The sequence below is a fragment of the Notechis scutatus genome, chromosome 2 (assembly GCF_049901735.1).
Source record: "Notechis scutatus isolate UNSWTSFEM ecotype Mainland chromosome 2, rNotScu1.2, whole genome shotgun sequence".
Lineage (NCBI taxonomy): Eukaryota > Metazoa > Chordata > Lepidosauria > Squamata > Elapidae > Notechis > Notechis scutatus.
In genome coordinates this window covers 104,907,673-104,979,761 of record NC_142010.1, presented here as the reverse complement: position 1 = coordinate 104,979,761, position 72,089 = coordinate 104,907,673, and the positions used below count along the sequence as shown (strand labels likewise).

At 38.1% G+C, this 72,089-nt stretch overlaps 1 long non-coding RNA gene and 1 pseudogene across 2 annotated transcripts; both read left to right on the top strand.

Moving 5' to 3' along the window:
* Positions 1 to 28,189: 28,189 nt before the first annotated feature.
* LOC148132157 (uncharacterized) lies at positions 28,190 to 51,556 on the top strand. 2 transcript variants are annotated; one of them, XR_015747641.1, is made up of 4 exons: positions 28,190 to 28,624; positions 41,038 to 41,125; positions 47,785 to 48,116; positions 49,390 to 51,549. It is a non-coding gene; the product is annotated as an uncharacterized LOC148132157 (long non-coding RNA). The 2 variants fall into 2 exon arrangements; XR_015747642.1 differs by lacking the exon at positions 41,038 to 41,125 and having other exon boundaries at positions 28,193 to 28,624; positions 49,390 to 51,556.
* A 7,772-nt stretch (positions 51,557 to 59,328) lies between these two features.
* On the top strand, positions 59,329 to 63,992 carry LOC148132156 (uncharacterized; annotated as a pseudogene).
* The last annotated feature ends 8,097 nt before the right edge of the window (positions 63,993 to 72,089 follow it).

Sequence of the window (72,089 nt, the reverse complement as noted above, 5' to 3'; positions counted from 1 at the left end):
AGCTGCTTGAGCAACCCAACCCTTTTAAAAAGACTTTAATAACATTAACCTGTTTGCCAATCTTTTAGCATCTTCTGTATTTCAACTCATATATGGGCTCAGGAGAGGGAATTTAACACAATTGAAAAGATTGGCATTTCATGTCATGTGGAAGAAGGATCAAAGCATCAGGACTGGGATGGGCTATGAGATATGGATCAGCAAGTAAGTTTGCTGTCATTTCTTGCCTGAATCACTCTAAATGCAAACAAAATTTATTCAGAAATGGGTCTCTTAGAACAAAATTGCCTGGACTGATGTTTGAAGTCAGAGCACTGGAGCAGTACCATGTGATTAAGCAGCCTTCATTAATCTCACCATACCTTAAATAGTCTTCTAAAATTAAACCCTTGTGTTTCATTTCCAAATATTCATTTCTGAATATTGCCATTAAGTTTTTCCAATGACCTAAATCTGGTGATTATTTTTTTAAAGGAATCCTGTGAATAAATGGAAAAAAATATTTATGTTTTATTCATTGCAGCCTCTATCCCTGGCTAATTTACTTACATTATTTACAGAATTGTATTAGTAGTTAGGGCAACATCCCTTGTCCTATTAAATGTTAATTTCAAGCTATATCATTGCCTAAAATCTTTACTGCATCTTGAGGCAGGCAGCAGGTCATTCCCATTTTCCATCAGTTGTTAATGATTCCCTGTCTAAATGAAATAACCTCTCTCCATTCACTTCTTCTTTAGCCAGCTCAGTTTGGTATGCTATTCACTATCTTTGGTGCAATGTGTTTCATTTTTGATCTAGCATGTAACTTTCTAACTGCTATAAGTCACTGGTTGTCAGTTCTCTTTTTAGCTTATAACAACTTTTTTTCTTCTTCTATTTTTCTTACTGGGGTTATAAATAGAGCAATTAATTCTTGTAAGGCTCTCCTTTAGTTCCATGGGACAAACCAAATGAATTCCCCTTGCATCAATAAATATTTTCTTGTCCAGAGGAGACATTGCCCACAGTTTCTTCCTACTGTATAATCATTTAGCCATTTAGATAGGAGTGTACATGCCTACATAATATAATATTATGTATGGAACCTTTTCTTAGATAACAGTGTTCTACTGGAGCTTTAGAAATGAATCAGAGATTACAGAACAATAACAATGAAATGAATGCAGTAAGAAATACAGAAACAAGAATGCAGGGGTTCCATATGCCTTGTCATCAATAGTAATATTCTGCAATCTATTAATCTAGCTACTCTACTGTCACACACGGGATCAGGATAAACCGATCTGCTCTTGCTCTTCATTCATCAGGAGTTGGCTTTCTGAAATGCTTTTGGATCTGTTGGGAATGAGCATATGGATCCTTTGTCCAGGTAATATGAGAATAGAGACTACCCAGTAAAAAACAAACAAACCCATCACTCTATTTCTATTGAAATTATGGTATTTTATAGCTTCTCATCTGTCAGTATTTTTCTTCCATGCAGATTCCTTTACATTTCTTATGGACAAAGCTTATGTGATAAAATATTACATAAAAATGTTTTAAAGGAAGCAGAAATGCTTTGGTTTCCTTTAAGCTTCTCTTCATAAAAGAGCCTGCCAGGAATTGTACCTGTCAGGATGATACTGCCTATATGCTGTATATGATTAAGAGATGCTGGCTTACTGGCAAGTTTAATTTCAGTCTTCATAGCCACATGGATGAGTTTCTCTTTTTATTGTAAACACATGGTTTGTCTGATTGCTTTCTAGTTTTTGGATCATAAACAGCTTTTTCATTAATTAGAATGTAGAGCCTTGGCATATTTTTCTGTGTTTAGTATCTTGGCAGTGGAGGCCTTGTCTACATGGAGGACTTCAATAACCATCAGAATGTCTCCCTGAAAATATCTACTAAAGGAGTATAACTATTATGAGTTAGTAGATCAGAGATCACAATCAGAAACATTGTGTATGTTTATGTTTGCCATGTTTGGAGTAAAGGACTTCAGAAGAATTTAGTGAGAATTTACCCTTTGATTTACCCCCATTAGAAGACCATTGCACCAATGAAAAGAGGTTCCTTCTATTCATATAAGGGCTGATTGCCCTCTTCTCTGTTATATTTTAAGAGCAGCCTTATGTATATAAATTATAAATGTCTCCAGAAAACTTGAGTAGCCAGAGTTTCCAGCTCTAGTTGCCAGGTTTAAAGACACCAAAAAGATCACTACAGAAAGAAGGCCAACCAATGATAGAAAAATCTCTTTTGTTATGAATTGCAGAGAACAAGACAGATTGCTCAGAACTTGATGTTTTCCTTATGTGTTTCTCTTACGTTAATAGAGTACTATGTGAACTGTGAAACAAAGTGGTCTAGTGGCTACAGCATGTGAACATTTTGAAGCTTGGTATATTTACAAGAGAGCCAGTTTAGTGTAATGGTGAAGGCATCAGGCTAGAAACTGGGAGATTGGGTGATCTCGGGCCAGTCACTCTCTCTCAGCTCTAGGAAAGAGACAAGGGCAAACCACTTCTGAAAAACCTTGCCAAGAAAATTGCGTGGATTTGCCCAGACAGTGTCTGAAAATCAGGCATGATTGAATGGAAGAAAAAAAAATATCCATCCCTCCATGTAAATTTGTTTTCAGAAGAGAGGTAAACACAAATGTATATGATGGATCACCCACTAAGAAAGAGTATACCCCCATTCTGGAAGGGAGTGGTAACCTAGAAGAATGTGATTGTGCAATGTGTCAATTTGAAATGGAGGAAATGGGATAACATATACCCAAAAACTGAATAGGAAGTCACAAGGCTTAGCAACAGTGGTAGAATACCCACATATGGATCAATTGAAGAAACTCCAAGTAAGGGCAAAAGGACATTTGGATTAAAACAAGGTATAACTCCATAAAAAGTAATAGCTTTGTGAAATTTTTATTTCTCTATTTCTGGTATCTGGTATTGTATAAAAGATCATGCTTTGCTATTGTTCAGGGTCTCAGCTCCTTTTTATGGCTGGGACCCTTTTGCTAAAGCACTTCAATAAAAGTTTTGTGAAAGTCCATCGCTCATGTCTGGGTCTGAATGGCTTCTGTGTCAGGCTGACCCATTTTTTGGACAACATAAATATTCGTCTTGAGGAATCATTCCAATAAGGTAAACAGGTCAGACTTCTGAATCTTTTCCTTTCTCTTTTTGTATAAAAAGGCAAAAGTTTCAAGTGCTTAAAAATGCCAGTTTTTTAAGAATAGAATAATAGAATACTTTATTGGCCGAGTGTGATTGGACACACAAGGAATTTGTCTTGGTGTAAATACTCTCAGTATACAGAAAGGAAAAGATACATTAGTCAAGAGTCGAGAATCATAAGGTATGACACTTAATGATAGTCACAGGGTACAATACGCAATCAAATCATACTAGGAAACAGTCAATATAAATCGTAAGGATACAAGCGACAAAGTTACAGTCATACAGTCACAAGTGGGAGGGGATGGGTGATAAGGAGTGATGGGAAGATTAATAGTAATAGTAGTGCAGATTTTGTAAATAGTTGGACAGTGTTGAGGGAATTATTTGTTTAGCAGAGTGATGGCTTTTGGGAAAAAACTGTTCTTGTGTCTAGTTGTTCTGGTGTGCAGTGCTCTATAGCGTTGTTTTGAGGGAAAGAGTTGAAACAGTTTATGTTCGAGGTATGAGGGGTCTGTAAATATTTTCAGAGCCCTCTTTTTGACTTGTGCAGTATACAGGTCCTCGATGGAAGGCAGGTTGGTAATAATTGTTTTTTCTGCAGTCCTAATTATCCTCTGAAGTCTGTGTCTGTCCTGTTGGGTTACAGAACCAAACCAGACAGTTACAGCGGTGCAGATGACAGACTCAATAGTTCCTCTGTAGAACTGTATCAGCAGCTCCTTGGGCAGTTTGAGCTTTCTGAGTTGGCGCAGAAAGAACATTCTTTGTTGTGTTTTTTTGATGACGTTTTTGATGTTAGGTGTCCATTTTGGGTCATGTGATATAGTAGAAACTAGAAATTTGAAGGTCTCTACTGTGGATACCGTGTTGTCTAGTATTGTAAGAGGTTGTAGTATGGGAGGGTTTCTTCTAAAGTCTACCACCATTTCTACGGTTTTGAGTGTGTTCTACTCTGCTGGTCCCCAAATCTATTATCTTTCCTGAACAAGGTGTTTCACCCGTACCAGTTATCAGAACACATTTTAGAAGAAAAGAAAATACCTGGCAGGCTTGTTTGGGGCCATCACTGGCCTAATGATTATGATGTGCAGTACACCTACCCAAAACCTCACATGTGTTCATAGAACATGGAGGCATTCACCTGAGAGCCCCAATAGAGAAGGATAGGCATTTTATTTCATTATTGGTGAGAATAAGCAATGGCTGTAACAGTTCTCTAACACCAAATTGGCAGAATACACATGAAATGGATATGCAAGAGGTAGAGCCACATATCAGTGGGAAAAGGGAAGAGCAATACCAGAGTATCTGAATAGACAAGAACCCACCTGGAATCCTCACAGTGTTTCTGTGCACTGGCTCTCAGCTGGCTTGGAAACTCAGTGTTGTACATCATTCCAGCTTTTCTGAAAAAAATAATTCTAGGACATGGTTTAAAAAAACACCCTCTTTTATTGCACACACAGGTGTGCTGCAAGATTAAGTTATTTTTGTGGCACAAGCATGCTGAGTATTTGCTTTTTCAAGATCATCCAGGAAAGCATAAAGCAAACGGAATAATTCATCCATATCCAATATGGTCAGAGATTGCTCATCTCCTCTCAGCCTCCAACTTTAATTACAAACTCATGCATCAGGAGCTATAAAGGAGACTGTAGAAAATCTACACACCATCCAGGACTGTGTTAGCCACTAACCACAAGTAAGCCCATAATATATTCCAAGTTTAAATCTGCCATCACATCATTCCAATTGCCCTTGCAGAATTTTATTGTGCTTCCACAATGTAATTTACTTCAGCAAAATTGTCATTTTTATTCCTAAATAGTAAGCTGCCACAGAGCTAAAAACAACGCTTCACAGGGTGACCCTGAGGTTCACACATCATTACTGAGGTCCTGTTTGAATTGTGCAAGAACACGGGGGCTGCATAATAAAATCTTGATTGCCCGCCGAAGAGAGCCATAGAGAGACAAGCAATTTCTTATTGCGCTTCTGGAGTGCTGCATTTTGATTGCCTTGCCATTGATGGCAGAACTGGGAATCTTTTCTTCAGGTGGATAGTACCTTTGTGCTGCAGCCCAATCCAAACACTCTGCAGCCTAGCTGTGCTTTGTCAGAAAGTGTACATCTGCAGTGCGGGTGTAAATCCTTCCTCCTTCTGAGTCTAGTCCTGGTACACTCATCTCTGGCTTGCTTACTCTGGCTGATGCAGAGGTGGTATTCAGCAGGTTCTGACCAGTTCTGGAGGACTGGTAGCAGAAATTTTGAGTAGTTCAGAGAACCAACAAATACCACCTCTTACTGGCCCCGCTCCCATCTATTCTCTGCCTCCTGAGTCCCAGCTGATCGACTGGGTCTTCTTTTGTTGCCCTGCACAGGAGAACAGAGCTGGAAAGCAGGTCAGTGGGGTGGGGAGGGAATTGGGATTTTGCAGTATATCCTTCCCCTGCCATGCACCAAGCCATGCCCACTGAGCCAAGCCACACCCACCAAGCCAAGCCATGCCCATCAAGCCACACCCACAGAACCAGGAGTAAAAATTTTGAATCCCACTACTGGGCTGATGGCATTATTTTGACTGTGTTGGTTAATTATACCCTTAATGAGCTCATTTGGCTGATGCAAGTGATGGATCTGCCACAGTTCTATTTTTTTATTTATTTATTTATTTGATTTGCCAATTGTTTACAAGATAATAAGTATAAGCGTATACATAGTTGTGAATACATGAAATGGGTACATATAAGAAAAATAAAAGAAACAATAGGACAGGGATGGTAGGCACGTTGGTGCGCTTATGCACGCCCCCTACAGACCTCTTAGGAAGGGGGTGAGGTCAATAGTAGACAGTCTAAGGTTAAAGTTTTTGGGGTTCGGGGAAGAGACTACAGAGTCGGGTAGAGTATTCCAGACGTTGACCACTCTGTTGCTGAAGTCGTATTTCCTGCAATCAAGTTTGGTGCGGTTTACTTTGAGTTTGTATCTATTGTGTGCTCTTGTGTTGCTATGGTTGAAGCTGAAGTATTCATTGACAGGTAGGACATTGCAATGTATGATTTTATATACCATGCTTAAGTCAGACTGAAGACGGCGTAATTCAAGGTTTTCTAGTTCTAGAATTTCAAGTCTGGTGGCATAAGGTATTCTACAACGAGTAGAAGAGTGGAGAACTCTCCTTGTGAAATATTTCTGGACTTTCTCAATTGTGCTAATATCAGATACGTAATGAGGGTTCCAGACTGATGAACTGTATTCGAGTATTGGTCTAGCAAATGTTTTGTATGCTCTGGTTAGTAGTGTGATATTACCAGAGAAAAAGCTACGTAGGATTAGGTTAACAACTCTTAATGCCTTTTTGGCTATGTAGTTGCAGTGGGCTCTAGCACTTAGATCATTAGAGGTGAGTATTCCAAGGTCCTTTACAGAGCTTGGGTCATCAACAAGTTCTTGACTATTCAGCTTGTATTTTATTTTCTGATTTTTTTTGCCAATATGTAAGACAGAGCATTTATTTGTTGAGATTTGAAGTTGCCATTTGTTTGACCATTCGGATACATAGTCGAGATCTTTTTGAAGGGTAGCAGTATTGTCTGTGGTATTGAACAGCTTTACATCATCAGCGAAAAGAACGCAATTGCTCTTAATATGATCGCAGAGGTCATTTATGTAGAGTATGAAGAGAGTTGGTCCTAGAACACTGCCCTGGGGGACACCACTATTGACAGATACTGGATTTGATAGGACGCTCCTGATTTTGACCATTTGTTGTCTGTTTGACAGGAATGCTTCTATCCAGTTATTCAGTTGTCCAGAGATACCATAGGATTTTATTTTTAGGAGTAGTTTGTCGTGTACCACTGAATCAAAGGCTTTACAGAAGTCTATGTAGATTGCATCTATTGCTTTGCCCTGGTCGAGTTGTGTCGTCCATATGTTTTTGCAGTGTAAGAGTTGCAGATTACAGGATAGTTTTTTTCTGAAACCAAATTGTTTATTGGAGAGTAGGTTGTTTGTCTCTAAGTGGAGGATAATGGATTGGTTAATAATTGATTCCATGACTTTACAGGTGATTATTATTTATTTCTCTAAAGGTATTTATTATTATAAAAGTATTATTTATTTCTCTAAAGGTAGCATATATCTCCTTCCTGTTAATCTGATAGCCTTCATTTACACTCTCAACCCCAGGCATTTATGGTCTTCAGGAAAGCCCTGCTGTCCAAGGCATGACTTGTGAATTGTGACTTGGCAAAAGAACACAGTTAAGCTTTCTTTGTGATGATATCTGTCCTTTGGAATGATCTGCCCTTGCTGTATAAAAATCCCAATATCTGGATGTTTTAGAGATTCTGTAAACACTTTTCACTCTTAGGTTGGTCTACTTCAGTCCATCATTCCCCATTAGAAAATTCCCATTAGTACTGGTCTCTTTAATAGTTTGTTTTTACCATCTGGCATTTAAGGCTATTTTAAAATTCATGTATGTGAATGTGGTTCCCCTCCCCCCCAATTAATAAAAGAGACATCCTTATTAAAAAAAAACATATGCAGGAGGCAGTAGCAAAGAGATGAAACATCTTCTTGGTAATTCCAAAACAAATGTTACATATTATTCTATGCATATGTGACATTCCCATTTGCCTATTTACTTGACGCATGATCATGCAATAGGCATCCAAGGAAATCATGCAATAGGCATCAAAGGAAATGTAATACACAATGGTTTATTGATGTAATATCTGAGAAGATAGCCCTGTATGCAGATGATGTAGTAATTTTGTCTATCTCCCAGGTGGGAATAAGAAACGCATTGAGAGCATTGGCTTCCTATTGCTTAAAAGAACAACATGTTGTAAATTATTAAGAAAACTAAAGTACTGGTCTTTGCACAACACAACAATAGAATACATAAATGGCAAATTAATAGGCCCCCAGTAGATTACGTACATTTTTATGACTATCTTGGGGTGCAGCTCCAGGCTTCCTTATCTTGAAGCATACATTTCACTTTTGGGACAAATGTTGTCCAGTGTAGCTCCATGGGTATCTTAGGATTCTTCCATTCCAAGGAGGCACATTTTATTTCTGGGGTTTTTTTTTTCTGTAAAGGTTGTTTCTCAGTTTCTTTATTGTGTTCGGGTTGTTTTTTTTCTCACAGACTTAAATACCCTGGAAGCTGTCTGTTCTAAATGAGTAAGAGCTCTCCTTGTAGTTGCAAGATGCATCAAGAATACCACGTTACAGTTAGAGATAGCTTTGGTTTTGCCACAGCTTGATTTTATCTCCTTAATTTATGGTTAAATTTTTTTTTCCTCCTGTAGGTCTGGTTCCACTGGTTTTCCCGATACTATTTTAAATCAACTTGGTTAACTAAAATTCATAGCAAATTTCAGTCCTTAGGACTTTTTTTTGCCCATTGAGATTTGAAAATGCCAGGACTTCCATGTTAAGCAAAAGCCAGTTTGGTGTAGTAGTTAAGGTATCAGGCTAGAAACCAGGAGACCAAGTTCTAGTCCCATCTTGGAAAGAAAGCCAGCTAAAATATGACAGTGGACCAATCATTTTCTCTCAGCTCTAGGAGGCACCTTTGAAAGACAAGTCCAAGCAGTCACCAGGAGTTAAAAACTGATTTGAAATTATACATGTGTGTGTGCGTGTGTGAGTGCGTGTTGTCCCTCAAATGAATGTATACCGTTGTCTTATCTCTCCTCAGTTCTAATTTTGAAATTTTTTCAGGTCTTCACCTTGGCTAGGTTAAATGTACAACTCAGAGTCCATGGGGGGCAGTATAAAAACATTTCCCTTTAGCAGCATTTATGCCCCTGTGGAGATGGCTCTGTGGAATCCCTAAGCCACCTGCTGCTTTGTAGTTCTCTTTATGGGGAATCCCAGAAGACGTATCTCTATCCTATTTTAAAGAACTACCTTGCCATAAAAATCTTTAAGTTATCAGCCAATTCTTCTTTGTGACTGGGACTCTGATAGATCTTTCCAGATTTTCCACCACTATTTCTTCTAGCTATCCTATATAAACTGCCTCTTTGGAGCCACTGTGCAAAGAAGTGTGTGACATGGCTTTAAAAACGTTTTTAAAAACTCTTCAGCATAGAAGTAACCTTACAATCCTCTCCTTGACTTTTGGGATGATGTCATCACATTGCTGCTTGCCCCTTGCAGGGTCAAGCCACAGCCACTCAAAGAGTCACAGAAAGTTAGCCCCCCCCCCACTATTTTCTAGACATCAGGTTTATCACAGAAGACAAAGGCCAACTAGCCAAAGAAAATATGCATTGCTGAATGAAGATAGAGAACCAGCAACTTGGAATCATTCAGTACTCAATGTAATAACTCACTGCCTCTGTTTAAAGGAGATTTGGATTTTCCTCCTATAGATGAACAATAGTAGCCTTGATCTTCCAGGCTCTTGGCAGTACAGTCAAAAGCTCCACAGGTTCTGCTTCTAATTATGTTCAATTTCTCTTAAAATTGCAAATGAAGCCCCAATAAATTGCAAATGAAGCCCCAATAAGCTATCACAAATCAGGAAGAAAGGGAGATTCCCCCCAGAGCCAGACTGAAGAGAAGTTGGAAGCTAAATAGATAGTTTTGCCAAGAATGATTTGAGAGTCATTTTGTGGCACATATTCCTGCCATATGTAAGCATATCCTGAAGGCTTGGCTTTACCAGTGAAATGGAAGCTGTGCATTCTAGTCAGCTGAATCCTAGCTTAGTGCAAAGTTTTATTCCTTCGCCCTGTGAACTGGATAGTTTAGAACAAGTCAAGTGTTCTGTTTCTATTTAATAGTTAACCCTTATTCATTAAAAAAAAAACCTTTGCAATGTAAAATATGGGATTTTTCTTTGTTATATTAGGAAGAAGCCAGTTCTCTACAAGCCAGATTTAAAAACATAGAACTTAAATGTTGTTTTTTTTTCATTTCAAAATGTCACTTTGGAGTAGAATATATACATTTTGGGTTGATTATAATATGAAAAGACTTTTTGGTGGAATAGTTCTGAGGAGCATTACAGATGCCTTCACAAGAATCCTCTGTCATCCCTAACAATGCAAGAGGGTCAAGCAATACTTTTTTATTACTGGGAATGACATCTTCCTTTGCTCAGATCTACAAGCACAACTAATTAAAGAGTCATCTTTTTTCATCATACTAATGGATGGGTAACATCCCTGACTATACACAAATGTCTGACCCCCAGGATCTCATTGGCACTCACTCCTTATGACAGTTGTTCCTTGTTATCTGTTCCAAAAATACAGCGAATATGGGAACTACAAGGGCAGCTGAACAGACTGCCTCTCTGCCTGCTTTTTCATTCAGAAGCTCATGCCGCCTGGCATGTATTCGGAGAAGGTGACCTAGGCAAGCCAGACAATCCAGGGCAGTGGTAAACAAATACTGCCAGATCAAGGGCACAGAAGGTAAGAATGGTAAGTAGGTAGGTTGTTTGCATCTCTGCATTTGCAGAGGGATGCTACACTTGTCCCTCTTCCCCAATATCTTTCACCTGAAATGGCTACTTCATTTTTTTTACTCCTTTTTTGGTCAGTAGAACCAAGTGCATATAAAGCACAACTGGTGTATAATTCTGTCTTCTGAAAGTTGTGGTAGAATGATGGCTGTAGACATATTGGGAACCTATGAAGTGTTAACCGCAGGGGTGAATAATGAGAATCCATACTTCTATTGGGATGATTTCTCCATCATATTTGATTGTGGGTCATTGGAGGGCAGCCTCAAAGGCACCAGGGTGCAGTTCTGTCATCTTTGAAGGTGATTCAGAAATAGAATCAACTGCAGCTATTTACTCTCTTTGGTTTACTAAATGGTTCAACCCAACAGATAGCAATATGCTCAAGTAAGCATGGGCCACCCTTCTTTCACATGTTTGTGTAATACAATCCCTTATCAGTCTTGCATTAGAAGAATATTCTCATCAGATCTTGGTGGTGCAATGCATAGAATACAGTATTGCAGGCTAATTCTTCTCACAGCCTGGAGTTCAATCCTGACAGTTGACTCAGCCTTCCATCTTTCCAAGGTTGGTAAAATAAGGACCCAGATTGTTGAGGTCAACATGCAAATAATGCTTCTGCATTGTAAACCACCCAGAGAGTGCCGTAAAATTCTATGGGGCAACATATAAGCCTAAATTGTATTGCTATTGCTATCTCTGCATCCCTATTTTCTTTCTTTCCCTTCCAAGTCCCTTCTTCAGCAAGAAACCCATTCCCAAACTGGTATGATTGCTCAGATCTCTGGTTTTCAGATCATATTCTACATAATCATCCACCCTGAAAATAAATACAAACTGGCTATCAAAAAAGTTTGGGATTTTCTGACAGAGAAGATAGGGGACCTGTTGCTTTCTGAATCCTGCAAATAAAACCCTAGGTGCAGGGTAGTATTTCTGCATCCACCCCTCCACTTCTTTTTTGTAGTTTATAGCCTGCCCAGAATTGGCAGAACCAAAGACATCTGACCTCGCAAATCATTGAACTGAGAAGTTACTAAATAACTGCAGAGCACCCCCCTTCATCCCAGCTCGGAGCCTGTAAATTTTGCTGAAATAGAGGCTTTGCAACAGGCCAGAAACAACACGGCAGGCTCCAAATGATTTCTGGTTTAACTTGATCTACTGAAAATACTTTATCCCAAGAAATGCCAGTTTTTTACCAGTAGTCACAAAAGGCTCTTCTTAATGAGAAAGATGAGGGCTTCTATATACTGTATCTTGTAACTTAACTTTTACTTAGAAGTAAATCTCATTGGATATCCTATGCTTTGTCACCATGTACATCCTGAGACCCTTGTATATACTTGTCCTTATTATAACAGACTTCATTATTTTCTTATTTGTTATACTTCGAATCCAACAAGACCAATCACTCTTTGTGTAAATCTCAAAAAAGCATAAAAGGCAATGAAATAAAAATATATAAAGCTGAATAAATTCAACAGGGTTTCAATAGAAGAAATGAATATACAATCTGGAACTATGTTCCTAAGACTCACGCCTGCACATGGCAGCCATAATTGTTTCTTGGTAAATGCTTTACTGTGCAAAGGTGATGACACTCTATCCCTCACTGAGGCATTTTGCTCCACTCTGCCCACATCTTCTCGCACATTCTATAGCAGAAAGAGGTTTCTGCACTTGGAAGTGTCTGAGAAAGTCATCAAAGTGACATGAAGCAAGCTAGTGCATCAATTTCACTTTGTTTCAGAAGATGTGTGTGTATTGATTCCCTAGGCCCGTTTAAAGTGATACTTCATGTTGTAGTAAAGAATCATTGAAGAGAAGCCCCTCCCCCTTTGAAGCTCTGTCCAGGCTTACAAAAATCCTATGTAGTACATGAAGTACATATAAAAAAAGACAGTTTCATTTTCATATCTTTCTTTTCCCTTTTAAATATACATATGCAGTAGGAGCAAAGCCAAATAAATCACCATCACGCTTCCATTTGGTTGTTTATTATTGTTAGGCAGAGTTATGGAGAGAAAAGGAGAATAAGATAAGCAATAGCAGCTTTGCAAGTCTGCTGGTCCAAAAGAGTCCACAAAGTATATACGAAGTGGAAGGGTTGAAACAAAAATACCAGTTTTGGTGCAGTATCTAATAAAACTGAGTGGCATCAGAAACTGATCTGTTCCCCAAAACAAATGATGACAAGAGATCAATCAGGTTTGATGCTGGTTCTAAAACATGGGTATGTGAATGCCCTCAGAGCTCACAAGGTTATTACCAGAATCAAATAGAGAACAAAGGTTAGAGAGAAAGCCTGTAGAGACTTTGGTGGCCAGAAGAAGTTACAGAAACACACTCTCTCATTTGTCTTCAACATTCCAGATGAAAATGAGAACCTTGATTTCGACATGAAAAAGTGAGGCCACTTTAGGACTCATGGAGGTTTTCGGAAAGTATGAACATGGCCTCAAGAACTTTGCAAAGACGTTGCCAAAAATTGTCCTAGCATTTTCATGCCTTTAAAGATATATGAAGATGTTAAAATAGAAGATTTTTTTTTTTAAAAAGCATGACACATAGTAACAGTACTTGCTGAAGTACTTACCTGTTGTTGTTTTTTTCAAGTTCATAGATGTAGCCTAATATGTAATATCAAAAAGGAGGATGACAACAAATAGATGTTTAAGCCCACCAATAAATTATATTTCATTCTAGAAAGTTGGTTTTATTTTATGCTTATCTGCATTGCTTTTTGAAAAAATGGATTACCAATAATCAGCATAAACAACATTCCATAATGCCAAACCATGACATAATGGGAGCAAGGTTTTCAAGGATGCATTTATGACAAAATTTAGTCCCACAAATTTTCATTTTAGGACTGAAACAGTGGTTCACTGACTACACATTGGCCAGTCTGAATATCTTTCCTCCCATTGCTGGTTTTTAAATTGTTCTGTGAACATGAAAATTGGTTTCTTTGAATCATGCATCCAAAATGCAACCAGAAATTTTGCATGCTGTTTGTTTTGCAGTTCTCCAAAGAAGCCCAATTACATTCCTTGCAATTGGGATGTTTTAAAATTAGACATATCCCTTTCTAATTACAGATTTGAGAATACTAGGCAGCTTCTGCTTTTAGGCTGCAGCTTGTTTCGTTGATAAAGCTGACGTCAATATATAAAGTGAGGTCCAATAAATCTAATTTTGTATCTGTCTCGTCCAATGTAATGTGTATATTTTTAACATCTTCTTTCGATGTTAACTCTGTTTTGCTAATACTTTTTAATTTTTAATTTATCTCTTGTAGCACATCATGTAACTTGGAAAACTTTTTCTCAAATACTTCCATAAGGAGTTTAGCATTAAATTCTTCTGATTCCCATCTTTCTTTTAACTCTCTCTTCGGAGAAATTATATAAATATATGCAATTTCCCTCTTATAGCCAGTTGTTGACCCCCTCAACTTCCTAATTTAGCTTACTGCCTTGGGACTTCCAAGTGTTCCCCCATCAAAGTACTAGCATAGTTTTGTTAGATTAGAAAGGCATTTTCAGACAGACATTAAACCCCTGCCCCCACCGCGCTATCTTTTACAGCACTCTGCTAGCTTGCTAATCTGAACATCAAGTGGTCATTATACTATTAAAGTCAGCTTGAACTTCTGGTGACTGTAAGGATAAATCCTTCCCACCTTGTTCTGTTTGTGGTAATAACTCGTAGGCCTTGGATTTCCACCAACCATTTCTTTCTTTTCCTCATTATATTGGACAGGCTGACAGAGGGTGGATGGAACTTACTGAGATAGACTACAAAGCTAGTCTCTGAGGCCCTTGAGTGTGGCTGGTTCTCATATTTTTGGAAAGGAGAAATCATTTTTTCTGCAGGCACATTAGTTGGCAGGTGGCCCTCTTTGGAGTGACTCTTTGCATTTGATTAGGCATACCCGGAGGAAGACTTCTGGTACTCTAAACAATGCCATCGTGATTTGAAGCGGCTTGCTGTGGAGGCTTGTGGGATATTGCCCTATTTTTAGTGGAAGCCAACCAAATTGCTTGGCTGGCTGGCTATTAGTATGAGGGCAGTTTTGCCATTTGCTATGGAAATCCCTAACAAGACAGGAACTCTGGACTGTTGCCAGTGCATTGCCCTTCTTGGCTGGTCTCCCATTTGGTCATGCTAAATGAGTAGGCAAATAAGCCTTTTCATGAAATCCAACACCCACCCCCGCTACCCTCCTCTGCTATCCCCTTTCCACTTCCTTCAAGCTGAGAGAGCTAATCAGTTGTTTTGACATTACCAAAATCCAGATTTGACAGGGAAACACCTCCAAAGTTCAAATCCAAGGACAGGATTAATGAGGACTTCAAAGAAATGTATTACAAGCCAATTTTACTAATTCAGTACACCTGATGCTGGCAACCAGTGAGCTAATTGGAAAAGATATTCTTTGGGGGCCATTATGTTTCAGTCTTTAATATTCACAAAATGGCAACTCACAGGAGGCTGGCTGCTAGGTAGATGGGGATAAAAGGGTTTCCAGGCACTATATTGTACTAAAGAACCACGCTGTTGCCTACGTAATGAGATTGTGCTGTAAGAGTGCCATAAATAATAGAGTTCAAGTGGGAGTTTCCTCCCCCCCCTCAAATATGAGTGTAATATTACAAATCCTTGAGAGGCTATTTGTGAATTGAATAACCTGATTAGCATGGCTATCGCATGGCCAAAAAATGCACAGCTTGCTACAGAAATGTGCTTAGCATAAAAATGTATGTTCTTTTAGCAGGCACTACCCCAGAACTTGTACGGTGCTTCTGCCCTTTCAGTTTGTGGGTGATTGGTACTTTCAGAGCATTGATTAGTTGCAAAAGCTCATGCTTGGCCAGCTACCAGTTGGGTGATCATTATATCCAACCAGGAATATTTTTTTTTTCAAAAAATGTTTCTTGTTATTAGAAGGCATTCTCCATTAGAGACAATCATTGAACTGTCTTATTTCCCAGACATCTCCCCAATACTGCAGAGATGGAGATTTGGGGTTTTTTAGGTACATCTTGTTTATGTGATGGCATAATGGGAGAGATGAAGCAGGTTCTGAGAGCTGATTAATTCTGAGGTTCTCTCTCCAAATTCCTGTTGTCACCATCATGTTTCCTCTTGCTAAACTGGGCTGTGAAATGTATGTGAGCTTGGGTCTCCCTCAATCTGCTTCCTATCCAGATGCTTTCAAATCCATCCTAGCTAAATCTATAGTTGATATAAGTGAAAACTTTCCAAACAGTCTAGCAAATGGTTATTGCAATTCTGATAACTTGCTATCAATGTATTGCTTTATCAGATTTGGAAAAGAAGTTATGGATGGAAAGATGCACCTGGTTTTCTGATATATATATTTTTTGTGGGGGGGGGGGCGTTAATAAAAAGCAATGATAGCCACTAGCACCATTTTTTTTACACTGGCTTTCCTGATCTGGGTAAACACGTCCTGAAAGTTTTCACAGTAGTTAAAAAGCAAAACCTTTTGGGAGAATTTATACTTGTTATCCAAAACAAGCTTGTTCTACACTGTCAGCTTTATTATTAGAGATTTTCTCAGTCTTACTTGAAAACTCTACATCTCTGTGAGACAGAGAATTTAGTTATATCTGTCTCCAACTGTCTTTTTGCTATGGTGACCTCATGCTTTTACTATTAAATTGTTCCTGGATAAATATAAAACTATTCTGATGCTAGTTGTTGTGACCTGCCAGAGGCCAGCGGAGCTGGTGGCAGACTTGGACAGTGAGGAGGTTGGGGAGGACCAGTCCTGGAGTCTGGGGAAGGTCTGACGAGTGCTCTGCATCAGAGGCAGAGATGGGGCCAGGGCCATCTGACAGTTATCAGCTGCCTTCAGAGTCAGAGATCAATGGGGCAGAAGAACAGCTGGAGCCTATTCCCAGTGTGCGCATGTGCAGAGCTGCCAGGAAAAGAGAACAGTTAAGAAACAAGGGTCGACTTGGGAGTAAGGGCACAGGTGGACATTGAATGGCCCTCCCATAGGGAATAAAGACGAGCAAAAGGGGAGTAGGGTTTGCAGGAGACAATTAGTTCAATTTATTAGGGTGAAGATCTGTTCCTGACTTCTAGCCAAGTAATTTCTGCTACAGCGTGGCATTTGGAAGATATCGGCCTGGCAACTCTCCAAGCCTGATAAAGGTCTGTAATTGTGAAATCTCATGAATGAAAGACTGTTTGCTAGGACTTTGCTAGAGAGGAATTCACTTTAACCTAAATAAAAGGGACAAGGAGTCTGCTTCATGATCTTGAGAAGCCTAGGTCAGAACATTAGTAGAGAACAATATTACAATACTATAATGTGAAAAAAAACATGCATATGCATTACCTTCCTAATAGTTTCCCTTTCTCCTTAAAAGAAGATAAAGAAATATGTAAGTCAGTTGCTAGCTGCATGTGGCAAAGAGGTAATTTGGAACTTAATCAACATTTTCCTTAAATATGATTTTTGTATCTCGAATGAGTACAAGCTCCAGAATCAAATAGGTTGCATCATAGGATATTGAAGGAACTTGTGGCTCATCTAATAGTACCTATCCATTATCTTTGATAAATCCTGAAAGATGAAATATCTGCTGATTGGAGGTGGACAAATATTCCCAATTTCAAAAAGGGAAAAATTCTGAACTATAAAACTATTAACATTGATAACAGAGGATATTCCTCCATGTATAATGAACAGATAAATTTGAAAGCAAATGTAAAATAATACAATTATTAAAATTCAGCATGGATAATTTTTTTAAAATGGTCCTGTCAGACTCATTTTATTTCATGTTTTGATCAGTTAATCATTTTGTAAGATTGTAGGAATCCTATAGTCAGAAAATGTCTTGATTTCAGAGATGTATTTGAAAATCTACCCATGATATGCTGATTAACAAGCTCATTAAGTACAGCTGGTAGTGATCTTGAAAAAGCTTGGATGATCTTGAAAAAGCTATGCAGGGCTGGATCTGGGTAATACTTGAATGGGAGATCATGAGGAAATATGAAGCATGTAGGGTAGGTATATTACCCTGTCTCCAGCCCAGCAGAGTTGAGTCACTTTTTTAAAAAAAATTCAGAAGCAATCATTCCACAGTATAAGTGTTTAAGGCTTTTGCAAGACAATATAAGAAAACAACATAACAGGAGAAATTAATTGAACTATGTCACCTATGTTTGGACTTAAGCGTAGAACACAAAATTATCTGCTACAATGTCCTACCAGTCAATGACTACTTCAGCTTCAACCACAACAACACAAGAGCACACAACAGATGCAAACTCAATGTAAACCACTCCAAACTTGATTGCAGAAAGTACGACTTCAGCAACAGAGTGGTCAATGCCCGGAATGCACTACCTGACACTGTTGTTACATCCTCTAACCCCCCCCCTTTAACCTTAAACTATCCACTATTGACCTCACCCCATTCCTAAGAGGTCTGTAAGGAGCATGCATAAGTGTACGATCGTGCCTACCGTCCCTGTCCTATTGTCCCCATTTATTCATACCTAAATTTCCTGTATTCTTACTCACGTTTATACTTATGCCTATTATCTTGCAAGTGATTGACAAATCAAATAAATCAAATAAAATAAATAAAAGAACATTCAGGAATATTGAAGAATACAATAAGATGAAAAAAGAAAAGCTTTATCTCCTTCTGCCAGTAAGAGAACCCAAGAGATGATGGGATGGCAGCACAATTCTAGGTAGATCTACATCAAAGTTCTACCCTTTGGAACTTTTTGAACAGCGTATGCAGAGTCTGCATGATAATTAAGCATGCTTGCTTTTCGATAGTCTCATCTCACTGGATTTTTGCTAAGGACAAAGGAGACAAGTCTATCTTATCTTGGAATGCTTTGTCCTCCTGCCAAGAGTAAGACCATCAAGATTTAATGTTGAAGATTTCTGTCATGAACAAGACCATTAAGGTTTCACAAAGTTAATTGGATTGGAGATGAGAAAGATCATTTCATTCTATGGGTAAAGGACAGGGCAAAACAACCTAAGTATGATAATTTAATCAGTAAAATTAATGTTTGTTCACTTTTGCATTACAAGACAGAACCATAACATGAATATATAAAATCATATGGAGTTCTTTGTACCTAAGGGACAGAGGTATGAACCACTATATAATTCCTCCTTGCAATCTTCCAGCAAAACAACCAGCACTACAGTAAACTGAGAAGTTGGAAAAATAATCCTAGGAAAGGACAATGGAACATGACTTTTATATTGTTGCTATGGATATGTCCATGCAATCTCTAGAAATTAAGCTTGATTTAAGATGACTTTAAGTATAAGATGAATGACATATCAATTCCTTGGAATCCATAACAGGTAAGAAATACATCCAACAAGTGCTCATTATTTATTTATCCACTTGTAATATCAAGTGGGGTGCCTATTAAAAGAGTTTTCATCTTTGTATTAATGACTTGGATAAGATGAGGGAGGTTAATCAGTGGATAGAAACAACAGTGTAGGATAGCTAATACTTAACTCCTACAATGCAGGCTATAGAATACTGAATCTGAATCATAAGAAGGAGATTCCAATTGAATGTTACAACATAATAGCAATTTGATAATGGAGTCAATTAATCAAAGATGATGGGGTTCTCTTCATTAGCTATGTTCAAACAATAGATTATCTATCTGAATTTCTGCATGGAGCAGGGAGTTTGGCTTAAAATTGTCCTTATGATTTTTTTTATTTTATAATTCAATGGCTCTGTGATTAACTGAATGACAAGTGGGATTAGTTTCATGTGAATAACTAAACCTACTCAGATATAGGATTAGAGAAGGCTAATTTCAGCCCCAGTTTTGTGGCTGTTTAGGTTAAACTAATTTCCTCCCAATTTGCCACTGAATGTGAAGAAAGATTTACTCTTCCTTTTACTCAGAGTGTCTAGGGGGAGTCCCACAAAATTGAATTTCTTAAGAAGCTACTTCTCTCTGAAACAATTTTCATTCTCACTGCAGCAAATGGGAGAAAGCCAGAAGTAAAGGACATTGGTAAGTGTCCTTCAAGATTTCCCATAGTGGTGGTTCTGATTGGCCATCTTGGTTGTCTAACATCAGTTTGCAGGGATGCAAGCAGAGCAGGAGACTGATTTCTTCATGGTTTTGCATGAAGACTGAGGAACTCTTACCTAATAGTTGTATGAACTACATCCAAAAGTAACAGAGTGTTTGCAAATGAAGGACCAATGAAGGTGGTTTGAAAATAACAACTCACTGTGCTGTTTGACCATCTCTTTTACAATAGGAAGAACTTTTGCAAGCTGACAGATATGAAATATGAGCATGGATAGCATTAGATTTAATTTTCTCCTAAATATGATCAAGACCTTGTATATTCCTGAACTATCTAAACATTTTCCTAGTGCCATGTTTTGTTTTAAATTCTAATATGGGATTTTTCTCCCTCTTGTTTGCAGTGAAAGGTAAAGTGACTAACCTATGTGCTACTATTCATTTTCCATATCTCATGTTGTGCTAAGTCTACAGCTTTATGAGACATTTAATATATTTTTGCCAGGGTACACTACATTTTCAGCTACATTTTCCCAGACCATTACATTTAGACAATAGATCAGCCATGTACATCCACTTTGTACCATCACAAGGAAAAAAATACTATGAAACTGGCCCTTGGCTTCAAGTAGATGGACAGTTATTATGAAAGCAAGAAAATTTATTTTTCCCTGTGCAGATGTAACTAGGAAGGGAATTAAAAATTATGGCCAGTTGCCATGGTAACTGAGCTCCAAGATTTTTGTCCTAGCAGAAGGGTGGGCTTGTCTAAGCTTTCTAGCTGGCCATTTCCATCCACTAAAACCAGGGAAAAACTTGCTGTTCATACTGGGGATAAAATTTTTATGAAGCTAAATCTAGGCTGTGTTTTAGTGTCAGTCAGCATTAACCCATAGCATGAACACATAAATAATTGAGATTTCAAGCAACCCTGTGCTCCAGATTAGAGACATGGAGGCCTAGAGTTGTTTGCATCCAGAGCAGCTTGGATGAACTTTATAGAATGGTTTCTGAGCTCTATAGTATCCTCATCTGTGACACCATAAGGGTGCCTGTCAGCCTCTCCCATCATTTATAGCAACTTTCCTTGTGCCTTGAGTTGCATTAAAGACAGCCAGAAAATTAATCTTTGCATGGTAAGTGGAAGGTGACCCCCAGGGTAATTGGGGGAAAATGATGCGTTCAGATGGGATGGATATGGTTAAAGAAATATTTACACAAAGCTGACCTGCAAGGATTCTTCAAAGAAAAGACTTAGAAGAAGCATCAATTGAACGCCAGTGTAAGAAGACTCTCAGAATAGCTTATGTTCATGACCCTCGAAATAGTTCATATTGTTTAATAAAGCCCTCTGAAAGCAGAACTCTGCTTTCAATAAAAATGGGGTTAATATGGAGGCTTAGTCCTTCCAATGCTACTTACTTTTCCATTTGAGCTGTCATCTCTCCAGTAGCTATTTTTACTCTTGTTCTGGACACAAGCTAGCTTCATCCAACTCATCCATTAGGTTGTTTGAACTGATAACCAAGTCAGTAACAGGACAACAAAGGGAGAGTTTTAATTCCAAATTCTGTCAAATTATGAATCTAACAACCCTCTTCCAGTCACCAATGTTATGGGTCTTAGAAAGCTAATAAACTGATAATTAATGGTCAAGCCTGCCTTGTCAGTTCTCCTAGGAAATGAGACAGAGGTGTAGAGTTGCTAAAAATAAAAGGACACATCCACTACAAAACTCACTGCCAAAGCTTGGCAGTTGTAGAACAAGACTCCCAAAATTGATTCATTGCAGGAACAAAGTCAGGCCAACTGCTGACTGTCTAGCCAAAGGAGAAGAAGCTATTAATGTAATGCCTGTATTCTTTCGATGCAAGGATTCATGGGATACAAGGTAGGGCTAAAGGGAGTAGGTGGGGACTCATACACACTGTGTGTTGCTCAATTCCATGGCAAGGACTTACAAAGTGCTAGTGGCTGATTTGAGTGAGTGTCCTTTATGGACTTAGCCATGAAAGCTTTTAAAAAGCCATAAACTCTGTCCCTTGAATGTTGGGTCTTTTGTGATATATAATTACCCTGTGATCAGTTAAGTGGCTCTTCCTGTTACCTGGCAGCCTGAGCTAAATCATTTCTGGAGATGCAAATAAAATGTCATTGCCAATGCACACTTTTTACTCTTATTCATTAACCTACAACACTGTTTTCATAAATAAAGGAGACCAAACATGTTCTTTCAAATCCATTTCTTCCTCTGTGTTTCAAAGTCTCAAGTTACGGGTTTCCTCAACTGTGAGGGGCAAATCAGTGTCCTTCACTGAAAAAAAACTGTTTTAATCAGTTACATCCATTTACCGGACATTTGCAGTACAGTATTCAAGGGTTTCTCACTATTGAAATGGCTAAGCTTTGAGTTCACTCCCTGCTTGGGTATCACAGTTGAATTTTTATAGTGGCTTGTTGGTCTGGATTACCATTCCACCCTTTAATTTATGTGTAGAACAATACTATGTTTTACTATTGCAGAATAGTAAAATTAGTATCATTCTTTCTTTTGCACCATCTCTTTTTATTGCCAGGCATTACCATGTTTGGGTATTTGAGAAAGATGCCAGTATAGATTGTATTGACACATTACAACCAGTTATTTGAACGTCCTGATAATGGCACACATCTTTGCATGCTTGGTCAGTTTTGGGGGCCAAGGTCATTTGGTTCTGCCATATACTACAAGAATAGTCACATCCTACTAAATTTTATTTTTTTATTTTTTGCTTCTGGATCCAGTTTTGTGGAATAGATTCCCACCAGGCTTAGATGTGGAATCAGATCTCTGAAATTTTAAAAGTTCCATGACCTTCCCCCAAAGTTGATTTAAAAATTTAGAAGTCTTACCTGTCATTTTAAATATATAAAGGTTATTATTATCTGTTATGGATTTTTTAGTTTATAGGCTCCTAATTTTGTACTATGTTATGCTGATTTATTACAATGTATTGTTTCAATTGTTATCTTATTCTATTCACTGTGTTTCGTTATGCATGCTTAATAAATAAAACTACTGTTACTATGCAATAGATTTAGATGAATCTGTACTGCTGTCATCTCAATTATTGTATTTATTATAATTTGTAGTTTTCTATTGCAATCAGACACCCAATACATGTAGAATAAATCCTGTGCAATTTTAAATCAGAAACCAAAGTGAATTCACCAGGAACTGTTCAAAGACAAATGCCTAGAGGATTGTAGTTTATATTTTCTGTTTATCATATTTTTAAATTCACAATTCAAGTGAATATATTGCCAAAGTTCTTTTGGTCAACTGCCTGAATAAATTCAAAGAGACAAAGGCACCTTTAGACAGACTGATTCAACCCATTTGGAATCAGCTCTAGACATATCAAGTCTCATGGCTTCAGCTATGTCCAGATGCCTGAAATGATTTATTGATGGTTCAGTTTATGTAGTAAAAGAAACACAGCAAAGCTGGTCATTTCACTCAAGTATGGCTGTTATTCTTCACCCTGTTTCTCTTTTCTCCTCATACAAGTTCAGCCATGAAAGCATTGTAGTCAACAATTGGAGGTTAGCAGAAATAAGACTAGATCATCTGAAAGCAATTGAACTGAAATAATACAATACTTGGCTAGGAGTGCCTTAAATATTAGCACCTGCCATAATGTTACCAAAGTGACTAAATATATGATGATATAATGACCCAGGCCTGCCCTTTGACACAATGTCACATATAGGTATGAAAAGATGCAACTCTTCATCCTTCTTTGACCTCCAGTTATGTGGAGTCCCATGTCCCAATCAGAATGGTGCCAAGCCCAGGAATTATCCTCAGTGGACATGGAGTATAATGAGAGACGCTTTGATGAACTATACTGATGAATGAAACATTGAAAAGCTGCTCCCTTTGACCATCAAGCTAAGTGAAGTATGCTACTCGGGTATGGCAGCCCACCAGGGATTTGATAAACTTTCTGCTTTAACGGCTTGCCTGAGACTGCAAAAACAGGAGTGTTGTCAAGCACTTGGCAGAGCACAATATGTAGCTGATGAAGTGCTTGCTTGGAAAGCATAAGAAGACTCATTCAGGTTATGAAAAGCTCTCTGTGGAATGTTCTTTTATTTTTTGGAATAAAGTTAAAATACAGGAAACAGAAAAGGCAAGCAAACATAACAAACTCTCACTGGCTTTACCTATGACAAGACGGCAGAACATTGGCAGACTTCACATCCTCCTGATTGCCAGCCAGGTCTTCCACCCAGGTGTTCCCTAGATGTGTTAGAAGACCAATCCTGTCATTCACAGATAGCAAGCTATTGACAATACTGACTGGGAGCTCTGGGAGTTATAATGCAAGAATATGGACAGCTCAAGATTAGAAAAATTGGCTCAATGAATTTTTTTCTTCTCAGGTAAAAGAACATCAATGAGAAGTCCATGCCCTCCTTTTATGTCTCCTTGTATTTTCAGGAGTGAACTCAACTGGGATGTCATGGGCCAAGTTTCTCTTCACTTCCTAATTGCCATTGCATTTCCCAGTTATTCTGCTTTGAATTATAGTAGCTGTGGCATTTTGCACTTTAACCACAGAATGAGAAGACTTTTGTTCAGTTGCATTTTTCAATCCAAATTAAAAAACAACGGTTGAAATAGTTGCTGTTTTAATCAACCTTGCTCCCATATTTAAGGCAGATTATTATTATTTTTGGAAAATGTAGTCATTTTATCATTTTAAAGCATTTCATCTCTGCTCTGTTTTGATGCTCTATAGCAGTTTTTAATTTTTATTGATTTTAAAGTGACCATGAAATAAATCTCAGTTGTCTTAGCCTACATGCCAAATTGTGCATCTCCCTTATCCCACTATAGCCTGAGGCTGCACCTATGAATAGAAATATTTAAGTTTTAAGGAGAATAATGTGGATGGGAGGAAAGCAACATAGTGATGTCACACCTGTGTAGATTGCCTGTGTATTTTGGGCACAGAATTTTACCAAGTTGACTCAAAACTTGGAGAGTGCTCTGGGAAGGAATAAAAAGGAGGGTGCAGTGAAGAAACATAAGAAAGTATTATAAGTTAACAAATTCCAGAGAAATGTTGGTGCTTGCTTGATAGAGAGCCAATCCCTGCCAGATTCCATAACAGATCCTTAGGAAATTTTTTAGACTGGGTTCATAAACTGTATTGAAACATAATATTTGGGTTTACCATCTGATGTTTGATAGGCTGTGTTCAGCTTTCATGTGTGGTTTTGTTATCCTTGGCTGGGGTGGAATACCTCCAGTCAATCCCTCTAGCCTTCCAGTGTAATTGATGGACGTGCTTTATCTCTTTCTTTAAAATCTTGCATGAAAATAATTGTATTAAGCTTTGGTTTGATCGAAGTTCTTCTGCCCACCTAGCAGTTTGAAAACATGCAAATGTGAGTAGGTTGATAGATATCACTTTGATGGGAAGGTAATAGTGTTCCATGCACATTTGGCATATAGCAATGCTGGCCACATGAAATGGAGATGAGCACCATGCCCTAGAGCTGGACATGACTGACAGGATAACCTTTACCTTTACATTGAAGGGTTCTAATTTCCTTCATTTACAAATCTCCTGCACAATAGTGAAAAAATTGCATCAAGTTAGACTGAAAATTCTGACCCTGCCTCTTCTGGAAGCATTAGTGCATTATTACTATTGTGACCCAATAGTATAGTTGAAAACACTAGTAATTTTTTTTCAAAATGTGGTCCCCAGTTGTAACAAAATTGTTTACCTGTCAATCATGGCTTACAAACTATTATGGCTAGATTCACCCAGTGTGGTAAGACAGAACCAAACTAATCTGATCATACATTAAAGTGATATATAAGAACCCAGTGTGGATTTTGAGTTGCTGAACTAAAATGTGATAAGGGGCAAAGGATTTAGGATGATTTTAAATCAAGAAGGTCCAGGTTGAAGGATAATAAAAGGAAAATCCTTTGAATTCATGGCTGTTCAACTGTAACTTAGCATTATAATAGCCAGGTTTTGAGAGAGAATTTGAAAACAAAAAAGCAACTGTGAGAATACCCAGTTTATAAGTTATCTTGCTAATCTATTTTGAGGCAAGGATGATTCAAGATTGGATCATATTTCTCACCAAGGCTACAGACTGGCCCATTTTAAGGTTCCCTCATGGGTTGCATAATTAGACTGGTGGCCTGAAAATAGGATGGGATTTGCATTTATGTGGTGTTCTCATGATTTACACACTGCAAAGGCCATCTCCTTTCAGCCCAAGTTAGAGAACAAACAAGCCATGAATTCCAATTATGGAAGGAAAGGTAGCTGGGCAAGCTACCTTGAGGTTTTTATTCTTGTCCTCCACAAGTCCCTCGCCTTTGCAGATTTTCCAAGAACAAAGACTTAATAGACCTATGATGCCAGTAAAAATAGAAAACACAAGTTACACTTGTCATTGTAGCTATTCCTACCAACAATAAATCTAAACGTCTGGAAAGCTGACAAAAACTCATACTCATTACCACTGTTCTTACTGGTATATCTTGTACAAAAGTGGTTTTAATTAATAATTCCTAAAATTTTTGTAGATTACTCTCCTCCTGCATATGCATTTCTTATTCTTAATTGTTATTGCAATTTATAGTTGATGTTTATATGACATTGATGTTTATAGTTGATATTTATATGACATTGAAATCCAATCTTTGCATTTGTTTTGAATATTCATTTTGTTATTACTGGAAGGGAAGTTATTCATAAAGCAAAAACAAATAAACTGACAAGTCAATTGGTCAATAAATGAATAAAATTGCAGTACAATTCTCCAACTTTGAAGAGAGGCTTTGATATTCTTTTAAATTGTAAAGGCCTTTGATTCTCTTGGGAAACATGGATAAATCATGAAATCTTGACACATTATAATACATCTTATAATATAGATAATAACTTTTTTGTTACTTAAAACTAATATAATGACCATAATTGCTCTGGAAAATTAAAGTAATAAGTAAGTGATACAAAAGTAAAATGAAATAACACCACAATTTATCCAGGATATCTTGGTAAAGTATTCAGCCATCTCCAGTGCTGTTTTAGGCTTCATCAGCACCTAAGCAGGAATGACAAAGCCAGGAATGACTCAAGGTTAATGAACTAAATCATTAGCAAATTACGAATTTCTGTTAGTGAATTAGGAAAATACTTCCTAACTGAGGATTTATTACAGTTCATTTTCAGATCTTTGTTTCTACTGCTATAGGGATGATTAACTCTTAGTAAGGTCCTTCCCACCCTCATTCATGAACCTGCATAGAATTAATCATTAATGGAATTGTATTTATTGTGAGGTTGAAGGAACATTTAGTCATGCAAAAATATCAACAGAGCCAGCATGAAGGAAGAGTATGGCATAGTTTTGAATTTTAAAACAGGGCTTTGGAAGCGATTCTATACTTGGCATGATGAAATGCCTGTTGACTTGCTTTTATGGGATGATGTAGTATTGCCACTTCTGATAATTGGGCTTTGTGAGATGCCCAGAGATTTGGCATAGAAGCTTAATCCTTCCTAGGCAAAACTCCCTCAGTGCTGGCTTTGGTGGGGAGCCAAGCTAAACTGTACATTGGCAAAACATGGTTTCTTCAGGGTAAAACCCATTTTTAATAGTGTTGGACTGATATGATAAGATACAATGTCAAAGTGATAAGCAAGATTCCGACAAATATGCTGGTCCAAAACAGCCATGCAGTTTCTTTATTCTTAATAGCAATAAACAGGACCTATGGTAGACTAGTAAATAATTGGCAATGCTACAAAAAACTCGTGATTGGCCACAATCAAGTGACAAGCTGAGAAAGTGAATAGAGTAAGTTAGTCTTTTTTTAGGGTTATTATTAATGCACTAGATTAGAAGTTTAGTGGTGCAGGGAGGTGATGAAGAAGGAAGTGAAGTGCCCAATGTGTAAACATTCACAGAAGAGAGTTTGTGATATACTATGTATACTGTGCAATGTCAGGTTACCAATCATATGATCATTATGAAATATGTTCAAAGTACTGCTAATCTTAAACCCAGTGAGCCAAGTAGGGGAGGTTGAAATTCAAAAGTTATCAGATGGTAAAAACAAATACCCTACATGTGTGGTACCAAATTTGTTTTCAAATTCCAAACAAACTGGTTAGGTTTTTTTTTTTAATGTTTGTTTGAATACTTGCTTCACATCTCTGGAAAGTGGAAAGACACATTAATGTCTGCATTGAGAATATCCAGCCTCTGATGTGTTTAGAAGTGGAACTGTGGCTTCTAACTCATGCTAGCTTTCTGCCTTTCCTCTGCCCCCCTTGTTTTGTTACCACCCCCCCAATCTCTCCTCATTGTAAAAGGAGAAGGCAAGCTGACCCTGAACACTATAGCAAGAACTTCCTGTTGCTCTGGACTCGAGCATATGTTTGATTTGGCAGATCTTTCTGCAGTACAGATCTTTGAGGACTTATTCGGTTTGTTTTTCTCTGAAGATAAAACGCCCAAACAAACCTTGGGATCTGGTCTCTAGTCAAAGGAATCCAACTGTGAAAAAGGACAGGTGTGGGTTATATGAGAGGAGGATGCTGATCAGTCAGCCTGAAGTACCCGGCCTGGAGGGTGTTATTCAAAGAAGTCTACCCATGACATTCCAATTAAGGAGATATTTTTATTACTAGCTGTGGTTGGCAGGACAGAAATACAGCAAAGACTATATGAAAGAGAAAAGACTCAGCCTCATCTATGCACAAGAAGGACCCTCCTCCTGCCCTTCTGGAAAGAAAGAAAGATGAGATGATGCAAAGATCTTTTCCTTGACGTATGTAGACCGATGATGAATTAATGAAAGTATTGTATAGATATTTATTAGAATACAAACTTGAGGAAGAACATGTAAAAGAAACAATGGTGGCATGGGCAAAAAAATTCGGCTATAATATTGAATTGACTAAATGGCAAAAGCTTTGGACCACCAATAAAAAAATAACATTGGCCACGGCATACAAGGAAAACCTTTATGTTTTACAGGTGGCATCTTCTGCCAGAAAGGCTTTCCATAATGTTCAAAAGTCTATCTCCAAATTGTTGGAAGTGCAAAGATGTATCAGGCACATTTTTTCACATGTGGTGGACCTGCAATGCTGCAAAAAAGTATTGGAAACTGATCCAGACATGGGTGGAACAAATGGTGGGAGAGTGTATTCCATTTAAGCTGGAATTTTTTCTCCTATGGATAATACCAGAAGGATATAGGAAGGATTTTATTTATCAAATAGTAAATGTGTTGACAGCGGCTAGAATAATATATGTGCAATACTGGAAGAAGGAAAGCATACTGCCAGAAGCAGAGATAATAAGGAAAATTATGGCCTGTGCAGAATCTGGACAGGTTAACCCTAGAATTAAAAAACAAGGGAGAATCTGAATATTATGAAACATGGAATAAATTTTATCAGTGGTTGCATAGAAGAAGGCAAGGTCGGAACATAAGTAGCTATGATGATTAGAATAATTAGTAAACAATGTATCAAACAAGAGGATTGTAAATGGTGAAGTAACATTTATATATGTATAGAAATTGTAACGTCAGTACGGCTGCACCGTGTTGTATTCTTATTAATAAAATTAAAAAATAAATAAATTAAAAAAGTAAGAAAACATAATCAGCTTGAGGGTAAAAAGTGGAAAAGAGAATTCCACTTCCTGCTAGAGAAACTTAAATGAATTAATTAATTCTATTAAATAAATTAATGACAGTTCTAACTTACTGAAAAGGTGTTTGAAAATAGAAAGAAAGGTCTTCAAATCAGGGCTGGCTCCAGTGATTACATCAACATAACCATGCAGGATTTTTGGTAACAGGATAAGAGTGGTTTCCCATTATCTTTTGCTCAGATGGTTTTGGATTCCCATTCAAAAACTAATAAGTCGGAGACTGCTTAAACTTTTTAAGACCAGCCCAGATCAGATGGGTGTTGCTTACCTTATGTGGCCTATTAACTCTGGTTTCTGAATTTACCGGGGTAGGATACATGGACCTTTGTTTCTGGGCTTCACATGACTCATTATGTGGCTCCTTCTTCTTGTGCCATATCAACCATTAGACATTGGCAATCATGTTGCTGATCCTATTATCAACAGCTGTGTGAAAAAGTGCTGTTGACTTTTATCTAACTCTAAACAGTTCCTTAGATTTTGAAGCCAGGATGTTCTTCTTCTTCTGGACCACATTTGCCTTCAATATTTCCTTGAAGGATTAAGTGAAGTGTGGCATATTTTTCTGGGTGTTGCATCACATGTTCAAAATATTTTAGCTTTCCCTTTTTTATGGTCCTGATGATTGCCCTTGGCTTTCCCAGACCTTAGCTTATCATCTCCTCATTTCTGAGTTTCTCAACCCAACATATACATAATAGCTTCCTGAAAATCCACATTTCAAATACTTCTAGTCTCTTAAACTGACTTTCTGTCAGAGACTAACTCTCCACTCTATTATGTGGCTGGATAAAAGTAAATCACCACTTACTTAGAGTAACCATCAATGCTCAATGCTAAACATTCACTACTGTACATAGAGAAAAAGATAAATGATACCTGCCCCTATTTTTATGCCATGACTCAAAGTATTGCTTGAGACCATATTTTGAATAAGACTGAGAAGAATCAGGCTTAGAATTTGTAGATTTCAATAAAGAAATCCTAATGTATTCTTATAATTAAAGCACTGTGAATTGTAAAGACTTGATCAAAGAGTCTTCATAATATTGTCTTTTTGTTAAAAAAAAACAAAAAACTTGACACCTGCAAAATCTATAGACCAGGCATTCTTCTTTGAAAACATAAAGAAGATGTACACTGATGCCCTCTGTGACAAAATATAAATCAACTAAAAAAACAAAGATCATTTTGGGTATATAAAGATAATGAAAATTAATCCACTCTTATATAATTAATAAAATTAATTAATTGGGAATTAACAAGCAGCACGCATATTTCTGATCTGTCTGCTTGTTACTAGAATAAGAGAATATATAAGTTTAAAGATGTTTCACTTCTCAGCTAAGAAGCTTCTTCAGTTTGGACTGAAGAAACTTCTTGGATGAGAAGTGAAACGTCTTCAAGGAAAAAAAGAAAAGAAAAGAAAGCCCAGTTGTGTTTTGAAAAAGCACCTTTGCCACAACCATGACCTGGATGACTGAGAATCTCCAAAGAGTTTAAAGGCACTTTATTTACTCCAACTTCATGGTCATTACACTACACTATCCTCGCTACATCATCCTCATAACACCAGCTAACCAATGATGAATAACAGCACCAACAATAAAGAGTATTAATTTCCAAATGGTTGTGATGTGTAACAAATCTAATAACTAAATAACTAACTATAGATTCTTCCTCTATTTATTGCTGGTATGGAATTGGCAATAATTCAAGATGCCATTCTCTGCATGCTTTTCTTATATTTCTTATAATTATACAAAAATGATACTCTGCAAATTTAACATATACACCTATTAATCTAGTTTTGTCTTATTAAGTTCAAATTCTTATCTTTCCCTGAAGATACTTCCTTCTGAGGTTTGATACCATTTGTGTTGGGGGCAGCTCTGCTTGAAGTTTATGTCAAAAAATTATCTTGTATATTAAATTGTTACAATTGAGCATGAACTCAGGCATGTTGCTTGCCAAAAATATTAACATCTCAAAGACCGGATGTTGCATCTTGTCAGTGTAAACAATTCATTACTGAGCATTCATAATTGGGGGAAGTCAGCTAAATCTCTTGGCTTAAGTATCTCCATTTTAAATGAGTTTCACTAGGATAAATCTTTCAAAATAGAAAACTGACAGTAGGCATGCCAGCATTATTCTACCACTGTAGATCAGGTCATTGCCAGCTGGTTGACAAAAAGGCTCATTTTTTTGTCTCCATCCAGCTTCAGTTGTGATACATACATGCATCATCACTTTAATCCAGCTAAACAGAAGCTCTCAGAATGGTAGTTCTCATAAACACAACCATCAGATATATTATCAAGAGAAACATGTGGCCCAATAAAGCAATGATAAAAAGTAAGATGCTTATGCTTGCCCGTTGAAGTTCTGGGTTTGCCCTTTGTTCTTTCCTTTTGCCTCTCCATTTCCTCTTTTTGGTCTTTCCTCCGCCTTAAAAACTGAATGAGTTAAGAATTGCTCAGGATAATAATAGGTCTATTAAGTTTCTTTTGATGATTGCCTTTGCTCTAAAAGAGCTAGGAACAAAATTCAATCAGCTCTTTTGAAAAGAGGATGTAGTCAAGCACAAAGCACTGGAAAAGAGAGGCTTGGAAGAAAGGAAAGAAGCTCTTGCTTTCACACTGTTAGGTGTTTAAAGGAAGATGAGCCCAGGATACAGATGACTAATTCTAGCTAATTGCAACCTGCATGGGTCAAGGCCTGGAGGCCTTGTTGTTGTTAGGTCAGGGCAACATCCATCACCAGCCTCACCACTCAAAGGTGGATCAGCAGCAATTCAGGACAATAGAAAATACAATGGTAGCCTGAGAGTTCTTAACAACAGCCTGATCATCACAGAAGCTGACTTCTTTCAGTCCAATTCACATTCTGATTAGCAGATTACTGTAGTGCTGGGATTCTCAAACTTGTTTAGAAACCTTCATAACCTTCATTAAATTAATTCAATATTTTGTGCATGAATAAAAGTATCAATTGGCTCTCCATCCTCCCAACAATCTTCCACACAACTTCCAATTAACTAGTTCTTCTCCAATTTTCCAGCTGCCTACTTGTTGATCTTCCATCCTATTTTCACAGCACTTTCTCCCATCTTTCTAAAAGTCCACATAGCCCTGCTGCACTCCAATCTTCTCAGCACATTATGTCCCTCATTGTCATCACTTAACCCAGTCAATCCTGATCTTCTCATTCTGCACATTGCAATTTTTCAGGGAATTCCTATCTATCAGCTCCCACCACATCGATTTTCTCCATCAGATCCTCATTTGAAAGGAGGCATCCTTCCATTTTTTTAAAAAGCATCCACATGTTTCTTATGTTTCCTTTGAAATTCCTTCACCTTCCCCAAAGGGGTGTTTCTCTCCAATTTGGAAAACCTAATCTAAGGGAAGATGCTCCAAAGAAAGAAACACCCAACAAAGTCTCCATCTTTTCCTGCTCTTCACCTTTGTCCAAGGGCACTTTTTGCATGTCATCCTAGATTGAAATCTTATCTGCAGTTCCAACAGGAAGGATGCCTTCCCACATCTGTCAAAATATATTAGTCCAGAGCAGCCAAAATAGGAAACTTTTATTCATGCACAAAATGTTGAATTAATTTGTTCTTAAAGTGTCTTCAAAATGCATATATTGGCATGGAAAGGCTTGCCTCACATATATCAAGGACAGCTGTGTAAATCAACTAGGATGGGGTGAAAAAGAGGGAGAATTATAAGTATGTGGGAAACATTTCTATGAGAAATCATAATCCTATTTGGAAACCATCATCATGACATATCTTTGGAAAAGCAGAGAGAAGATGAAAGTATTGAAAAACAGTTGATGTACAGTTGATGCAATTGCTTTGTGTCCTTGTTTCTTCAGGATATATTTTATTTATTTTATTCATTTCTATTGCTTTTAACAACAAAAAATAAAAGCAATAAAACACAACCATAGGTCTAATGCAAATAGATTTTCAAAGAAAAAACTGAATGTTAAAAATGGTTTAAAAAATGAAAAAACACAATAGGAAAACATATATTATACAACAGTTATACCAATAATTATTATTTGGTTAATAACCAACAAAATTTAAAAGAATAAAACCAAAGTGAAACAAATACAGTAATATACTAACAACTAGCCAACAAATCACATAGTATAACATTCATTTTAATATAAATAATTTTCAAGTATGTATATATTAATTTTGAATTCAAAATTTGTATAACCCTAGCTATCATTTTTAACCTATTGTATTTTATATAAATGAGTTTCAGATTTCATTACACTTGTCCATACAAAGTTTACTCATTCATAAATTTCATTATGAATGAAGATTATGAAGCTTTAGTATTGGTGACATTTTGGAGCAAGTGAGATGACACTATTTTATTTCAAAACCACTCTAAGTTGCCCCATTCCATTCCAAGATGGTCCACAACAGTATTCCTTTAAAAATACATCTGAAGGTTTGGAGAAAGACTACATGAGGGACATAATGAAATTTTTAGAGCATACAATGGCATTTGATTTTTATGAAATATAAATGGAGTTGTTAGGAAATATTGTTGCAAATCAGGAAAGCAGAAGCTTCTGAGGAAATAAGCGTATTTTTCATTAAGAGGTTGAAGCATGCAAACTGACCTGGATCTGCTTGAATTGAATAATGACTGTATACTCTATGCAAAATAGATTTTTTCACTATTAAATATTGTGTCATTATATCTTATTAAGGTTCAGGTTTCACTATTCAGCATTTTGAGATTTGCTGGCAACATGTACTCTCCATAATGACAATATACATGCCTTTCTTTGGAGTTTAATAAAAATAAATGCAAGCCCTCCAGAGTAAAGATTTAGAAATATGTGTATTTGTACACACACACATACACACACACCGCATAAACATTATTATTAGCAACAAATGGATTCAATGTAGGAATGGAAACCTTTTCTTTGAACTTTTTGGGTTGTAATTCAATGAGGGTTGGTAGACAGATGTCTTTTGACTTTTCAAACTAGAGCTGAGAGAAAATGCTTAATCCAAAATCCCATCTATGGGAAACATAGAAGCCTGCTTCAAAAACAATACCACAGTCACTAAACCACACTGGCTGTCCTGCCTTACAAACGAAGCCAGCTGGGTGATTGGGCCAGTTACTTTTTCTCAGCCCTAGGAAGAAGTCAAGGGAAAACCACTTCCAAAAATGTTGCTGAGAAAACTTGTCTTTTAATCAAAAATAGGGAATTATTTTTGTGAAGTTTATTTTAAAAACCTAAACCACACCACTAACTTCTCAGCACAAAAAATAGACTATTACATTTTTAATAGGACCTGAAAACGTACACACAGTCCTTTTTGGAGAAGCATGAATTTTAGGAATCGGGTAACTGCAAAATTATTTTCCTTCAGAAATATTACAGAAATATTGAACTATTCTTTCAGGATTTGTCAGACTATTCTGTTACAAATCTGGAAAAACTGTTATTCCATGCAAGAATCTCAAGCAATGTTTTCTTTCTTGCTGTCCCGTCTTTTCATTTAAGTGGCAACATTCAGTGGGGCAAGGTTTTTGTTTTTGTTTTACTAAAAATCATAAGGGTAATAGGAATTTCCTTCTTGCCCTAAAAATTCTCCCTTAAAATCCTCCCACCCTTCTGGAAAATGAGCTGAAATTACACTGCTGTATGTATCTCAGTGCAAAATAGCTGGATTTGGATGAGATGATTTTCAGCTTATAAAGGCCACAATTATAGCTCAAAGTGATTTTAAAAGAGATTCCAGATCACTAGAAGTTCTTTTGCAGTCCATCTATTGATCAAGAGGCCAATGTTTGCCCCTTTGTCCAAAAGCATTGCTCTAAATAGTTCTTTTCCTAGTGGAAGGATCAGACATTTCCAATATAACAGGCCCCACTCAATCCCTGGGCCACAGAACAGTAGAGGTCTGAGGCCTGTTAGGATCCAGGCCACAGAGCTGGAGGTGAGTGGTGGGTGAGTGAGCAAATTTCATAGGTATTTACAGTTGCTCTACAGCATTTGAGCATCACTGACTTAGCCCCATCTTAGATAATCAGGCATTAGATTCTCATAGGAATGTAAACCTAATTGTAAACTGCACATGTGAGGGATCTAGGTTGTGTGCTCATCCTACCACCAACACCACCACCACCAGTCTGTGGAAAAATTGTCCCTAGTTGCCAAAAAGGTTGGGGACTGTTGAAATATAATGTTTTCATCTTAGAATTGCTGACCAAGATTTATCCCATACAAAGGGGATAAACCCAGTTAGAAGTAACTTCAGTATCCTCTCAGTTAAATTGAGCAGCCTGCTGTTTAAAATCAGAGAACCTGAAAATGCTCTTTGAGCATAGCAGAGGCTTGCCAACAAAGAATACTATGCTCCTTTTTCTGTTTTACCTCACACTCGATATTGTATGGTTTCTGCCAGTTTGTCTTTAGACCATAGTCCCAATAATGACATTATCTTTCAAAGTAGAACCCAGAAAGGAACTGGCCTGTTTCCATGGGAACAGTAAGTCTTGCCTAGCTGTGTACAGGGACTTCAGACAGCATGCATTAGCACAATGTTAGCAGACAGACCTGATCTATAGTCAATCCACACTGAATCCTAAGTGATCATTTTTGCCATCAAGACAGCAGGTCTGAACTGTTTACTTTGATACAGCAGATGAAGGTCACGGATAAGGGAGTTGTTTTAAAAAAAATGTTCAGCAGAACATTTGGGCCATCCTTGGGGCATTTCATGTTATAAAGCCTTATACTTTTCAGTCCCCCTTTTGTTTTTTTCAGAATGACGTGTAGATCTGAAGTGTTTCTCCTAACACTGGGATAGAACACACACACGTACTTTGGCCCTAATCCTTGCCAATCTCCCCAAAGTCAAGGTCCAGCTATGTGTTTGACTGAATCAGCTTCCTTCCTTTCTTTTTTCTCCCTCAGCAGTCTTCTTAACATCAGGAGGAGGATAATATATTGTCCAGCTGCTGGTATCATTTCCTCTAAAAGCCAAATCTTATCTTTAAGGATGATTGAGATGTTTTCCAGTGGACATTCTTGGTGTGAAATATAGGCTCCCAGGGAGGTTAAACAATTTGTGAAAGAGCAATGCCCTCGAAGTTTTATTCTCATGCCCTGTTTTTTGTTGGTGTTTCTGCTTCATTCCAAGTCTTCTTATCTCACTACCAGGAACAAAAGCAAGCTTTTCCTTTTTTGCAAACATTGTGTGCTATCTTTATACTCCGCTCCATAGATTTATTTCTTTGCACTACCGGCATTGCAGCTGATTAGCAATTTTCTGCTCTATCCTCTTCCTGGTCCATAAAGTAGTATTGCTGCTTAAACGACAACCCATCTGCCTACCAGCAGCAGCTATTTCTCAGGGGCAGCTATTTTTTCAGAGTATCTTTCCCTCACTGATAAGGAAGGGAGCTGCCTTACCTGCTTATTTTGCTTTCTCCCACATTCAGATTTAGGCCAAAGTAATTTGGGATTGGATTTGTAAACATATATAGGTACACATACATTTGTTCACAATATGAGTCAAGTTCTAATTCTTCTGAACCAGAAAGAATAGCTATTCCCAAGATGAAAGGAACACAATTTACTTCCGGTCATGAGAAGTGTCAGGGAAAAAATAAGGAGACCATCCCTTATTCAAAACAACAAACTTGGTTGAATGTTAGAACATCAAATGTAGGCGTGAAAGTGATGGATCTGCCAACTTTATTTTCTCCTACATTTCAGACATTTTAAATCATCAGGTTTTCCTCTACAATTTATAAGAAACTTTCTGAATATCGACAAGCTTATATCTTAAAACACAATGAAACTTTTTACTTGTGTCTGTTCAATATACCCAATAATGTTAGACAGACAGAAGTTCAGCAGTAGCAGCAGCAATAAAAATCAAGATTCAAAATGATGACAAAGTAATAAAAGAACATTTGAACCTCCCCAGACTCTCCATTACAGATCTCAAAGTAGCCATTTTGGAAAGCCCAATGCAGTAAGTGCTTGCCTAACAAAATACATCAAAAGTTTTCAGGCAACCTCAAAAGGTCTCAACAAACAGAATAGGTTTTTAACTCATTGCAATTAATCAGGTACTGGTAACTGTCTCACAGGTAACCTGCATCTGCATAATCACTGTCTCCCCTCCTTGTCCCCTATCTTAATTTAAATCCTACATCAGTTTAGCAATCTGATGAAATAAGCAGTGCTTTTTGTTAGAAGAAATATTGCCAGACTTTTGATTGTTGTCTTGTATATGTGCATTATAGTTATATAAAATATGTGGCATGCCTGTATGGAATGTACAGATATGTGCATGGATAAAAGCTATCCCCATAACCAAAACTGCTTAAAAGCTTTGGATGTTTCCTTCCCTTCCCTTTTGGCCTCCAATTTCAGTTACACAGAAAAAAACTTCTTGTTGGATTGGGGAAGGCAGAGATATACAATTGACTTAAGTAAATTAGCCATTTGGCATGTCATGAGTTTCAGATATTTGGAAGAATGGACAGCACTTCTGCAGAATGCTTTTCTGCGTTTGGGAGAGACTTGTGGCATTCTGTCATCTCTTGGCGTCCTGGCCCCCCAACATCTTATTTTCAGCCAGAAAAGTCTAATAAAAAGCCTTCCACATCAACTGACTCAAGAGTGTTTCAAATGAGAGAGAGAGAGGGAAAAAATGGGGGTTTTTTGCTCCTCTTTAAGACCTAGGTTTGCTCAGAAGTGCAGTGCATTTATCTTTGTTTGTGAAAAGTAGTACTATTTTAAAAGGCATTAAGCATGAAGTGATTAATCAAATGGCAAGAATAGGCCTTTAGGGTGCTCTGGAGAAACACAATTGAGAAATGATGCTTTCTGCTCTATTGAAATGCAAATGCTGCACCCAGCTCAGCCCCCTCACAGGGGTGGGGGAAAGCAGCATGTTATTTGTTTCTGGAAATACCTGCTTTATTTCTTCTTCTTTTTAATCATTAAGGTAGTAAGGTAGAAAGAAATATATTTCATCTAGAACAGAGATATAATAATTAACTGAGAGATGCTTGACTAAGTCACAATCTAGAGCAAGCCTTTGTTTTCCATTAGCAATCTTACCTTTCATGCCCCTCTTTTTTCTTTCATTAGCTCAACCTGCAATGCAATATTTTTCAGAGATGAGGCTGACAGCTGTTAAAAGCCATGAGTGACAATAATTTCATCTTGTTGATAAAATTAGAAAGAATTAAAAAGAGAAAAGGTCCTTTTATCCTTTGTTACAACCCATTCCCAGTTCAATTAAATTCCCTAAATGCAACTACTATCAGAACTCGACTTAAATTACTATGGAACTTAGAGTTTATGATTGTCATGAGAAGAAGATAATAGACCTCGTGAGACAATCCTTGCAGGTACAGGAAATAAATCTGAGTTTGGCAAACTCACAAGACATTTAACCTGTGTAACTCATTCCCAGTCCTAGAACTGGCTAAATGAATTCTGTGGAATAATTTGCCTTACACTGATTTTGTTGAGATCATTTATTCGTTAAACTGATTAGAGGTGCAGTGCTAACTTTACTAGTTTACTTAGTGGGGTCATGTCTTTTGATTGTCAACGCCTCTTCCAAACCTCAGGCACAGGGAAGTTTTTTCAGCATTACTACCTGACTTTCTTTGAGCTGGAGATTTCAGTGACGGAAGCTGAGTTTTCTGAGTTTTTAGTCGTGCAAAGCATGGGTACTGTTAAAGCATAGCACAGGTGATTGCCATATAAGAAGTACCTAGTTTCCCATTAGTATTAACCCTACCTATTTTGATGGCAGCTATATATCATGGATTTCCCACATGCCCACCAGTATCTCAGAGAAGGTAAATTGGCTTCACTAAATGCCATGAAGACCATGATAAATTCTCAGGTACTTCTGGTATCTGAAAAAGTTCAAGATTTCAGTGACATCATAGTTCCCTGGAAAAGTGCAGTCCTCAAAGATTCTGCAAATGCATTGAAATATCCAGAACTTCCCAACTCTTACATTTGATACAACCATCATTCCCAAATGGGTATTTTCCAAGTCATTTGACTACAATGTCTATCCCTTTCATGCAATACAACCTTTAAGAGAATGGCACCATAGTATTGGTTCCCTTTAGGTTCCCTTTCAGTCCTCTCACAGAGATATGAGTGTTTTATTTGTTAAGGGAACAGAAGCATGTCCATAAATATCCTGTATGCAATATGGGTAGCTTGCCATGTATGTACATGGGCAAAATTTTGTATGATAGCAATTCCCTTTCTCTTAGTGAATGTGGAAGGATTGATTAAAGAAGCACATATGATACATGTTTTTCAGCTGGGTGTGCATATTATTCCAGACATAATCAAAAAATACATGATGGGAGGCAAGTATATGTGAACTGCTGTCTTTTATTTGTTCAGGAAATGATGAACAGTCTTCTGGTAGTAGCAGGGAAATTATTATTGCAGATTCATTTCTGCAAAAAATGATATAATCTGGTTTGCTGATATATTTCTGATAACCTTCCATTCACCCGACATCTGACACTCTGCTCCTTATTTATTTAAGTTGGGAGGTGGGGGTCTTTAAAATAAATACATGTCATTTTGGTATCCCAAACATTCTTATAATCAATTATCTTTTCTAAGACCAAGCAGAGTTAGTCAACGGAATAACATATTCCTCTGACTTATATCAATGTGTAAAGTAATACCCCTGATAGCTACCCTAAAAGGCCTTTATTATTTATTCATTATACTATTTCTTCTACTGTAGTGAATGTTGCAATTCCCTGCCCAGAACTTGCAGATGGGGCGTGAGAAATCTTTGCAGACAGATGGTCTTGCATTTGGGGAAACAAACTTGTGTTATCTTCCTACTTGCTTTAATGAGCTGATTCTGTTTAGGGGGCACATAAGAGAGGGAATTTCTCAGCCTAGTAGATCTTCTGTATTTTATTTGCATTCACCAAGTGGAACAAATCCTAAAATGGCCAGTGTTCAAATAGTCCTTAGTTCTGCAAAGTAAAAACTTGTGAAGATTTTGGAACCACCAATAATTATGGAGGACTGCTTCACATGAGGCATATGTAGAATACAAAATACTCCATTGTGGCTGATTTCTTCTTCAAGGCCTACTCCTGTTCTTGTTTTCTTTGTTTTGTTTTTCCTTATGAATATTTTGAAAGAAGAGACTGTCTTTACCCAAACATGTTCTGCACATTTTTATGAGAGCAGTCCTGACCTTACAGAGATTATGCTTCACAGGAATATGCTACTAAGAAATGTTTATTTGAAACTGGTAAAAGTTCATGCCTCTTTTGAGATGGGCAACTCTGTAAATTTGATTACTAAATAAATAAATGCAGACATGTATTGTTGCGGTGTTGCAGTTGTGAAAAAGAAACATATCTCAATAAATGTAGTTTGAATCTTGCCTTCACTATGAACTAATTAAATAACTTTAAGCAAGCATTTTTCTTTCAGGAAATCTCCACATGGGAACTGTTTGATAGCCTGAAAGCAGTTCCAAGTCTCTGAGCTACATTGCACAGTTAATAGAATTTATTCTCAGGTCAGTTATTGTGCTGTTGAAAATGAAGCAATGTCAGTATCTTATTTGCAATGGTTTGATGTCTGGTACTTCTACAGAGCTTGCTTCCATGTTGGAATCAGGAATTCCTGATCCTGGGCTCTGGTGTCCTGCTAGGAGATAATGGCTCAATCTATTTCATTCCAGAATCTTTACATCAGTGGCAACAAATCTGGTTATTCACCTGAACACCATTTTTGAGACTTTAGAGAATGAAAATGATAGTATTTGATAAATAATAAAAAAGGATAATTATTTTACAAACTTGTTGACAGACCACTAGAGCTTGTAAAGAAGAGTGTCCTATGTCTATGGAGATTCTCAGTCATCCAATCATGGTTGTCCCAACTGGACTTTCTGGTTTTTCTCTGAAGACATTTCGTTTGTCATTTTTGGGTGAGAAGCGAAATGTCTTCAAAGAAAAATGAGAAAGTCCACTTGCTTCTTGAAAAAGCACTTTTGGACAAGACTGTCCTACAAAATAGTCGACCAAATACCATGATCTGAAATTTCCATTTCTAGTAAAAGAAATTGGCCTGTATAAGACCTAAAATGGCTATGTGTATCTAGTGAATTCCAATAAGTATGACACTAGCTACATACTGCCTCTTGTTGGTCAGTGAGTTGCAAAAATGTACACTATCAATAAGAATCCTTAGCCTGAGGACCTGTCATGTACTACTCAACTCTCTAACTGGAAAGGTTAAAATATGTATATGTTTGCTTTATTCCTGCAACCCCACACTGAGACCAGGATAGTTCCCCTCCCTAATTCTCTGTTGCTTGGCTTAGATCAGGGGTTTCAAACTCGTGGCCTGCGGTCTGGGTGCGTCACATGCTGGCCCTGCCCCTGCCCAGTCTAGTGAAGGGAAAAAAGGTCCCGACATGTCACATGATGCCACCATGAAAACACAAGTTTGACACCCCTGGCCTAGATGGTCCAGAATCTAGTCAGTGCTTGCAAATTGGCTGGCATCTTTCATAACAAGTGTATGGGAACTTGCAGTTGCTCCTCAGGTTTTTCACAAAGAACACTGTCCCTTTTCACATGGACTCTATAGTGGATTTAGAAGATGGTATCTTCCACCTTTTAAGTCTACTCTATTGAAGGCACTTATCAAGCCCAGAAGCATCAAGGACTAAGCCAAAGGAAAAGTAGTGCCCCCATCTCACCTGGAGAATTGAGTAGGAGAATTGTACACCATATCTCTCAACATATGGATCCTTCTGGCCCCATCTTCTGCAATCTCTTATTTTTTCATGAATGGTACTTTTTTGGTGACAAGTGTTCTGCTGTAAATTTATATTAATCCACACATTGTGAATCATCTATATATGGGTTTATTTCCATTGCTTTTGTTTACAATTTTTAAACTTCTCTCTTGTTACTAATATGGGAGGTTGTCTTATATCTACTGTGGACACTTAGCTCCTTACTCCAACTAAGATTGGGTCTCCAGGTCACCATTTCTGAAAGTTGATGCAACACATTTTCAAAGCATCAACTGAACAAAAGTTGTGTGTTACGTTGGGAAGAATGCTTTCCCATCACTTTCCATTGGATGGTTCTCCTCTATTCTATGTGAACAGATTTCTCATGCTGTACTAAATATAATTCTGTACATGCAATTTAAGTAGAACATTGCTGAAGAAGTTTGGGCCCAAAATGGTAATGGAAAATAAGGTTAAGCTTGTTTAGCACAGAAAAGACATAATATAAGCTTGAAGGTTTATATATGATAGAAAATATTTGAGTGCTGGGCTTCGAATTATTGGATCCAAATCAAATGATAAACGTATTACAAGAAATTGTTTAAAATATATAACTGGGAAATCCTCCTAGCAGTGTAAACTCTGAAAATGATGCCTATAGGACACTGCACACCAGAACAACTTTGCACAACATTTTTTTCACTCTGTTAAACAGCTAATTCTCACAACACTGTCAAATTATTTACTAAGACTGTATTACTATTATTCTTTTCATCCTTCATAGTACCTATCTCTTCCTACTTATGACTATAACCATGTTGCTTGTATCTTTACTATTTTTATTATTTTGTTTCCTAGTATGATTTGATTGCTTATTTAGTATCCTATGACTATCACTAAGTGTATCTTATGATTCTTGATGAATGTATTTTTTAATGTACACTGAGAGCATATGCACCAAAGATAAATTCCTTTTGTGTCCAATCACACTTGGCCAATAAAGAATTCTATTCTATTCTATTCTATTGTGTTTGACTGAAAATCTCAAAAAATGCAGACTTCCATCTTCAGAAGTGCTTAAGCAGAGATAAAGTGGTCACCCTAAAGGATGATGATACTGTTAATTTGTATAGACTCCATATCTTTTTCATCTCTGTGAATTTATATTTTCCACTTGGATGTTCCAGAGACTGGAATTGATGCATATTCAAAGTAAGTCTTCCCCTAATAATTTTGAGAGAGTGATGAGTTTCCTCTTATAAAACATGATTATTCTCCACATTTCATTATGGTTGATTAAAAAGGGAACCAATCTGGAAATGTCTTGGGTTATTGATAAAATAATTGCATTTTTTCATTTTATTTTTGTCTCTTTGGATACAGATGATTGTTTTGATTCATTGGTTCCTTAAGTATATAGTTTGAGCAACTAGGGCAACTAGGAAGAGGACTTTAAAAATAAATAATAAAAAATTAAAAGCCTTTCTGCCTTTCAAGAATATCATAGTCAAGCCAGGTATACCCATTTTCAAACAGGGTTTAATTTTGATCTGATTTCATGTGCAAGATTTCCATTAGGATACTTAATCTTCCATCTGTTTCAACTGGAGCTGTTTTCCACCCCTATTTCCTATTTACAAATAATTAATTTGATGCATACTGGGAAATTCCTTAAATACTAGGAGGCTTCACACTATTTTTTTCCCATCAAGTCCTTACATTTTGGGAGGTGTGAGATAACAAATATGTGGAATGGAATGCTTCAATAATTTGGCCTAGATTTTATCTCTGGCTGTATCAGCTGTGGCCAAAAGATTTGTGTTTGGTTTCTAAACTGAGGATGATGCAGAGGGCCACGAGGACTTTTTGTAAAGAGAGTCAACCATAGTCCTCTCTAAATAATCTTATCTTGAAATAATTTCCTGTATCCACAAAGACATATGCACCAAAGTATCATTTATCTAAAAACACAATCTTTCCAATCTGTTGCTTTATAGAGTGTTAGGGCTACCCCATCCAAAATTCCTAGCCATCATAGGCAATAATCATGTCAGATATAGTAGACTTACCACTTCCTGTAGCTGTAAACTCAACTAGTGAATACCAACAGGACTCTAATTAAAATAGCACTACTGAGAGTGAAGAGGAAAATATAAATATTTGGAGAGCTCCAAATTTTATAGAAGTATAAAAGTATACACAATAGGATACACAAAGAGAAGATAAGAAAGTTTAAACAATATTAATTCAAGTCTATAGGGCTAGACAGATTACCTCCCAGGGTACTGAAGAAACTAACCATCAGTATTTTTTTTTAATTGGATGGTGAGGCCCCAGAAGACTAGGGAAGAGCAAATCTTCAAAAATTGGAAGGATGGGGAACACACTGAGCAAGGGATTCAAATAAATTGTCAGGCAAAAGGTTTATGAGTACTTGGAAGACATGCTACACTTAACAGAAACCAAACAAATCATGCCAGACTAAGCTTATTTCATTTCTTGATAGAATTATTAGGTTAGAAGACCAATAGCAAAGCCATAGACAGTGCCTCATGATATTTCCCTATATAAAATGGCCAAATGTGAGTTAGCTGACACTACCTCATCCTTTGGCTCACACCCAAAGAGTGTTTGTTTCTGGAATTACCGAGTACTATCTTGGATTCTGTGCTGTTCAATATTTTCACTGATGACTTAGATGAGGGAATTGAGGGGACATATGAAATTTGTAGATGATACAAATAGGGTGGAAAATACTTTGAGATAATTGTCCATTCTCTTTTTGAAAGCCTCCAGTTATGGAGCACCCACAACTTCTGAAGGCAAGTCATTCCATTGGTTGATTGCTCTCACCATTAGGAAATTCCTCCTTAATTCTTAAATGGAATCAAGCCTTCATTGCATTGAAAAGAGAGAGAGAGAAAAAAATAAAAAAGATCTAGTCAGACTTGGATATCTAGGATGGAAATAAACAAGGAGAAAAGTAAAGGTCTATATCTGGATAGAAATATGTAAATAATAAGTATAGGGTGGTGCAGGGAGAAGTCTGGCCTGGCTTGTCAATAGTACATATGAAAAGGATTTGAGTGTCCTTATTGATCCACAGGTGTCAAAGAAGACTCAACAGTGCTTTTCAAGAAATGTAAATGCTAAACATTCATTCTTTTTAATTTATTTGCCAGTGAAATTATAATTATATAATATTTATCATCTAAAATAAATGGAATCAAGGCTTCATTGCATTGTTGTGAGAAAATGTTAGCTCAGATTGCATCAGATCTCTTTTAAATCAGGGCCCTCCCATCTCAGCTAGAATAATTCATAAATGAAAATAAAGAAACAGGAAGGTCTCCAGACTGACAATAAGATGCTAACCCATGCTGTAATGATCAAGCATCTTATTGTAACACTAGCCAAATTAACAGTGTAATTCTCCATCAAAACGTAAAAAGTAATTTTGTCACTAAGTATAGTAGCTCAAGTAAATGAATCACTTTACTTGTACAATGAAATTCTATTATTGGTAAATAATTGTTAACACTACATTTTAATTGCTGGATGAAATTATAAGATGGTAGATGTAAAACTTCAAATCAAAATAAGCTTCAAATTGTACAATCCTAAATCTTAAGGTTAGGATTTATCTTAATTGTGTGAATATTGCTAATCTGTATCTTTACACATTTAGTAGATTACATCTGACTACTATGACCCTTGTGTTATGCTAATGATACTAGTAGCTCTAACACAAAAACTGGAGCACATTCATTGATATAAGTTGTATATTTATTAATGTTAATTTGACATTCAATTTCTCAAGGCAAAAATTACACAGATTGAAAGTTAATGTTTGGAAGTAGTTCCTGTAATAAAGCAGCTTCCTTAATTTCAAAGCTTCCTGTACTCTGTTATGCTCTTATACTGTTTGCAAAGTATTTCCAAGTCAAACGAAGTTAATGGATGACTAATTAACAATGAACCCTCTATCAGTCAAGAAATTGGAAAAAAGAAAAGATCTATTCTATCGCTGTCCTTTGTCTGTTGATACCTCCAAAATCATGAATGAAAGAAAACCAGGATTTATCAAGATAATCTGACTACTTGATTGCCATTTCTGTGGCATTTGTTTTCTGTGCTGTCCACCCCACCTCAAGTATTGAGAAATCTATATTAAGCTCTTAGGTGTGCACATGTGTTTGCTCTGTGCTTACATACGGTGCAAAACAAATAATAATTTGTCTGTGGATTCATTCTCACGTCCCTCTACCAGCAGTTTGAACATGCCCCATTAATCAGATTTAAATGAAATGTTTCATCTCCAGTTCACAGCTAAGGCAGCTTAAAGTCATAATTAATTGTTCTAGTTTTAAAGTATTCACTCTTTTCCTGACATACTTTTGGACGTTCATGATCTAGAAAGCTTGATAGACAGTTCAATTAATGATTCAGTCAGAAACTGGGATCTGTCCAGCATCCTTTGGTTACTTTACTATATTTACTCATGTAGTATGGCTGTGTTACTATTATACTTCTCATCTGTTCCGTTACATTTTCTTATTTGTATCATTGTTGTGATTATTATTACTTTGTTGCTATGATTATTATTGCTCTGTTTCTTTGCATGTACACTGAGAGTTTCTGCACTGGAGACAAATTCCTTTTGTGTTGAATCCCACTTGGCCAAATATAGTATTCTATTCTATTCTTTAAATTGCAGCAGGTCCTTTCCTCCTCTCCAGTTACTGGCATCTGCCTTTCTTGACCATTATTGCTTGGGCTTCATGAGACCTTGGATGCCTGACTTCTGCAGAGGGATTGACCAATGCAATGTGCATAATTAGTGCTTTTGAAAACCTTTGTTAAATATAAAGTAAAATAAATAAATAAAATAAAGATTTAGCATCATTCTGAAAAAAAACAAACTGCCAGTTGTATGTTTCTTAGTTCTGGGCACAGGTTGTCTGCTATTTGTGCCAGCAATGAGCTTCCTATAGCTGTATTCTTTACTGTTTTTATTAATTTGGGAGAAAAGGCAAAGAGCCATTTCAACTATTTACACATTTGACCATTCTACAGTCTAAACTTATATGGTCTGCCAGCTCCAATCACTTGATGTGAGCCCAATCATTGCCTGCAGAGTCAGAGTTTACTGTTTATTGTTGCTTCCTTCTGCTGTGCCTCATGCCTTTCCTCTGTCAGCCACATTATTTCTATTTAGCTATTTATCACCACATTTTCCAAAAGAGACCAAATGATAAATAGGCATACAGCACCTCTGCGCCTGCCACCTGTTAGTTGAGCAACTTGATATCCAATCTAACTATCTACCTACTTTACTGATCCCTCCCCTGTGCAAGTCAACTGGTGTGTGGATGTGGTTGTATGCACACATATCAAATGTAGTCTACATATCTTTTTGTCTTACACAGATGCAGATGACCAACTAATCCCCAAAGATGAAATACTAACCCAGGATGTCTTGCCTTTCTGTATATCTATATCAAGGCAAAATATTCACATATCAGTTCCTTTCTCCTGCTTTTTAACATCTGTATGAAGTTATTAGAAGTCATTTGGGGTTAAGTATGTTGATGATACTCAACTGCACACTGCTATCTTAGGCAGTGTGGGAGATGCTGCCAACATCCTTTCCTGGTGTCTGGATGGGAAAGAACAGACTGAAGTTGAACCTTAGTAAATTAAAATTGCTGTTGATTCATCAGAGTTCTCCACTGCCTATCAGAGTTCTCCAATGGAACAGGTTTGTGACTTGTATGTCCTTTTGGAATAATAATCTCTTCTGAATCAGCAGTTTAAAGTCATTGCCAAGAGGAATTATGTACAGCTTTGACTGGTGTTCTAGTTATAGCCATATCTGGAACAAGAGGCCCTGGTTATCATAACTCATGCTCTCATCACCATTAAATCAGACTTTTGCAATATGCTGTATTTAGAGCTGCTTTAAAGAAAACCTGGAACCCCTGTTCTGCAGATTTTTCATTGGTTGCCTGTTCATTTCTGGGACCAATTTAATAGCAACAGCACTTAGACATAAACACCGCTTCACAGTGTTTTACAGCCCTATCTAAGCAGTTTAGAGTCAGCATATTGCCCCCAACATTCTGGGTCCTCATTTTACTGACCTTGGAAGGGTGGAAGTCTGAGTCAACCTTGAGCTGGTGAGACCCGAACTGCCAAACTGCTGGCAGCTGATGATCAGCAGCAGTAGCCTGCGGTACTTCATTCTAACCACTGCGTCACCACAGCTCATTAAAGTGCTGATTTTAATCTAGAATGATCAAAATTTTGATCTAGAATGTCATTTATCTATATGTCCTTGGCATACAGATTCCTGGAGGATCACCTAGCTCAGTGGTGTCAAACTTGTGGCCCTTGGGCCAGATGTGTCACATGTCGGCCCCGCCCTCACCCGGTTTAGCAAATGGAAAAAAAGTCCTGATATGTCACATAAGGCCGTTGTGATGATGTGAGTTTGACACCCCTGACCTAGCTAGATCTTTTAGCGGGACATCTCTGCAAATTCTAAACTTCTGGGAGATTTGGGGAACTAAAGCAAAGTAGTATTGTCACTCTATGACAATGGTTGCATTGTGGAATAGCCTTTCTCAGGTGGAACCTCTTTTCAGGTATTTTTTTTTCTAAAAACTGAGTTTATTTGGAGAGCCCTTCTTTGATTTGGTGCTGCCATTGTTGTTAGTTATTTTTATGATATTACTGTGGTTATTTAAAATGTTTGTTATTTCTATTTAGGACTCAGAATTTCATTCCATGTATGTTTTAATTGTATTATTAATTCTAAGTAAGCCGCTGAGAGTTTTTGGGTTTATGGCAGGATAGAAATATGACAATGTTTGTGGGAAAATGTGGAAAGACTAGCAATGCAGTATCCTGACCAGAATAATAATCAGATGAAAGGATGACAAGGTTTTAAACTTCCTGGTATTTCTTCTCTGGAAGTCCTCTTGTTATTCAGTAATTTTGTGATCACAATGCCACTATTTTGTTTCTAACAGGTCTCGAAATGTTACAACCTAATGTGTAACTGATGTGTAACTCATGCAACAACATGAAGGTTACTGTGTAAGTGTATGGGAAAGGTGATGCTTAATTAAGTGGCAGAGCAAAAGGTGGTGATGAGGCATCTGTTCAGGAAGAAAAGTACATGCCTACCTGAGCATGAAAAGAAGGGCTCATCTGAACTCTTGGGGAAGAAGCTTAATTGTTTGTTGTACTTTGGACATATGGCACTATTCTAGAAAACAGTTCAGAACAATCTTCACACTACAATGTGAACAAGATGCAATCTGGTGTATGTTGCTGATCCGTAAACAAAAAATTGATCATTTGTGTGACTATCATTATGGAGTTAGGTGTTTATCCATGGGTCTGTCTTTCTATATAACCTGGCAGGTTCAAGATATTTCTTTTCATGTAGACTTCCAACTTGTATCTCTTAATGTCCTAAATAAAAAACTTACTAATGAAATGTACTAAGGGATGTGCAAACTATTTGGAAGGATCTGTTGGGAAACAAATGAAGAAGCCTCAAGGAGGCCTCTTGAAGACCTGGTGTGCTAGTGTTGAGACTCTACTTGCATCATTTTCCCTTTCAAATGGTTTGCATGGACCTACTATTTGGGATCTCCTCAAACTATAACACACCACTACTTTCAATTCTATTGATTGCAATTGGAGTCAGTGTAATTGAGTTGTCAATGCTTTGTAATCCGCATAGCTATATTATTTTATAGGCATGGTGCTTCCTTTTATTTTAGTATATTTATAATAAGAAAGCCCATAATTTAATTACATGTAAGAAATGATGTAAATGTACAATCTCCCATTTACATGCACATCTGTCTGTTTTCATCCTGATCCATTTTTAATGGCACTCAAAATCCCGCTTTAAGGTCCTGGTTTAATGCCAGCTTGTAGAACAGTTACTTCCCCCCCTTCCCTTTCAGATTTGGTGTTGATAGTTTATTCATCTGGATAACACATCTATTTGATTGCCATAATGTGGTGTAAAAGCATCTCAGAAGACACATAAGATTGAAAATGAGACACAGCTACCTTAATTTCAGGTACCCAACAGGAGGTGGGGAGATTAGTAGACTTTTGTTTCTAGAGAAACACAGCCTCATTAACCACCAGTGAAAATACTTGACGTGTGTCCAACATTTGCTCAGATTTGAGAATAATTCTGGGAGCTTATAGTTATTTAGAGGAGATCTGCTTCATAAAGTCTGCTCAGATTTTAAATTATTACAAGTTGTTCAGTAGCAATATAATAGGAATAATTAGAACTACCGTAGCTGGTCTGCAGAAGTTTAGGTCACCACTCAGGGGCAGCAAAGAGAATGTTCAGTATGTCTTTGCTCTCATCTAGTGGCTGTCCAGAATGTCCAGATATAATAGCCTTTTGGCAATGGTGTCAACAAATAAGTTACCCAAAGTTAGTGGTACAGTTGATCCAATGTAATAGTATGTTAGAATGGCCTTGGGAGACAGAAGGAAGAGGTAAAGATTAGATAACTGTAATGTAAAATATATTTCAGTCCACAAAAGGAGAGGAGGCATGGAAAGCATTTCAGAAGAGGCCATCTCTACTTTTTCCAAAGAGTAAAAGGAAAGGAGGGGAGGAATACTTTCAGACTTTCAAGAATTTTGTAAATATAATCTTTCAATAAAAACAAAGCTAGTACTCATTGTTGTGCTTCTTGTCTGGACTATCTTGAAGGGCAATATCCATTCATCCATTTCATCTCTCACCCAAGCATTTCAGCTATTCTCTAAAAAGTACAGCATTAAAAGTGGGTCTGATAACTTCTAGAATTGCACTAGGCTGAAGTAGCTTTTTTTTTTTTTTTTTTTGCTGTGGGATGGGAGGCCCCATGAAATATTTTGGTTGATGGCAAGTGAAAGGGGCCCTCTGCTCTCTCTCTTTCCTATACACATAATTTTACCTGAAGTATTTCTATCATACATTCACCCAGCCTTCTTTTCATTCTGCACTGGAGAAACTTAGGTTGTTCAAGAAGATAATAAGTTACTAATTTAACTAGACTGGGTTGATTTTATTTGAAATTCTATTTATGCAACCTTTTCTTGTTTTCCCTATATTTTGCTTTTGCAACAAATTGGATTTTTTTAAACATTAAAAAAACATTTTTAAACATTTTTTTACATTTGGCTTCATTGATTTAATAAATGCATTTCTTATTAAAAACTTACATACTTGCAAGATCACATGCCACCTCTTGTGCTTCAGGATTGGCCCAAAGCGTACTATATTTTGCATTTCTCTGCTTTGGGAAGGAAGATCCAGTTACTTTATCTTACTCTCTGGTTTTCTAAAGCTGGGCTGCAGAGAGATGTTTTGTAAGAAGGCCACATGCATAGGCCTCTTGCAGAGGTCAGAGTGACATCAAAATGATATTGTGCCTGTTGGGATTTTCCAAATGATGAAAGTATGCAATACTTCACTTGTGTGAAGATATCATAGCACATGCAATGTTACTTTCCCCCATGAGCATCTATTGCTAAAATCTACCCAACAGGACAGATTAGGAGATGAATCATTTCCACTGGTGGCAATGTATCATATTGGGAAACTCTTGGAAGAGAGGGAAAGTCTTGGAAGTAAATTTTTACATTGTCCCTCCCACCCCCGGTTTGTAACAAAGGATTCCCACCTCTGTTCCTATTCAGTGCACACTTGGCCAGACATACCATGAACACAGATAAAATACTGAACATTTAATATAGCCTTTCCTTTGTTGCATTTCTTTTAAAAACAACCTTTCCCAGCTGTGTAAAACGGAAACAGCCCTTTATCTACCAAATCCAAATGATCTCGGATGGCTAAAGTTGTTTCTCAGAGGAACTGTAATGGTTTTCTAACCCACAAGGCTTTGCTTCAGACAGATACAGTGACTGTTCTTTCACCCTATTATCTGCCTGGACTTTCAGCAAATGTTATTTGTTTGTCAAAACAGTACCGTCAAAGGGGCCCGTGTTCTCAATTAAAACCTTGACCCTCTTCTAACCTTCTCTGGGAAATGCTCATTAGTGAACTACTCTGCTGCAGGCTGCCGAAAATTTGGAGACAGCACTATAAACATGGAGATTCCAAAGCGCCTCACGTAAGACTAAGTAATTTCCCTCTGTGGGAGTCAGAAGAAGCTCATAAGTTTGATCCTGGGATGAGTGCTTTACGAAGTTTAACCCCAGAATTTCACCTGGGGAAGGGGCTTGCCATCAGAAGGGTGAAAAAATGCTTATAAACAGATCAACAATAAAACAGTGCTTCCTCTTTCCCACTAGTTTATGGAAGACACGAAGGCTGAGTAGGGCAAGAAAACAGGCTGTTTGACTCTCTAGCTGACTCCCAGATTAAATGAATATAATGAACTGAACTGTTTCCTTGCACTCATCATCTTTGCATGTGCCTGGCTATTAGCAATTTACAAAGATGGGCTGAAGACACATGTGCCTGCTATTTGACTCCTGCTATTCTACAAAGAAAAATACATACATGGTGGAACACTCCAGCAGAAGTTCATCTCCCAGGAATTCTTTTCAGGCCTTGACCGCAGAAGCAACGAGACTCCATGGTAACAAGAGACGATGCTTCATACATGCTACTTTCAGATAATGCTCCAGGTCAGAGATCTATTCAGCTGAATGAAGTTCCATTCAAGCAGAGGGGGGGTGGGGCGGGGGACCTCTTTTCTTAATCTCTCTCCTAAACTCCCGAGGTTGCTTTCCTCTTCATGCCTCTTTACCTGAGATATGGGATTATTTACCTGTACATTGACACTCTTAAATGCTCTATCATCTGCCAAAAACTTAGATCTGTCTTTCACAGAATCCAGCCCTGACTCAGCTGTTTCCAAAAAGATATTGTAGTCCTATCCTAACAACTTGCAGTTGCTTTTTAGAGCTGAGGCATAAAAGGAACGGTGATAGGGCTTGCCTAATTAGAAAGCTAGATGAATGCAACTTTTTGTTGAGGTAAAATGCAGGCATGTTTTAACATTCTGCTTTTGGTGTGTTAATTTATAACAGTTGCAGATAATTCATGTTCTGGCTCTTTAAAGAAGTTTTGTTCAACCTTGGCAACTTTAAGATATGTGGACATTCAGTCCCAGAATTCCCCAGCCAGCCATATCTGGAAAATGTAAATCTTAACTTGCCTTCTAGCTCATATACAATTTGGAGAAGATGTTTATGTTCCAAGACATTTTATGCCGATAACATGCACTAATATCTGCTGGACTTTAATAAAGGTTTCTGATTTAGTTAGGCATTTGTCAGTTAAATCTACATTGTTTAAACATAAAGACATGTTCTTGTTTACCTGTTATATCATGGTCCTAAATATCATCAGGAAAAAGAAGAATTGATTAGGCATTCACATAATTTCTTGTTCTTCCTTGGTTTCCAGAATACAATCTCTCCAAGTGTGTTCAGTATTTTTTTTCTCCTGGCATTTCCTTTTGATGAACTACTCCCCTCCTCTCCATATTTTAGGTCTTTAGTTTGGTCCTGCCCTTTTCCCTGCAGCACCAGAGAAACAGTTAGCCTCCAGACTTGAATAACAGCAAGCTTTTGCTTAGGAAACACACTATGACATTTTATGACTCCTAGGAAGAAGCAGTTACTGCATGTACCCCACTTTTGGGGATTTCTTTTTCAACATAACCTTGTATTGTTGTTTTTACACCCATTTTTCTGCTAATATTTTTGGTCTAATAAAATTTAATAATGCGAAAACAAACATTAAACAACTCTAGGGGGGCACTCAGTTTCCTTAGAATGATGCTATAATGCAATGAACCAATTTAAAATTCTTCTGCTTATCAAACACCTCGTTTTGTGTCCTTTACAGTTGTGTAAACCTTAATAGCCCAAAGTGTTCCTGTGTGGAGTATAATGCTGAAAGAGATCATCCTGGATCTATACCTTTTCCTTTTTGCTAATCTGTTTCTAATTTACATAGAATGTGATTCAAAGCAGAAATCTGCACCTTGGGCTCCATTCCATAGCAGGCCACAGTTCAAATGTCATGTCTCAAGATTGAAACAAGGGCCTCTCTTTTTCTGTAAAACTATGAGGATCAGATTCAAGCAGCTTCAGTCTTCAGTTAAGTTTTGAATTTAGCGATGCCTTTATTCTTGTTGTCTATAAATAGTCTGCATTTTTAAGTGAGTGTCCCCATCCCACTTAACACTTAGACAAGAGTAACTGGACTCCACTTGTTGCTCAGAATTTCTTTCCCACTTGTAAGATCCCTGACTTTCTTACTACTTTTCCAGCTTCTCTTTTTTGTTTGTTTGGTGGCTGAGAAGGGGATAATCTTAAGGGTAGAAATAAATTTGACATCAAAACTGCTTTGTTTTCATTGGATTGTCAAGAAATATAAGAGATTACCCTCAGCAGGCCTTGGGAGCTGTTTATAAAAATTTTATCTAAAAAATTATCCAGTTTTGAATAGCTAAGAAAACATATGTTCATCTCCTCTTTATCCAATATGCACCCCTTTCCTTCAGTTTGTTCTGGTTACACCCTATATAAACTGTACCCAAACTGTTAGACATGCTCTTTCAAAGAAAGAAGCTGTTGTAGCCTATAGATAAACACATAAAAGTAGCTCACAAACTAGTTTTGACCTTGATATTATATCCCCATTGACATATTGCTGTCGAGGGGAAATGTAGAATGCAAAAAAAAGGATGTGCTCATACCACTTCAGAGCTGATAAAGACATGGACTTGGTAGAGCTCATCTAATTCACTTTCTCAGAAGATCTTATTGGATGAGGAATAAAGTACCAACCCATTTTTTTCTCTCCTCCGCCCCATAATACGAAGCATTCTTTTAGCAGAACAATAAAGGAAACTGTGATGTCTAGAACAACACAAAGAAACAGAAGATTCCAATCAGGGAAAAATGTTCATATGCTTCAGCGACTGTCAGTGGTGAATCTGGAGCTTGGGATGGAGCCAAAATTGTAATTGAATGTAGTCCAGATTCCAGGATGGAGGGGGAGTATTTTTTCCTTGTTTTCAAGACTTTAAAAACAGTAACAGCATCATTTCTTCTCTTGGCAAGTTTATTCTCTTCCTCCCCCCCAAACAAAAGATAAAATGGTTGATTCCAGAGGAACAAGAGACAAATTGGTTCAGATAGATTTTGTGAAAAAAAGAGTAAAGATGGTTCCTTCCTAATAATTTCCAGAGTGTATGCTTTATAGCGGTGATAGCAGTGGTAGAATTCAATTTTTTTTACTACTGGTTCTGTGGGCATGACTTGGTGGGTGTTGCAGGAGAAGGATACTGTTAAATCTCCAGTCAGAGGTGGTATTTGCTGGTTCTCCAAACTACTCAAAATTTCCACTACCACTTCTCCAGAACTGGTCAGAATCTGCTGAATACCACCTCTGAGTGATAGCATGCTCTGTTTTTAAGTGAGGAACAATAAAGAATTGTAACATTCACAATGTTTCTTTCTTGATTTTTGGAACCTGACAAAAGTTGAGGAAATAAGCCTAGAGTAAAAGAAAGGAAAAGGTTGGTTTCCAACTCAAGGGTCTTACCAGTTTTAGCAAACCCAGAGAAATAAGTAATATGTCAGATTCAGCTTGTTAAAAGGGGGAAAGAAATGAACAAAATAAAGCTGGTAATAAAACAAATATATAAAGACACTCTACTCCAGAGCTGTCAAACTCATGGCCCATGGGCCGGATGCATCATAAGCTGGCTATGCCCACACCCATTTTAGCTAAGGGTTAGTTGTGATACATCACATGACACTGCTGTGATGACACAAGTTTGACACCCCTGTTCTATCTGTATATGCTTCTTTGCTTCTAATAGAAAATAATATATCTAGCTGAGAATTGAATTGTGGAGTCCTTGGTGCTCTCTAAGCACCAAGCTCAAAGTGGACCAAGGATTCCCATTCTTTGCTTTCCTATGCCTAACAACGATGGATGGGGAGTATTAACAGGTTACTGGGAGAGATCTAACCCCCTGTGTCCTTGAAGCAAAATTCAGAAACCCTTATGTAAACAAAAAGGACAGAAGCATTAAAATGGTAAGGACAGCACCAGCTCCAGTGTTTCTCTTTATTGAGGTAAGCAGTCAGAAGAGCATGTTTACTGCCAGCATACCATTTCATCAACTCTACAACTGCAGGATAGCATGTTAATGAGAGTTGTTGACTGTTGGAGACCAGCATTTTGTAGAGTTAACCTTTTAAAGAACTGCTTATGGCCAACAGCCAAAGAGAAGAGACTTAACCATTTGACCTTTTTTGAGGGGAGAGAATAAACTTGCCAAGTGAAGAAATGGTGCTGCTGTTATTGATGATTTTATAATCTTGAAAACAAGGAAAAATAATCCACATAGACATTCAGCAAAACTATATCCAAGAATTGATTAGAAAAGTATAGTGTGGTTGTTTTATTGCATTGTGACTTTCAGACAGATGTTTAAAGGGAAGGATCAGCCTATTGAGAAAATTTTGGTGGGTGGGTGCAGGGTAGGTGCAGGGTAATGATGAACCTTGGCTGGCTACATTCTGTCCACATGATTATTTTTGCATGTATATGTCAAGTTAATTGAAGAATTAAGAAATATAGTTTGCTGAAATTGTGGAGACTCTTTGCATGACCATCTTGGCAGCTTGGGTCATCTGAAAGGGCAAATGGCCAAGGCCTCGTTTCAGAGAGCATACAGGGAACAAAATATAAATGTCCTTATGGCAGGTGCAGCTGGATTGCCTGTCATTTAAGCACCTCTGCAATCGTCAATTGTGCATAAATATAAAGCTGTATGGCATAGAGAGGAGCTCCATACATCAGATCTGCCCTAGATGGTATAAAGGTCAACTTCAAATAATTCCATGGGTTGTTATAAATTTATTCTGGATTACTTATTCTTTTTATCATCCATCCCATTGATTTTATGGTTCTGAAGTTTATGATAGTTTCCAAGACCAACTTAAGGGACACCTACTAGTGTGGTTTTCCAAAACAGAAAAATGCAATACTGTGTCTAGGTTTCTATTAATGCATAATTATCTGAAGCTGGACACAACTGGATGTAAATTCCAAATAATCTTCAAGGGCTGTCCAAGGTAGTGTACATTGCAGTCATCCATTTGTGAGGTGACTAGAGTTTGTGTGACCATCTCAGGGAATGTGGGGGGGGGGGAGGCAGATTTTTAACAAACTGACTGGCATTCAAAAACGCAGCTGGAGCCCAGGGCCATTTAGAATCTAATAAACTAGATTCAGAGGTGAGTACTGCGAGCTAGATGATGGGACAACTCTCAAACAGAAGGCTGAGTGCAGGCTACCCTCAGATTCCCACTATATCCATCCTGCCCATCACGACCTTGATGATACTGCCTTCCCTGTCTTCTCCCCACAATTCCCCCAAAACCACCTGGACTGCTCCTGCTTTAAGTCACAAGATAGCTAGCCAGCTATGGTTTCTAGTTGCTGTGGCAAACCAAACAAACCCTATGAAATTGCTACCATCTTGCTGCCCTTTCTGCCCACTGCCATCCAGTTAAAATTGCAAGTGGTTGGCTTTCTAACAAAACTCAGATCTGACAGAAAGGCTTTAATAGGTTGTCTGTGGAGATTCTCAGCCATCCAGATCACGGTTGTCCCAAAGATGCTTTTTTCAAGAGATAACTGGACTTTCTATTTTTTCTTTGAAGATGTTTCGCTTCTCCTCCAAGAAGCTTCTTGAAAAAGCATCTTTAGGGTTTTACTAGGTTGGTGCCAAGGCTAAAAGAGCAACAAGCCTGATAACCACAGATCTCCAGTTGGAGTAAACAAACTCTGATTTTGTTCCATTGATCCAGTTCCTCCTGCCCACCTTCTTACCAGTAAGCAGACTAGGAATCCAAAACCATCATTTTTGATCTTAGGCAAATCTCCAACCCAGTCTGGGCAAATTTAAGGGGTGGAACCAGAGGTGGTATTCAGCCAGTTCTGACAGGTTCTGGAGAAATTTTAACAGAAATTAGCAGAAATTTTGAGTAGTTTGGAGAACTGGTAAATACCATCTCACCTATTTGCTGCCTCCCAAGTCCCAGATGATCAGCTGTGTCTTTGTTTGTTGCCCTGCACAGGAGAATGGAGCTGGAAAGCAGGTTAGTGGGGTGGGGAGGGAATGGGATTTTGCAGTAACCTTCCTCCAGGAGTGGGTGGAAATGGGGATTTTGTAGTATCCTTCTCCTGCTATGTCCACAAAGCCACGCCCACAAAGCCACGCCACACCCACCAAGCCACACCATGCCCACCAAGCCACACCCACAGAACCATAGTAAAAAAATTGAATACCACCACTGAGTGGAACTGTTGCTGAATCTAATATTTATATGCTGAATTGTGCAAAATGGCTAATTAGACTTACGTCCCCCTTTTGTAGTATGCTGAGACTGGGAGCTGCATAAAAGTAACCCCTCAGGAATAGCCAGGGGTTCAGAATTTGCCATGCTAATGCTCTGAACCTTTTGCGCAAATAAACCTGTATTCTCCTACTCTTCAGGGTCTTGTGTCCTGATTTGGAAACAGGATCTGCTGCAACATTTATGGCGATTCCGCCGGGACACAAGGGGCCCTGAGGCCCACTGGAGGGTCCACCCCAGGTGCCAGTGCTTCGGTGAGTTGAAGGGAACATCCCAGGCGCCATCTGTCCTTTGAATCCGAGGGACTTCCCGATACTGCTGGGTTCTGGCAACGGCAGTTGATACCTCCAAGAACCACTGATAAAGGGTAAGAAGACCTGGACATTTTCCAGCCAGCCAGTGGAGAAGGAACACGCCTGCAGGCAAGTATTGGACTTGGGAAGCAATCCCTCCCTGTAAGCAGGGATGGAGGAGAGGACTGATCACCCTCTCTTAAGCAAAGGTGGGAGGACTTGTCAGGAATGGTTGAGGTGAGTAGCTACTGCAGTTCCCATTGGTGACTGTGAGTGTCCAGCACCGTGGGCCAGTAGGAGGTGAGTGGCATCCGTAGTTCCCATCGGAGACCGTGTGCACCCGGCTCCCTGGGTCGGATGTGAGTGTGTGGAAATCCCTGGTGTTACCAAGAGAGGAAGGACCCCATACCTTCTTTTTTTTTTTTAAACAAATTTTATTAATTTTAAAGACAAACAAATCATCATTAACCATTACATACTTAAACCTTTTTCCATTATAAATTTTACAAGTCAAATAAAACCTTATTTTATACAATATAATTCTATTTTGAACCATTTCCATATGAGCATACAAATACCTCTTATCCAATTTCTCTTTACTTCTCTTTACTCTTATTCAATTTCACTATTATTATTTCATCTATTTCTTTCTGACTTGGTTACCATTATTCTCATTCTGTATTTCTGCAAGGTTTTATTAATTCTCCCAAAAACATAAACACACAACACACAAACATATAAAAAATCTTTTAGGAAAGTAACTTGGCCCCAGGTACCTCTCTCTACATGGACTTCAATTATATTCATGCTCATCTTACATATCATTACCTATTTTATTTACCATTCTATATCTTCTATATTAGCTTCTCCACACATTTCACTCTTCTTAATTCTATTTTATTTAATCCATCTTAATTTGAGTCATTATATTTGTATCTTTTGTCCATTCTTTATTATCCCTCTGTCTCATTCCTTATAAAAAAAAAAGAATTTCTCCTGAAATCACTAATCGGAGTATGATGCCTTTCTATCTTCCCCCTAAATTAATTAGATTAACATTTAAAATAACACCTAATACCCAATCTGATTCTGCTTGGTACATTCTATCTACTAATTTTTTTTTGTAATAAAAGAAAAATAATAAATCCAAAATGATTAAATACATAGTTAAATAATAGATCTAAATATTGAATCTTATAACATTCCCATTGCCTTTTCCAAAAACAAATGCTACTATAATAATTTTATAATAACATCAATACCATAGTCATATTAAACTCTTTAATTAAAACTCAATATTCTAAACATTCCCTTTAATATTTTATTAAATTTTAAAATCAATCATTACTAAACATTTCAACATTTTAATCTCTTATTAACTCTTAAACCATTCTAATTTTCTATTTCTAATACAAATGCTACAATACCATCTTATGTACCTTGCAAAATCTTTTTTAAAGAAATTGTACTTTACCCTTTGTCCCTAAAAAAGATTCCTCTTTTCCCATCTAATTTCAAAACTTTGTGGCTTTTCTCCACCTTTTCCCTTTCTTTCTTCCCCCACCAGACCTTCCTACCCCCCCTTCTCCTAGCCTCTGCCTTGCTGGCTTCCCTTCTCTGTTGTGTTCCTTTTTTCTTTTGTTTACTATCATTATATTGATTTTGCACCTTATTTTTCTCTTTCTTGAGTGTTTTTTTTAAATCTTAAGTCCTTCATTTTCCTTCCTTTCTTTCTTCCTTCTTTCTTAGTTAAATTTTGAAATTCATTAAAGATGGCTTCTTCTTCTTCTTCTTCTTCTTCTTCTTCTTCTTCTTCTTCTTCTTCTTCTTCTTCTTCTTCTTCTTCTTCTTCTTCTTCTTCTTCTTCTTCTTCTTCTTCTTCTTCTTCTTCTTCTTCTTCTTCTTCTTCTTCTTCTTCCTCCATCTGTTGTAGTGTTTGTTGATAGTTAGCAAGCGCCATTTCTAAAAAAAGGAAGGCTTCTTTCACACCATCTTTGCCATCTGTTTTTGTTTGCTCATATTCTTTTCTCAGTTCCTCAGCAAAAAAGCCATTATAAATCTTTTCTTTTCTCCCCCCTCTTTCTTCTTGCACCAACCAAGATATTTAAAAAAATAGAACAATCCCAAAGTCCTCAATCAATCCAAGCCAAGACAAAGTTCTCACTTTCTCTTCCTGGGGTAGTATCAATCAAAAAAAAGAAAGTCCAAATCTGTATCTTAAAGCCTTATTGGAATTATATTTCAGTCTTCAAATCCTTAAGGCATCTCCTCCAACAAAATCTTAACATATAAATATGTTTTTTGTCCTCTCCCTTCCCACTTATCACATAAAGCTAGTTTTTACCTGAAAAAGACAGGCTTCTCAGTATCCACTTATTGATTCCGTAGGGAAGGAGAGTAAACTTTCCTTTCAGCACCTCAAAATTGCCGCTTATTTTCTCTTCTGGAAAGAATCATTCAAAAAGCCGTAATTTCCAGGAATTGTGTTAAATGTGTCTTAGAGTCCTGGGTCAACCAAGAAAACTTTCACTCTCAAAGGCTTTCTCCTCTTCCTCCTGCGCATTCTTACCCAGCTGCCGGCTTCTTTGTGGCGGCCATTACGGACTGTCGCTGCACCATCTTGGGAAAAGGGGGTTCTGCCGGCCGGGGAGGGGGTCTGCAACACCCCCAAACCCCTCTCCGGATCCCCCTATCTTCAGCCACCCCTGCAGGGCAGCCTTAGCTCTGAACCCATCCGGATCGGAGCACCAAAAACGGCTAGCGCAGCAGGGATCGCGCAGTATCGCGAATCCCTGCTGCTTGCGAAGCCGACAAACTGGAAGTCCCCCCATACCTTCTTCTAAACCCTCTTCCCAATTGTCTTGTCTGGTGACCTGGGTGGCTCATGGGAGGTGGAGAAAGTGTGCCCCTAACCCCATTGGGTTGTATGCTAAAACATTTTAAGGAAGCATACGAATCTCAGGACTATGGTCTTAAGTGGAGTAGACATAAACTGGAGGTGTTTTGTGAGGGAGAATGGCCAACATTTGGAGGTTACAGGGAAGGATTTGAAAGAACCCCCCTGAACTGAAACCGACCGGGTTCAGATCGCCTCCCAGAACCTATTGTCTGGCTAAATGTAGGAGGCAAACCTATTACCTTCCTAGTAGATACTGGAGCCACAAGATCAGTCCTAACCCAGCCCCTAACACAGGCCTCACCCCACACTATTAACATCCAGGGGGCAACAGGAAGTATTTTACAGCGCCCCTTTTTGGAGCCCCTCATTTGCACAACTAAAGGACAAACCATAACTCATCAATTTCTGTATATGCCAGACTGTCCTATCCCACTCCTGGGGAGGGATTTGTTGTGCAAACTTTGAGCTCAGATCTCCTTTGAAGAGGATGGACCAATGACACTGGGATATGGGAAGATAAACGTAACAATACCCAGAGAAGAAGAGTGGAGGCTCATGGTGGCCAGGGACAAGGGACAGGGAGATGAGGATGAATGGAAGCAATTCAATGTTCCACATTTGTGGGCTGAGGATAACCCCCCAGGCTTTGCCAGTCACCACCTTCCAATCATAGTGGAAGAGCTATGTGGATGATCTGTTGGTTACTGACCCCACAAAAGATAATTGCTGGAAAAACACGAGTTGTTATTTCTATTGCAAGACCTGGGATATAAGGCCTCTAAGAAAAAAGCACAGTTGGTTTTAGAAAAGGTCCGATATTTGGGCTATTGATATAGAACAGAGGAAACGTACCTTAGGTCACGAACGTAAAGAGGCTATATGTCAGCTCCCAACTCCTAACAACAGGAGAGACTTGAGAGGGTTTTTGGGTGCCACTGGTTTTTGTCGAATCTGGATCCCGAATTTCAGTCTAATTGCCAAGCCCCTTTATGAAGCTACCAAAGGACAGGATAAGGAGCCGCTACAGTGGGGAACACAGGAAGCAACTAGTTTCCGATTGCTCAATCAGGCACTGTTGCAATCCCCCAGTTTAGGCCTCCCAGATTTGGATAAACCGTTTCAATTATTTGTAGATACTAAACAGAATGTAGCAGTGGGTGTCCTCACTCAGAAAATGGGAACATGGCATCGCCCTGAAGCTTATCTCTCTAAACAGCTGGATAACGTTGCAAAGGGATGGCCTGCGTGCCTTAAGGCTGTGGCTGGGATGGCTATCTTAACTCAGGAAGCAAGTAAACTGACTTTTGGACGAGAGCTTGACATTTATACTCCCCATGCCCTTAAAGCAGTTCTGGAAACGAAGGGCCATTTGTGGCTAACCAACCCCCGAATGCTGAAGTACCAAGGCTTAATCACTCATAACCCTATGATTAATATTATACAATCCACTGCATTAAATCCTGCTACATTATTGCCTGAACCAAACTCAGAAACCATTTACGATTGTACCCACACAATAGAGGAAACGTATGCCAGCCGCCCTGACATGACTGATGTACCCCTTCCTTCTCCGAATTACACCCTATATATGGACAGTACCAGCTTCCTACAGGAAGGAATTAGACGGGCAGGGTATGCAGTGGTGACTTTGGATGATGTTTGGGAAGCAGAACCCCTCCCTTCAGGCACGAGTGCACAGTTAGCTGAACTGCATGCATTAACTAGAGCTTTAGAGCTGGCAAAAGGCAAATGTGCCAACATATATACAGACTCTAAATATGTTTTCCTCACAGTTCAAGTCCATGGTGCCTTATATAAGGAAAGAGGACTTATCACTACAGGAGGCAAGGATATTAAGTATGGCCCCCAAATGTTACACCTCCTAGAAAGTGCATGGGCCCCACAGAAGGTTGCAGTCATACACTGCTGAGGACATCAAAAAGTGGCCTCTGATATACAAAAAGGCAATGATAAAGCAGGTAGAATGGCATGAAAGGTGGCTCAAAGGACTTCAACAATACAAGCACAATGCCTTACTGTATGGACACCACACAAACACCACCAACCACATTACTCCCAGGAAGACATGAACCAAATTGAAGCACTTGAGGCTCAACTGGAAGGAGGCTGGTGGATCCTACCAGACAACTGGATTTTTGTGCCGGGGCATATGGCTTGGGACATAGTACAGCAAGTACACAAGCAGCTGCACCTAGGAAAAACTGCTTTAGCAAAGGCTTTGCAAAGGGAAGTTTATATTAACAAAATACACAGCATTGCAGCAAACGTCTGTGCCAGGTGTGAAATTTGTGCAGCAAATAACCCTAGACAAGGGCCCCAACCACCACCGGGCCATCAACCAAGGGGCAGTTACCCGTTTGATTCTCTGATGATTGACTTCACAGACATGCCCCGCTCTGGCCACTACAATGCACTGCTAGTCATTGTATGTACTTACATAGGATGGCCTGAGTGTATCCCTACCCGCACAAAGAAGGCTACTGAAGTTGCCAGGGCACTGCTTCACATCATAATCCCCAGATATGGCCTGCCTTCTAGAATTTCATCAGACAATGGTCCTGAGTTTATCCACAAGGCCACTCAGCAATTAGCTAAGATATTGGGTATCACTTGGAAACTCCATTGTAGCTTTCATGCCCCCTCTAGAGGCAAGGTTGAGAGAGTTAATAGAACTATTAAGGAAAAATTGGGCAAAATATGTCAGGAAACCCACCTTAAATGGCCAGATGCTTTGAGTTTGGTTCTGGTTACTGTTAGGTGTGCTCCTCAGAAAGGTGTCTCACTTTCACCATTTGAGTTATTGTATGGTCGGGTCCCCAATCTACTTTGTCTAAATATTCACAATACTGTACAAATTTCTGATACAGTTAGAATACAGCAATTACAAGCTCTTAATACGTCAGTCCAAAGATTACAACAATATGTATTAACCTGTAAACCCCATGTCCTAGTGACCTCCCCTCATAACATACATCCAGGACGGGAGGTCTGGGTTAAAGATTGGAAAAGGGAAGTATTGAGCCCAAAGGGCCATATACTGTTGTTATGTGTTCTCCCCTTGCTGTTAAGGTAGCTGAAATAAAACCGTGGATTCACTGGTCTCGAGTTAAGTTGGCTGCACCTACCCAGTGGAAAGTAGAATCCCACCCAACTCATCCATTAAAGGTAACTCTCCGAAGGACTACGCGGGATATCTCCCCTTTTGGTGACACGCCGGAAGCTGTCCCTCTACAAACAGGAGATGAAGAGGAACGGACCCCTGCAGGTGTTACCCCGGAAGCTAACCCCCAATGCATGGGTCTCCCCTGGAAACTTTGATCGCAAGTCAAGCATACCTAAGGATTGGAATTCTTTAGAAAGGGGGGAATTGGTGGTGGTGGGAGACATACCCCATTGCAATATGGAGGCTAATCAAAGGATGCGGGAGACCACATGCATCCGCAGAGGCCTTATGCCCTCCATCTGGATTGTAACCATCCTGTAACCATCCTGTTACAATCCATAGTGTAACCAGGTTTCCATAGTGGCACTCATTGGAATGATAGCAGCAGGATGTGTTATTCTACCATGTATTCTCCCCATCTTTGTGCAAGCAATCTCTAACAGTCTTTCTATGCTGATAGAAAAGAAGGCTGTAGACAAGGCTATGTTTTTATGGGAATATGAGAAATTAAACACAGTGGAAGATATCTCCCCCATCTATGAAACTCTACAGTAATCTAGGGATTTAAGTGCAGTTTCAAAGGGGGGAATGAAGCAAAATAGAAAGTTACCAGAAAAGTATTCTTATAATTAGCAGAAGTTTCTTAGCTTATATCGAAAATATTATAGAAGTTGCTTAATATGATATTGTGAAAACCAGAAAATTGCTGAATCTAAGTCTAAGAATAATGACCTATGAACTAGATATGTTCCTGTTAACAGCTAAATGGCAAGGGTGGCAAGGGTGGGTATGGAAAATAACAGATGGTGTAAGATAAGTATTTATATGCTGAATTGTGCAAAATGGCTAATTAGACTTACTTCCCCCTTTTGTAGTACGCTGAGACTGGGAGCTGCATAAAAGTAACCCCTCAGGAATAGCCAGGGGTTCAGAATTTGCCATGCTAATGCTCTGAACCTTTTGCGCAAATAAACCTGTATTCTCCTACTCTTCGTGGTCTTGTGTCCTGATCTGGAAACAGGATCTGCTGCAACAATACTATCCCACAAACCTTATCATATCTAGCTGAGAAGGATACGGAGCAGCAAATCTCCCCTTCACAAATCATACATTCCCACATTCTCCACATCAACTTCTACCCTCATTCCTTGGCCCACCAGATCTCCAGACCATACCAGTTCCCACTGGAATCACAACTTCTGTCTGTGGTAATGCTTGTTTCCCATGAAATTGATCTGTCTTCAATATGAGTGCTGTAAGATTTTAGTAACATCTGGATCAGTGGTGGTATTCACATTTGTTTACTACCGATTCTGTGGGCATGGCTTAGTGGGCATGGTGTGGCATGGCTTGGTGGGTGGGCCAGGGGAAGGATATTGTAAAATCTCCATTTCCACCCTTCTCCAGGGGAAGGATACTGTAAAATCCCCATTCTCTCCCCACCCCACTAACCTACTTTCTAGCTTCATTCTCCTATGCAGGGCAACAAAAGAAGACCCAGCTGATCAGCTGGGACTCGGGAGGCAGCAAATAGATGAGGGTGGGGCCAACCAGAGCTGGTATTTACCAGTTCTGTGAACTACTCAAAATTTCTGCTCCCGATTCTCCAGAACCTGTCAGAATTGGCTGAACACCACCTCTGATCTGGATGTAGGTGTTATATAGGTAGTCCTTACAACCATTCATTTAGTGACAGTTTGAAGTTGCAAGAGCATTGCAAAGCCGACCATTTTCACATTTGCAACCATTCCAGCATCTCCAGGGTTATGTGATCAAAATTCAAACACTTGGAAACTGACTCATATTTATGATGGTTGCAGTGTCCCTGGGTCATGTGATCACCTTTTGCACCCTTCTGATAAGCAAAGTCAATGGTGAATCCAGATTCACTTTACAACCATGTTACTAATTTAACAGCTGCAATGATTCACTTAAAACTGTGGCAAGGAAGAGCATAAAATGGGTCAAAACTCATTTAACAACTGTCTTACTTAGCAACAGAAATTTTGGACTCAATTGTGGTCATAAGGTGAGGACTACCCATAAAAGCCTTTATTCGCAATTCACAATTGAGCAACAGCTTCTGGTTATGATGATTAGCTGTAGCCTCCTTCATTCATCCTTCCAAATTTACACTTCATGTACTCCATATTTTGTTAGATTACGATTTCAAGGCTGACAATCTTAGTATCAATCAGTCTTATTTAGCCTGACTGTGAGGATGAAAAGAAAGCATACGAAGTGGCTGGTAGAACACACTCACAGGTAAATGAGGAAAAAATTGGCCTGATCTCTTCATTGGAATGTTAAAAAAAGATGACTTGAAATCAAGGTTGTTGTGGTCTTTCTTATTCCATTGAATGTCATGCCAGCAGTCAGTTGGTGCATTTATAGTACTTGGATGGTGTGTTAATACCCACAAACTGAATTGAACGCCTGTCTAGGTCATTGCTTTTTAATCCAACCCTGTCTCTTTTAATCCCATCCTGTTTGCATGTTGTTGCTGTTGTGTTTATAGTTTTCAGAGTAACCGGATGCTCAAGGAAAAAAGGGAGTTGCATGGATGCAAAAATATCTAAGCAAATTAAATAGGTTTGTCCCAGAAAATACATATTGTTATTGCAAGTTGCACTTATTTCCCTAAAATACATTGTTTTTATGGTTTTTATCTGTAAACTACCCAGAGTCACTTAGGTGAGATGGGCAAAGTAGAAATTTGATAAATAAATAAATGAAATGGAAAAACTGCCCTTTTGGAGACTCCAGTAGTCTTGGCCTAATTAATCTGGGAAGATTAATTTAGGCAAGGAAAAAAAACACACAAATGCACAGGTATAGTATAGTTGCTCCCTGACTCAATAGTAGTAACTGTGAGAAGAATCTTGGAATCCTAGTGGACTTAAATATAAGCCTGCAGTGTGCTGAAGCTGCCAAAAAAGTCAACACTGTATTAGTCTGCATTATTACAGGGATAAAATCAAGATCATGTGCAATATTAGTATAACATTATAATGCCTCTGATAAGACCATGCTTGGAATATTGCATCCAGTTTTGGTTATTATGATATAAAAAAAGACGTTGAGAATCTAGAAAGAGTACAGAGAAGAGCAATTGGGGACTGAAGGCTAAAACATATGAAGAATGGCAGCAGGAATTGGATATGTCTAGTTTAATCAAAAGAAGGACTAGGGATGACATGTTAGCAGTGTTCCAATATTTAAGGGGCTGCCACAAAGAAGAGGGGCTCAACCTATTCTCCAAAGCACCTGAAGGCAGGACAAGAAGCAATGGGTGGAAACTAATCAAGGAGAGAAGCAACCTAGAACTAAGGAGAAATTTCCTGACAAATAGAACAATTAATCAGTGGAACAACTTGCCTCCAGTAGTTGTGGGTGCTCCATCATTGGAGGCTTTAAAGAAGACATTGGACAATTACTTGCCTGAAATGGTGTAGGGTTTCCTGCTTGAGCAGAGGGCTTGGAGTCGAAGACTTCCAAAGTCCCTTCCAACTTTGTTATTCTGTTATTCTGAAAATTCTAAAAAGCAATGTTAATGTACTTATGATCTATCTTTTTCTTTATTGACTGATTTATTTTCCAAAAACCATTCCAGAAATATAAGTCAAGTTGCAGCCAGTGTAGTCTCAGATAGTGGATAAGGACGGGCAACTAAAACTTACCACGAAGCTCTCTTTGTTTTAGCTCAATCTATCAATCAAACTATGGTATATAAAATCATACATTGCAATGTCCTACCTGTCAATGAATACTTCAGCGTCAGCCATAACAATACAAGAGCAAACAATAGATACAAACTCAAGGTTAATCGCACCAAACTTGATTGCAGGAAATATGACTTCAGCAACAGAGTGATCAATGTCTGGAATACTCTACCTGACTCTGTGGTTTCTTCCTCAAACCCCAAAAACTTTAACCTTAGACTTTCTACCATTGACCTCACCCATTTCCTAAGTGGTCTGTAGGGGGCGTGCATAAGCGCACCAACGCGCCTATGGTCCTTGTCCTATTGATTCTTTTTATTTTTCTTATATGTACCCATTTCATGTATTCATAACTATGTATATACTTATACCTATTATCTTGTAAGCGATTGACAAATCAAAATAAATAAATAAATAAAAAATACTTGACAGTGTCATTATTGTGAGGATAAAATGAAGCAACACCCCTTCATGTATGTATGGGTAAAAGGAGGGACACTAAAGTATATTTTTCAGTGGAGGTGGGGAAGGGAAATCAAGCTTCTCCTGGATATAGACACTATGCTTTTCCCAGGGTTCAGCTCAAAGACTGTATTTCACCAAAAGGAGAGGTGGAACATTCTCATGTGAACTATGAGAAAGAAATGAGGGGTTTCATTCCACTCTAATTATTCTCAAAATACTACGTTATTCTACAGCCTCAGTTTACTTCCTTGGGGCTCTTGCTACTTGGCAAGGAGAGAGATGTGTGGCTTTTGTTACTACATAGGTTGTTGAGTGTGGATTTGTGATTCTGCCCACCTGCCTGTCTTCCCCCTCCCTCCTTCCCTCCTGTGAAAACAGCAGCTTCCTTTCCCAGAAACAGCCTATTGGTTACCATCATCACTTTCACACGCCTGCTTGGCCAATGATGTCCTTAGATATTAACTCCAAACGTTTTTTTATACCAGAGGCCCCTAATAAAATTCCAGGCCAAGGGCAGAAGTCAACAAATATGGTTGAACCCCATATTTTGAAGCATACACATTGCCATCTAAAGAAACTCTCTAAGTCTATTAAACCGGGAGTCTAAAATGACCTAACTGCACTATTGAAAAAAACTCAGCAGGAGCCAATGCAAATCCTGCTGGTGAGCTCATATCCTCAGTTTCATTAGTTCATTAGCTTGATGGGGTGGCAGCAGCAGCTAATTTCTAATGCATAAAGATGGACCAAATGCAAGTCTTTTGTAAGATACTTATTGGAAAGGGGCCAACTGCAAAAGGGCTTTTATATGGCTACATAACGTCTACTCTATGAAGTTTCCCTCACCTGCAACTAACCTTTTCAAATGAAACAATAAAATATTTTCCTTCAGGCAGCTGGAGGGAAAGCAACCTTGAAAGATTTCTAATTTTGGATGTTGAAAAATCAGCTATTTCCTGTGCTGTATATTTCACTAGAACATATATTACGTTCAGTTTCAACCTCTGGAAATGCACATAAAAATGACCCCCTTTGGACACAATCAACACTGGAAAGTATTCTGAAAATTTGCCCAAATGCTAGAGCAGAAGGAATTCTAAATCATGGTCATCCATTTAGATGACATTTTTGTAGATTCAAAGTATTAGATATCCTTGGGCTGACCATTTGCATTTAAGATTAAATATTCCCCAATGACTTTATGAATACTTATATCACTTTGGTGTCAATAGGTTGATCCTTGTGCAATTCATTAGTGAATCCTTTATTTTTGTTGACTTTATAACCCTGATTTAATGCCTTGGCAAAGACTTACCAACACTTTTTGGAGTTGCATGAAAATGGGCTGTTTTTAAAAGAATCATAATTAGGTCTCACTTTAAAATCAAGGGCACACCCTCATTACCTCAGATAGGTTAAGCTATCAAGACTATAAGCCACCATCCATTTGAATAATAGGATTGGATCTCATCATCTTCTAGATACTGCCAGACTGTATCTACCCATGGTTTCCACTCTGAGGTAAAAGTAGTACATACCTCTTTTACACTGGTTCAGACTATGCTATCCAGTTTGCCTATTATGCATTATTTTGTTAGGGTAAACTTCTGCAGTTATGGTAGATTGGCTACTGTGCAGAATGTAGGAATGGTATTTATTATAAGTCAGTGATTGCTACAATGCATGTCTCTGAATGATGTGTGCTGCAGGCATTTTAAGAACTAGGAATCTCAATAGCATAGTTGTTATAACATTTGTCTGATATATAGAACTCCCTGGTTTGAAACCTGACCTTTTTTTAAAAAAAAAATTATTATTCTTTTTTTCAGTTCTCTAGTTTCCCCCCATTGGATATTTATTTATTTATGGAAGTCCACCACAGTACCATTTAAAACATTTTAAACTATGACATGCTTCTATCTTAAGAGATGGAAAAACAAGGTAATGTTGCTCCAATGGACACCCACACAACACCCACAAAATACCCACACACCCACAACTTGTAGAAAAGTAAATAGCTCAGGAAATGAATAACAATTGTTAATTGTTTCTGCTGGATTTTTAATCTGTGACATTCTCCATGTGAGGCACGTTCTTGCTTTTTAAAAAAATAATAGCATTATCAGACCTTATTAAAGTAAATTAGGAAAATGGAAGAAATAACATTTTATTTTAAAGCTGTTTTTTTGTCCCTAAATATATGAACATATTGATTGCTTAATTGTGTGTATGTGAGTGATTTAGCAAAATGTACACAATTTTGTATATTTATCTGTGATTGTGTGTGTATACACACAAATATATGTATACAGAGATCCAGTAAGAGTCACCCATCATTGCTTTCTTGGAACATTAAGTTGGAAGGGCGTATAAGCAGAGGAATTGTCTCATGCAAAGCTGTGATAGTTTGCAGTCTGGATTAAATGCTTTGCAAGCAGTTGCCAGAGTATTTTAGTGTAGAGAGGATTTAAAAAAAACAAAACAGATCAAAGTTGAGTCAGGACAGGACAGGACAGGAACACCTTAAGAGTACAATAGATAGGCTCCAAGTCAGACAATTGACTGTTCTGCTCAGTATTACTTACACTGACTGGCAGCTCTCCAGGGTTTCTGGCAGGAGGTTTTCCCAGTTGTGTTTGGAGATGCTAAGAATTTAACCTGAGAACCTCTGCAAAGCACATAATCTGCCATGAAGTACAGGACTCTCTCAGCAGAGGAT